This window comes from Ursus arctos, unplaced genomic scaffold (genome assembly GCF_023065955.2).
Source record: "Ursus arctos isolate Adak ecotype North America unplaced genomic scaffold, UrsArc2.0 scaffold_23, whole genome shotgun sequence".
Classification (NCBI taxonomy): Eukaryota; Metazoa; Chordata; class Mammalia; order Carnivora; family Ursidae; genus Ursus; species Ursus arctos.
This window is the reverse complement of record NW_026622908.1, coordinates 33,271,252-33,331,956: the sequence shown is the minus strand read 5'-3', so window position 1 is coordinate 33,331,956 and position 60,705 is coordinate 33,271,252. Positions and strand designations below refer to the sequence as shown.

At 36.6% G+C, this 60,705-nt stretch overlaps 5 protein-coding genes across 5 annotated transcripts; all 5 read right to left on the bottom strand.

The window, feature by feature from the left end:
* Positions 1–3,767: 3,767 nt before the first annotated feature.
* Positions 3,768–10,837, bottom strand: LOC113246396 (olfactory receptor 4C6-like). Its single transcript, XM_026487000.2, has 3 exons — positions 9,941–10,837; positions 6,716–6,739; positions 3,768–3,815 (listed from the first exon to the last, which is right to left on the bottom strand). The coding sequence occupies exons 1-3, from the start codon at positions 10,835–10,837 to the stop codon at positions 3,768–3,770; spliced, it is 969 nt and encodes a 322-aa protein (XP_026342785.2).
* An 11,726-nt stretch (positions 10,838–22,563) lies between these two features.
* Positions 22,564–23,490, bottom strand: LOC113246413 (olfactory receptor 140-like). Its single transcript, XM_026487024.1, has one exon. It carries the CDS (start codon positions 23,488–23,490, stop codon positions 22,564–22,566), a length of 927 nt encoding a protein of 308 aa, XP_026342809.1.
* A 6,462-nt stretch (positions 23,491–29,952) lies between these two features.
* LOC113246462 (olfactory receptor 4C12-like) lies at positions 29,953–30,888 on the bottom strand. Its single transcript, XM_026487069.2, has one exon. The coding sequence runs from the start codon at positions 30,883–30,885 to the stop codon at positions 29,953–29,955; it is 933 nt and encodes a 310-aa protein (XP_026342854.2). The 5' UTR covers positions 30,886–30,888.
* A 10,023-nt stretch (positions 30,889–40,911) lies between these two features.
* Positions 40,912–41,910, bottom strand: LOC113246430 (olfactory receptor 4A15-like). Its single transcript, XM_026487039.2, has one exon. It carries the CDS (start codon positions 41,881–41,883, stop codon positions 40,912–40,914), a length of 972 nt encoding a protein of 323 aa, XP_026342824.2. The 5' UTR covers positions 41,884–41,910.
* An 11,770-nt stretch (positions 41,911–53,680) lies between these two features.
* On the bottom strand, positions 53,681–54,631 carry LOC113246388 (olfactory receptor 4A5-like). Its single transcript, XM_026486985.2, has one exon. The coding sequence runs from the start codon at positions 54,626–54,628 to the stop codon at positions 53,681–53,683; it is 948 nt and encodes a 315-aa protein (XP_026342770.1). The 5' UTR covers positions 54,629–54,631.
* Positions 54,632–60,705: the final 6,074 nt, after the last annotated feature.

Genomic DNA, 60,705 nt, shown 5'->3' with positions numbered 1-60,705 from the left:
TGTCTGGAATTGGAAAAAAAATAAAAATAAAAACTTTCTCTGTTTCCACCTTTGACCTTCCTGAGGGATGCCTGAGCCTTCTTTCCTTCTGTTGTCTTAGTGACTTAGCAAACTTTAAGAAAGACAAACCCCAACAACCAGCACAAAAGCAGTGCAGAGCTTCAGCCATTTATATATTCTTGAAAGATTCTGAAGCAGAAATTTAATGTTATGTTTGCCATCAAATGCACTTAGAGAAAATTAAGTGGACATATTTAAAATCAGAAGCTTCTGCTCTGTGACTTATATTACACATTTGCTTACCATTAATGTTGTTCTCTGTGTCACTTTGTAGGGATTTGTTGTGGGATTATAGAGATCTGAATTATATATAATAACTCTGTAAACAGTAAACACCACTTACATTCACCTGCTTGTACATCACTATTTCTTACAGCCTCAAAATTCCAGCTTTTAACCTAAAACATCAGAATGGAGACAGCATTAGAGACAAATGATAAATGAGAATATAATTAGAAAGAATGTTTTAAAAAAGATTCGATGACTAAGACCAAAATAGGAACTTGTTGAATTTCATCATCATTTAGATTTAACTGGAAGGTGAAAAACTAAAGAAAGTTCTAATTTCATTAGATTTGAAGTAATAGGTACTCGTAACCCTCCAAAAAAAGTTTGCATCACACAGCTCTTATTTATTTATTTTAAGTTTTTAAATAATAATGTTTTATTATGGAATGTCAGTCACCAACAGTACATCCTTAGTTTTTGATGTAGTGTTCCATGATTCGTTACTTGCGTATAACACCCAAGGCTCCATGCAATATGTGCCCTACTTAATACCCATCACCGACCTGTCCCAATCCCCACGTCCCTCCCCTCTGAAGCCCTCAGTTTGTTTCCCAAAGTCCATAGTCTTTTGTGGATCATTCCCCCTTCTGTTTACATCCCCTTCATTCTTCTCTTCCTTCTCCTACTGATTTTCATACTATTTCTTATATTCCATAAATGAGAGAAAACATATGATTGCGCTTCTCTGCTTGAGCTATTTCACTTAGCATAATATCCTCCAGTCCCGTCCATGTTGCTGCAAATGTTGGGTAATTGTTCTTTCTGATGGCTGAGTAATACTCCATGGTATATATGGACCACATCTTCTTAATCCATTCATCTGTTGAAAGGTATCTCAGCTCCTTCCACAATTTAGCGATTGTGGACAATGCTGCTATAAACATTGGGGTGCATATGGCCCTTCTTTTCACTATGTCTGTATCTTTGGGGTAAACACCCAGTAGTGCAATTGCTGGGTCATAGGGTACCTCTGTTTTTAACTTTTGGGGGGACCTCGACACTCTTTTCCAAAGCGGCCCTACCAACTTGCATTCCCACCAACAGTGTAAGGGATCCCCTTTCTCCACATCCTCTCCAACATTTGTTGTTTCTTGCCTTGATTTTTGCAATTCTAATTGGCATAAGGTGGTATCTCAATGTGGTTTTGATTTGAATTTCCCTGATGGCTAATGATTGTGAACATTTTTTCATGGGTCTGTTATCCATTTGAATGTCTTCATTGGAAAAGTGTCTGTTCATATCTTCTGCCCATTTTTCGATTTGATTATTTGTTTCTCATGTATTGAGTTTGAGAAGTTCTTTGTAGATCTTGGATACCAGTCTTTTATCTGTAGTGTCATTTGCAAATACCTTTTCCCATTCCGTGGGCTGCCTCTTAGTTTTTTTGACTGTTTCCTTGGCTGTGCAGAAGCTTTTTATCTTGATGAAGTCCCCCAAGTTCATTTTATCTTTTGTTTCTCTTGTCTTTGGAGATGTGTCATGAAAAAAGTTGCTGTGGCTGATATCAAAGAGGTTGCAGCCTCTGTTCTCCTCAATGATTTTGATGGATTCCTGTCTCACATCCAGATCTTTCATCCATTTGGAGTTTATCTTTGTGTATGGTGTGAGAGAGTGGTCAAGTTTCATTTCTTTGCATATAGCTGTCAAATTTTCCCAGCACCATTATTGAAGAGACCGTCTTTTTTCCATTGGATGTTTTTTTCCTGCTTTGTCAAAGATTAGTTGCCCATTGATCCGAGGATCCATTTCTGGGTTCTCTATTCTGTTTCATTGGTCTATGTGTCTGTTTATTGAGCACATAATATTGCGTCAAGTGCTGTCCTGTGAACTCTACATGCATTATTTTGTTTCCAAATCCTTTGACCTTTTAAAATATATAACATACATTAAAAAAGAAGATTCAGGACCAAAAAGATTATGTAGCTAGCCCAAGTGTACACAGTTAAGTGATAGACCCATGCTTGCATTTGGTATCTTGGACCAAAACACCCATACTTTTAAGTACTACATCACCTTAAAATCCTCTCTGAAAATGCAAAAATGTGCATTATAAATCTCATCATTTGTCAGTTTCTTGAAAATTCTGGAGATGGCAATCTCCTATACTCCATGGAGAAAAGTCCAATCAATGGCTGTCCAAAATGTGAAGTGTTTTTCCAAGTCTTACTTCTACATATAAGAGACAGAAAGGATGAGTATCTGTGGCAGACAAGGTAGAGAATGTGCCCCACTGCTTATCAATCTTCAACATGGTCTCAGGGAAAAAAATAAAGAAGCAAAAGTTTCCTCCTTGATTTCCAGCTGGAATTTAAAGACATTGCCCTGAGAGGTCATGACCCGATAGAATTGCTTCTCAGTTCTCCTCAGGGTTTGGAAATTTCCCATCAGTACGATTTTTCAAGACACAGTTACCTGTGTTTCATTTGTTCAAGTATTTGCAAAACTTTTATGTCTCCAACCAATTATTTTTTTTTCCAAATTCTCCTGGGTTTCCATGTGAAGATGCTTTCCATTCCCTTCATATTCAGGAATAGAAAACTGTGCATTGGGATGGAATACAGTATCTCTGTGCAGGATTAAGGCAAAATGCTCATACTCTAACTAAATACAAGAGCTGAGTTCTGGCATAAAACACAACATCAACCCACAAGGACTTGTAATGTGCTGGGATTAGAGTAGCAACAGGGAAACAAACTGAAGGTTTCAGAGGGGAGGGGGGTGGGGGATTGGGATAGGCTGGTGATGGGTATTAAGGAGGGCATGTATTGCATGGTGCACTGGGTGTTATACACAAGTAATGAATCATGGAACATTACATAAAAAACTAGGGATGTACTGTATGGTGACTAACATAACATAATAAATAATTATTATAAAAAAAAGAGTAGCGACAGGTGCTTATTAAAGATTAACACAGTTTGTGGATAATGTGCAAAAATGTATGGACTAATCCAAAATCTTCTTTTTTCTTCCTTAGTACATAAGCTATATATGCCATGACTTTAAAACTAAACAATGCAATTTTTAGAGATTAAAGGAAATTTCTCTTTCCATTTTTTGGTTGTTTTTTTTTTTTTTTTTTTTTTTGGAAGAGAAGGAATGACAGGTCTGCTTACTCTGAATCTAGGTAGCCCTGGGATTGACGCTTGAGGGAAACTTGGACTTAGCTCCTGAGGTCCCTTCAGAAAGCATCTATACCAAGGAGTTTGTCATTGTCACCCTTGATCCTACCTATTTTATGTCTATTCCCATCTGACTAAAAGAAGTAGAATTGAAGTGATTCATCAGAAAAGTGAACAAGCAGAAGCACCTTCACCTGTGGTATAAAGGGACAGTGTTATTCACCTGTGGTATGAGGAAACAGGTGTTATTCATCTGTGGTATTAAGGGACAAACATTAATTTCTCTTAACTGACATTTTAGAGAGTTTCTCTGACCAGAAGAACCATCTGACCAGGATCACACTCCTGAAAGAGAGAATCATTTAAACACATGACTCAATGGCAGGACTCCAGCCATTAAATCTGGAACCCTAGTCCTATTTCAAACCACACTTGGCATCTTCTACTTAATTCCATGCCCTGCTTTGCTTCATCATTAATTATCTCATTTTGTTAGAAGAAATGAGTGGTAAAACACTGAAATAATAGTGTGAAGATGGGATGGGACAGATAATATAATAATCAATCTTTAAGAAAAAAGGCTTTTCAAATCAAAAAGAGAGAGGACAGAGACAGAGACAGGCACAAAGAAATGTATGAAATGGGGAGATGGAGTAGGGGAGATAAATGACAATTTGCCCTTCCAGAATTGATCCAATAAGCCATTCGACCCACAGACTTAAAATCCCACCTTCATCATTTATTAAATTACAAAATTCATACCAAATTTCCAAAAATAGATGGCTTAATCTCTGGGCCATTTCTTCTGTTCTTCAGAGTTCTTTATTAACAGGCCTACAGCCAAATGCTTACAAAACAGAGCTTTTTGGTATATTCTGATATGTAGAAGATCCAGTCTCCCAACTCTATGTCCCTGACACTGTTTTTATTGCCAGGGCTGTTCAAACATAGCTATACATACATACAAATTTTAGAATCAGTTTATCAATTTCCATGACAATACACTCTGTCATTCTTTTGGAGGGGTGTTATTAATTCATCACAGAAAAATATCCAGTGAAAAAAAGACAGTCTCTTCAATAAGTGGTGCTGTGAAAATTGGTCAGCTACATGAAAAAGAATGAAATTTAACCACTCTCTCACACCATACACAAAGATAAACTCTAAATGGATGAAAGACCTTGATGTGAGACAGGAATCCATCAAAATCCTAGAGGAGAACATAGGTAGCAACCTTTTTGATATCAGCCACAGCAAACTTTTCATGACACATTTCCAAAGGCAAGAGAAACAAAAGAAAAAATGAACTTGTGGGATTTCATCAAGATAAAAAGCTTCTGCACAGCCAAGGAAACAGTCAAAAAAACTAAGAGGCAGCCCACGGAATGGGAAAAGGTATTTGCAAATGATACTACAGATAAAAGACTGGTATCCAAGATCTACAAAGAACTTCTCAAACGCAATATACAAGAAACAAATAAACAAATCAAAAAATGGGCAGAATATATGAACAGACATTTTCCAACGAAGACATACAAATGGCTAACAGACACATGAAAAAGTGTTCAAAATCATTAGCCCTCAGCAAAATTCAAATCAAAACCACACTGAGATACCACCTTACACCAGTTAGAATGGCAAAAATCAATAAGGCAAGAAACAACAACTGTTGGAGAGGATATGGAGAAAGGGGATCGCTCTTACACTGTTGGTGGGAATGCAAGTTGGTACAGCCACTCTGGAAAACACTGCAGAGGTCCCTTAAAAAGTTAAAAATTGAGCTACCCTATGATCCAGCCATTGCACTACTGGGTATTTACCCCAAAGATACAGACGTAGTGAAGAGAAGGGCCATTTGCACCCCAATGTTCATTGCAGCACTGTCCACAATAGCTAAATCATGGAAGGAGCCGAGATGCCCTTCAACAGATGACTGGATTAAGAAGTTGTGGTCCATATATACAATGGAATATTACTCAGCTATCAAAAAGAATGATTTCTCAACATTTGCTGCAACATGGACAGCACTGGAGGAGACAATGCTAAGTGAAATAAGCCAAGCAGAGAAAGACAATTATCATATGGTTTCTCTCATCTATGGAACATAAGAACTAGGAAGATCAGTAGGAGAAAAAGGGGATAAAAAAGGGGGGGTAATCAGAAGGGGGAATGAAGCATGAGAGACTATGGACTCTGAGAAACAAACTGAGGGCTTCAGAGGGGAGGGGCGTGGGGGACTGGGATAGACTGGTGATGGGTAGTAAGGAGGGCACGTATTGCATGGTGCACTGGGTGTTAAACGCAACTAACGAATCATCGAACTTTACATCAAAAAAAAAAAAAGAAATTGGTGTCTCTAAAATCAGGACCTCATCTAGGGTGGACAGAGACAGCCAAATATTTTTATAGGACCTCTTCCTAAGTGAATACTCAGTGTGAGATATAGTGAATTATTGATGAAGTTCTAGAATTGCAGGTAGAGAGGAGGTACTTTTGTATTTGCTTATCACCCAATTAGAAACAGAAAGATACTTCCTGGTGTAAGCATCTGTCTTTCTGTTCAGATAGAACCCATCTCTTCTTGTTCTCTACAGAGCCTCTGTATGTTGGAATAATGTCTCTTCTCGACACACTGCCCTCCTGTAACCAAGGCTCTAGGCACAGAACCTGGGATACTTTATAGGTGGAGAATCCAGAGCTTCTAGAACATTTGGTTGACCCCATAAGGAGCATAGAGAGTCAAAGGAGCACCCCAAAGGAAGAAACAAGGATGAGACCCATGCAATCAAGTCCAAGCTGGAGTACCCCACCAGAAGGCACTGCCCAGTCCCAGACAGTGGAGAACCTAGAAAACTTCACAGAAGACACTTCCAAGTGTAGAGTGAATAACAGAAGCTTTACTTGCTCACGCCTGAGGGCAGTAATATCAAAAATAGAGGTTCTTCCCATCTATGAACATAAAGTGAGTTAGTCATGCAGATGACTGGAAGAACATATTCCAGGCTGAGAATAGCCTATATAAAATCCCACAGCAAGAACATAACTGACCAGTAAGAGGAACAGAGACATGCCAGAGTAACAAGAGGAGTCACTGAGGGTTTAGTTGTATGCAAGGAGATCAGAATAATGACAGGGAAAATAATTACTTGATTTTTAGTAATTTGGAATGTTTAAGCATTTAACCTGAGTGGCATGAAGTGTCATTCCAAAGTATTGAGTAGAGGAGTGGCTATCATCTGACTTACGGGCTTAAAGGATTTTTCTGAGTACTGTGTTGACAATAGAATATAAGAGAAAAGGATGCCAATATAAAAGGAAGGAGGTAGGTATGAGGGAATTGCAATCATTCAGGTGAAAGATAACAGTGGCTTGGAATGAGAAAATAGGTCCAAATGTGATTAAACATGGTTGAATTTGGAATACATATTGAAGGGAGAGCCAACAGAATTTCCTGATAAACTGGATGTGGCATAAAAGAAATAGAGTCCACCAACAGTGTAAGAGGGATCCCCTTTCTCCACATCCTCTCCAACATTTGTTGTTTCCTGCCTTGTCAATTTTTGCCAATCTAACTGGCGTAAGGTGGTATCTCAATGTGGTTTTGATTTGAATTTCCCTGATGGCTAATGATTTTGAACATTTTTTCATGTGTCTGTTAGCCATTTGTATGTCTTCATTTGAAAAGTGTCTGTTCATATCTTCTGCCCATTTTTATGCTAAGTGAAATAAGTCAAGCAGAGAAAGACAATTATATGGTTTCATTCATTTATGGAACATAAGAAATAGGAAGATCTGTAGGAGAAGGAAGGGAAGAGTGAATGGGGGGTAAACAGAAGGAGGAATGAACCATGAGAGACTGTGGATTCTGGGAAACAAACTGAGGGATTCAGAGGGGAGGGGGGTGGGGGATTGGGATAGGCCGGTAATGGGCATTAAGGAGGGCACATGTTGCATGGTGCACTGAGTGTTATATGCAAATAATGAATCATGGAACATTACAACAAAAACTAAGGATGTACTGTATGGTGACTAACATAACATAATAAAAAATTATTATAGTAAATAAATAAATAAATAATAGAAATAGAGTCCAAATATGCCATCCTCTGAGATAGAGAATGTTGTGAGTGGAGTAGGTTTAGAGATAGGGAAGAATATATTTTTCATTCAAGTGGAAATGCCATGTGGGAGGTTGGATTTCCAGGACTCAGCCTCAGGAAAGAAGCCTACACTAGAGGTAATAATTTGGGAATCATGTTCATGTAGGAAGAATATACCATGGAAGACTGGAGTCAGTGATGGAGTCCATAAGATGAGAAATGAGGAAAGACTATCCAATTTAGGGACACAGATATCACTGGTGACCTTGAAAAAAATAGCCAAACTGTGGAAGGGGCTAAGATACCCTTCAACAGATGAATGGATAAAGAAGATGTGGTCCATATATAAAATGGAATAGTACTCAGCCATCAGAAAGGATGATTATCCAACATTTGCATCAACATGGATGGAACTGGGGGAGATTATGGTAAGTGAAATAAGTCAAGCAGAGAAAGATACTTACATGGTTTCAGTTATTTGTGAAACATAGGAAGAGCACTGAGGACATTAAGAGAAGGAAGGGGAAAATGCAAGGGGGAATTCAGAAGGGGAGAAGAACCCAGAGAGATATGGACACCAGGAAACAAACTGAGGGTTTTAGAGGGGAGGGGTTGGGGGATGGGTTAGCCTGGTGATGGGTATTAAGGAGGCACATATTGCATGGAGCACTGGCTATTATACACAAACAATGAATTATGGAACACTACATCAAAAACTAATGATGTACTGTATGGTGACTAACATAACATAATAAAAAAAATTTTAAAGAGCATTTTCTGTGTTAGGTACTAACGTATGCTTAGAAAGGTTAAAGAGAATAAATAGAAAGAGAAATGGGAAATAGGCATTATGGAACCTCTTGAGTTCTGCTACAAATAGGAGACAATGAAATGGAGTAGTAGCTGATAAAGGAAATGAGATCAAGGGACGATTTCATTTTAAAATAAAAGAAATAACAGACTGCTTCTTCGCTGAAGCAAATGATCCATTAGTCAGGGAAATATAGATGAAATAAGAGATGCCTTTATGTGAGTGATAAGGACGTGAGGCTCAGAACACAGACTATAAAGAGATTGATTGCCTTTGGATAGGAGCACAGGTAATGTGTTTAGTGGAGAAGGTGGAAGGTAGCAAATAATTGAACAGATACTAGAACAGATACTAGTAGATATAGTCATGACACTGTGGAAATGTTCTTCTGATGGCTTAATTTTTCTCAATGAAATAGGAAGCAAGTTCATCTAATGTTTCTCAATAAATTTGATGCTTACAAAATAGCTTTTTAGCTAGATATTCTTCACCAAACTAAGGCACTATTTTACCCTATTTTGCTATGTCTTTGTATCATGAATAGTATGGAATTTTTTAATTCTAATATAGAGATAAAATATGGTTTACAAGCTAACATTAGTAACAGCAAGTCCCTATAAAAAAGTGGTAAGATCAAAATTTGTTTCAGATGTTAGTATTAAGTCAGGCATAAACTCCGAAGTAATATGTTTAAAGAGTAAAGCTATTTAATGAAAATTAATTTGAGGAACCCATAGAACAGATAAGAGAAGAAATTTGTGAAATCAAACTGACAGATAACAATTTCCCACAAGTGGTAAGAACAGCTCTTACCTATGTAATAGAAGATGTAGCTTTTGGACCTACTTTTGACAGTGGGGAAATTCCCAAACAGATTACAAATATTTAGGGCTAGGAATATCATTGTGATCCTTCCAGTTCTGTAGTTCTATAATTAAAACAGAAAAATTATAATCTTTTTTTTTCTTTTACAAAAAAAAAAACAAGTTATTTATGCTGCCATGGGCTTTTTCTTCTTATTTCACATGAGGCACGATGAGGACATGTAAGATGAATCCAGGAATGAAGAGGCAGAGAGTAACTGAGGGGAATGACAGGGAAAGTCATCAGGAGAGACTTGTTCAAGGAGGTGGAAGTTTCACTGTAAGGAGGTGAAAATGGGAAAAAATGAGATGGAGCTAGCCAAGCAATAGCTCTGGGAAAGAGAGGTCCAGCAGCCAGCAGAGTAAGAACAAACAAAAGCCTGAACCAGGACCTGAATTATTAAAAACCAGGCTTGAATTATTTTTTTAAAAAAAAAGAGGTTTAAATTAAAAAAAAAAAAAGGGGAAAAGGGTGGCCAGGGTCTTGTAAGCAAAGGGCTGGAGCACAACATGTACTAGACAGGTAGGAAATAACTTGATTGCAGTATCTTAAGCTGATTTGCACACTTAAAAGATGCCATTGGCTGCTGTGTGCCCAATGGATTGGAACGAATGGAACTGGCAAGACCTCATTGTCCTTCTAGGAAAGATCTGTCCTTAGCATGTAAGCCAATGACACCCAGTCCCTCGTTTCACCAGTTTCCTCATGGCATTTTTTACCTCAGCGTTCCTCAGGGTGTAGATCAAGGGATTCAACATGGGTGCAATAATAGTAAAGGACACAGCCATTGTCTTGTCTATGGGGTAAGTGACCACAGGCCGCACATACAGGAAAATGCATGGCACAAAGAACAAGATGACCACGGTGAGGTGGGAGCCACAGGTGGAGAGGGCTTTGCGCCGCCCTTCAGAGCTGCAAGTCTTCAGGGAGCAGAGGATGACCACGTAGGATGTGATGAGAATAAGGAAGATGGTCACACACATCACCCCACTGTTGAGGACGGCTAAGAGACCCAGGGTGTGGGTGTCCGTGCAGGCCAGTTTCAACAAGGGAAACAAATCACACATGAAGTGGTCAATGACATTGGGGCCGCAGAAGGGTATTTGATACATGAAGAGAAGCTGTATTACCGCATGGATAAAGCCCCCCACCCAGGCCCCTCCCAGCAGCAGGCAGCACACCCGAGGGCTCATGATGGTCATGTAGTGCAGGGGCTTACAGATGGCCACATAGCGGTCATAGGCCATCACGATGAGAAAGATGATTCCCACACCACCAAAGAAATGGTCTGCAAAGACCTGGGTCAGGCAGCCTTCTAAGGAGATGGTAGTGCTCTTGGAGAGAGAGTCCACAATCATCTTGGGGGCAATGACAGAAGAGTAGGTGGCATCCATGAGGGAAAAGGAAGTAAGGAAAAAATACATAGGTGACCTCAGACTCTGACTTGTGATTACGGTTACCACAATGAGTAGGTTTCCCAAAACTGTGGACACGTACATAATGAGAAACACAGCAGAGAGTATTTTCCGTAGCTCCGGGTTCTCTGTAATGCCCAAAAGAATGAATTCAGTCACGTTGTTCGGATTTTCCATTTACTGTGGTCTGATATAAGCACACCGCTCTGAGATGGAAAATCTACAAAAGGGTATTATGTTTAGTTAGTAATCACTAAGTGTGTTGGACAATTTTTACACTGTGACTCATACCGTCTTGAGCTACTTTTTTCTCCAGACACTGATACAGAAACCAGCTGCTAATAGTGTAACCTGACAGCAACAGCTCCATCCTAACAGAGCCCTCCAACAACACTTCCATGTCCCAGTAAATTTCTTGCTCTTTGTCCCAATATTTGCTGCTTCAGACACTTAGAAAATCCTGCTTCATTATTCTGGAGCATGCTTACACTTGGAAATATGAAGGGATTAACATACTTTAAGGAAATCCTAGATCATTAGTAAGTAGGAGACAGTGAATAAATGATAACCAACTTAACACAATCTTGGATTAACTTTCCTTTCTTCCCTGTTTCACACTCTCCATTCACTGCCTCCATTCTGTTTTCCAGAATAAACCACCTACATACAAGCCCTTCTCTCAGCCTCTGACTTTTGGTAAACTCAAACTAGAAAGCGGACATTCATTTATAACTAGACACACCCAAGAGCCAAGAACTTGGAACATTTCATATCAATTCTCATTCATTTTCTCCATATATATCTTAGTACCTAGAATGAACTAATTGAAGAGCCCACAAGTCAGATCATATCCCAGGGACTCCCCCACTTAGTAAGAATTATTCTCTTTCCCTGTACATTTCTTCCTCTCAAATTGGATTATTATTACATATTTCAAATATTCAATGAACCCCTACTATATCTCAGGCAGTGGAATACCTTATGAGACATTTTCTTCATTTCAGAGAGAAGTTATGGAGGCCTTAGAAGGGTAGAAAACAATGACACTACGTTCCCTCGCTAGAAAACATTGAAATCAAATTCAAATCCAGCTTCTCCTCAATCAAAATCAAATACCAAGAGCAAGCTATATTGCTTTTCTTAAGATCCTATCAAGTGTTCGATATGACAGAGACATGTGCTTCAGGATATAATTTCAGTATCACACAATCCATCGAGTGCTTTATGCTTCCTGTGCTGATTTTACTAAACCAATTCTAAGAGTAAAATTCAACGAATTTGATGACAATTCTACAATAAAGAACATGTTCTAATTACATATATAATGCAATCCTGAAACTAGAAGTTATAATCTTTAACTAAGGCTCCAAGATTCTAATAATTTTCCAGATATGCTGATTAAAGAAAATAAAACTTTGCCTCCTTTGCTGCTCCAGGAAGACCCAGATCCATCCCTGCATAGGAGCCTGAATCAGTATGTCATTCCTCCCATGTTTCCTTGTGAAGGAGTGCCTCAGATGAAACAAAGGATTCTAAAAAATAATCAAAACATCAATGAAACAACTTTTATTTTTCACTCACTATGTACCAGCAAGGTATTGGTCTGCTACATGCATCATAGCAATTATTTTTCATATCACATGAGGTGGGTGTTGTCACAAATTCCTTCTTGAGGATGACAGAACTGACGTTTGGAGACATTGAGCATCTCATCTAAAATGATTGGAGATTAAGAATCTTCTTTTGAGACACAAACTCTTAACTATGGCACTGTAGTCCTGAAGGAGTGAACAGTGGTTTCAATCAGCTAAATACAAGTGTTACTGCAGCCAAATGATACAGTGAAAGTACCGTTCCAGTAGCGAACTTCTCCTGGCTATGGATCCTTAGGCAGAGGCTGTCTGCCACTTGGTGGGAATACATTAGAGACCACTATTTTAACTGAGAATATAAAATAAGGTTCTGCAAGACTCCTCTATATACCCAAAGACACGTTCTTCATATTATCCCTTTTACTAAACAAGGTACACAGCTACCAGGACACTGTTTGCAATCTACAATATGGGCTAACCCCAACCTCCAGCTCAAGAACTTCAAAAGTGCTTTAGCAGAAGGAACTAGTAGAAGTAGAAGTAGAAGTAGAAGTAGAAGTAGAAGTAGAAGTAGAAGTAGAAGTAGAAGTAGAAGGAACATAGTCTCAGAATCAGGATAACTGGGTTTTATTTCAAATTATTCCTCTAACTCCTAGGATGTGTTGTGACATTTCTCACCACACTGGGCCTCCGTTTCCTCATCTGGAGAAGAGGCATTTGTGGTAGATGAGTGGCATGCTAGAAGTTCAAAGAAGCCAGCTCAGGGACTCTGTCCCTTTCAAACACAGCAGTTCCATCCCTACCTGCAAGGAATGTTCATACTTCCATGTAAGATGATCTTTAAGCCATCTGAGGACTTAAAATATTTTAAAGCATAACACACTAGAATAGATAGTAATGCCCCTTCTGTCTTAAAATCTATAAATTCATCACAGTTCTTTTTGGCTACTAATACGTACCTCAGTCTGACATTCAAGACTTTGCCCATAACTAATCAACTTCATATTTTTTAATGTCTCCCTCCCACAGCAGTCAAGTCCATGTCTTACTACCAGAACACAGACCTCAGTCAATGAAGACCAGTAGGAGAGGCCATGGGTTCAGAGCAAGCAGACTTAGATCTCTGTCCCACTCACGCCACTTACTGACTTAATATAATCTTCAGTCCTGCAAAAATAAAACAGTGTAATAGCCATTAAAGTTAGTATGTGTCATGGACTTATTATTTGAGGGTACTGTGCTAAGAGCTTCATGATTTCCTCTTTTAAGTCCCACAAAAGCCATATGAGACAGGAACCAGTATTGCCTTGATTTTCTGATGCAGTGGATAATGCTTGGAGAGCCTGTGCACTTTGGGTGAGCCGTTGACCAAGGTCAAAGCACAGACTACTAACCACCAGCTTCTGCAGCCTCTCTAAGAATTATACACCCTGCCTAACAATAATTTCACGAGCATCAAAGGAAGTACCTGCATGAGAATGTTTGGGGAACACTAACTAAATATTCATGATTATTTTCTATTCCTCTAAACTCCTGACTTCCTCCTGCCTCTGCCAATGCCATCTGTTGTCAAGAAATCCATTCTTCTTCCCTACTGCCTTACTTCTACCTCAGTGCCCCTTTCACCACCAACATCTGGGATATTTGTTAAAATACCCATATTGGGTGCATATCAGCAATAATTCAATTGCCTAACTTGCCAATTTTTTACTTAATTTCAGATTGGTTTTATCTCCTCGTGTGGATGCTTAAGGAGAGCTCATTTATTCTATTTTCACCAATTTCTAATGCTGTGCTGTGTACACAGTACACATCTAATTAAATTTAATTAAATCCTTGAAATTGAATTCATCCAACAGAAGCAGCATTGAACCATGGGGCCCAAATATTGCTTCTTAACTTTGTTCTCCCCAAATCCTGAAGCATCTTTCATTCTCATCAATAGTGTTTTAAAATGTAGTTTTCCCTGCAGCTTTACTCACATTAAATATTATCAGTCTTGATTATATTAAACAAATGATAAGATTAAAAAATCATATCTCACTTCAATTTGCGTTTGATCATTCATTCATAGAATTTTATCAATGACTTAAAAAGTATATGATTGGTCTCCAGATGAAGCTAAAGTAAATTGACTGCATAGATTTATGCAATGTAATATCTATGTAGAGACAGTCTATACACAGATATCATATCAAAATAGTAATCATAAATTATTTAGTATGTGCTATGTTCTAGATATTTTGCTAGTACTTGATACATGTTTTCTCATTTGACTCTCACATCTAGCTATGTTTAGACATATTTCATGACTGAGTAAAAGCAGAATAATTAACTGCTTAAGAGTACACAGTTAGGGGCGCCTGGGTGGCACAGCGGTTAAGCATCTGCCTTCGGCTCAGGGCGTGATCCTGGCGTTGTGGGATCGAGCCCCACATCAGGCTCCTCCGCTATGAGCCTGCTTCTTCCTCTCCCACTCCCCCTGCTTGTGTTCCCTCTCTCGCTGGCTGTCTATCTCTGTCAAATAAATAAATAAAATCTTTAAAAAAAAAAAAGAGTACACAGTTAGTAAGCAATAGAACTTGGATTTGAATCCAGGAAGCCAACTCTACGGCTCGTGCATATTCCTAAGTGTGTGAATTTCTTATAGAGTCTAATAATTTCTTCAATAAAATCCTGGACCACAAGAAGGTGATAGCAATGTGTTTAAGAATACCACTGGATGTCATTTTTAATGAGCAATTGATAACTCTTTGTTCTTCAGAATATCTGTCTCCAGAGTATATGCATCATTAATAGAATCTTTCTCTAATCAATAGCTTTAAGAGGATTATTTTTGTCAGTAAGACGTCTTAATTCATTTTGCTTTCCTTGAGAGATGAGTGGAGATGGAATTATCTTCAATAGCACCTTTCTGGATTGTAAATTACTATACCACTGAAGATACAAAACTTTATGTTCTCTTGGAATGTTTCCTGAGGGAGGGGGCTGGATCCCTGAACAACCTTTCTTGATTTCACCACACCACCCTGAGCAAATCATCACCATCACCTTCAGCACCAACACCAACACCCCACTGTGAACAGAGCTACTCATAAATTAATGTGTGTGTTTTTATATAAACAAATATATATTTAAAGTTAATTCTTCTTTCCATTACAAATGAAAGCCAAACATTTGAAGTATCATTAATTAAAATAGAAATAAAAACACCTTTCTCAAGGTGATTAGTAGAAAAATCAAAGTCAAAGGAACTTGGTACAAGAAGAAAGCAGAAACATACAATATATATACATATACTTACGTATGCATGTGTGTGCATGCACACGCACACGCACACACACACACACACACGCACACGCACATACACATACAGAGTTGCATGAAAGGAAGGAAACATAAAAATCGCTCTAAAGTCACCTTACACATACCAGCTATTCTTCTTCCTCCTCTTCCTACGAGCACATCCCTAAAACACAAACACATTCTTACAGTTGCTAATCTTATGACCTGGATTAGGCAGACACTTAAATTTTGATAATTTGTAAAAGGAGATTAAAGTAAATCCAGCCAAAATGTGTTGATAGCTTAAGGCTTTCCAACTCGAAGCCACAATTTGTGTGTATAGACAAAACAGGTGAACTACTGACACATTTTAACTATAATTATACTTAATATACGTACATACATACTTACGCATGTATGTAAAGTGATTCGATTATTTCACCAATTTAAAAAATAGTTGTTCAAATTAATAAGAACATGTTTAATACTCAAGTAACTTGTAAAGTTACCTCCAAAACAACCTGATGTCATCCTTGCAACCTCTAAAAGCCAGTTGCCTGATGGTCCCAGTAAGTAGAAGGCAGACATTGTACATGTAAATTTTCCAGGATAGTGTCAAGGTAACCAAAGTTCTGGCCACATCCAGGATGTACTTACACGAACTTTCATCAACAAAAGAGCTATAGATCATTACTTATTAGAGTTTCCACTCAGCAGATCCAAGTAAATCAGGACGTGCACTGGGAACAAATCATCTAAGCCCTTAATGGGGTTATTTTGATAAGGCCAGACTTTCTAATGATTTTTAAAAGAAATATTTAAAAGAGATGCTCTAAGTGTCCAAGGACTTAAGTAAGAAACAAACCTTGTAGATGGCAGAAGAATTCAAATTTCATCTAAATAGGAAAGGTTGCCAAAAAAAAAAAAAAAAAAAAGACAGTCAGATAAGCTATTTACAAATCATTCATGGAACTGTGCCCACCATTTGGCTGTATTTTGAGCTTAACTTCTAAACAGTTTCCAATCCCCATCTTAGAAGAAACACCATTAATAAGATGTTCTCCTTCACATAATAGATTTGAGCTAAAAGAGGACAGGGTGCTCTTTTCAAATGGCACAGAATTTCAAAATGTGCAGACTTGCATCATTCCAACTGCATGCCCTGGAGGCTGTGTCTCTACTGACTGAGGAGCTAATCACCATACCAGTGAATTCCTATCCATCCCTACAGTGATCCCCCTTTCCCAAGGGCAGATATTCACTGGATCCAGGCCAGGCTGGTGCTCCACAAACACACCACCATATCCTGGCATTAACCATTCAATTATCTGCTCCACAAGTAAGCTCTCTGCTTCAGTAACAGAATGGCCTTAGAACAATCCATCTACCTAGTGACATAGATAAAGAAAAGTCAATACACCAGGCAAGTCCTGGGACCAAATATTTCTCACTTAGCCTGGTGTCCCCTTCATCTTTTAAGACTACTATTAAAATTGTGTCACATCTAACTGCAGGAGAGTTGGTGCTATTAAGGATTTAAAAAATGTACCTCAGCTAGAAAAAATAAGGACTCAAATCTTTCTCACTCCATAACAATTAGTATTCCCAAGTAACATGTTTTCTTTTTTTTATTTTAATGTTTTTTTAATTATATTATGTTAGTCACCATACAGTACATCCCTGGTTTCTGATGTAAAGTTCGATGATTCATTAGTTGCGTATAACACCCAGTGCACCATGCAATATGTGCCCTCCAAGTAACATGTTTTCATTCTAGAAATATTTGTGGTTATAGCTTCCATTCTTTTTCCAAGTTCAATAGTGATAAATATCAATATGATACATTTACAACATACTTCCCAGTGCCCACTGCAAATGCATGTGTTAGATAACCTACTTATAGAAAGAACAGGGTGGGGGAAAATAATGTGATCAAACTTGAGCATAACTAAAATTCTAGCTGTGCTTCAAACAACCATACACATCTATATCCAATTCTTCTCTTTTGCACCACCCCCTCAATAAAATGTTTTTCATCATTCTTACTAACACAATTATATTTTTCACTCATGAGTTAATTTGCTTATTAACCATCTGCTCCCCACTGGAGTTTAAGTTCCATACAAACACAACCTCTGTTTGTATTATTCAACACTTTCTACCAAGCCCCCAGAACTCTCTGGCACACTGTAGGCACTAAACAGTATTTTGTGAATAAATGAAATAGGAACTTCCTACACTTAATTGACTTTGGAACCACCATTTTTCAAATAATAAATGTTAACACTATGGACTAGCAGTAGAAAAAGCCCTATAGAAATGACATTCAGCTCTTCAACGTGTTACCCTCATACCCAGACTATCAGTCTCCTCAACATTTGAGTTATTTTTCCTTCCGTTATCTCTCTCATCCTTGTGTCACTATTTTTGTAATGCAAAAAATTGAATTGCATTTCCTGAGTCCATTACATCCCACTTTTCACAATGTCCATGAAAGGAAATAGATCTGTGGAAATGAGGACATCAAGTGGCTTTTCTCTAACACAAGAAGAATCAAGAGAGTACAAGTAGCCTGGGAAGCAGAGCTCAGGGGAGAGCTGAAGAGAAGAGTGAACCCTAAAAAAAGGACAGAATGCCTCAAGGACAGTCTTCACATTGTAGTCAATGAGCAGTTCTATGTTTTGGTATTTTTATATCATGGTAGCAAGGACTACTGTGAAGTGGGAAGAGTAGAAAAGGCAGAGTCTAAAAGACTAGATATTGATGCTTAACCTTTATTCAGTCTCATTTCTTTGCATAAATGGTATAAAGATTTATCTATTAAGACTTATTACTTTAAGAGACTTAAAGCGTATAAAGCACTATCAAAATGTCTGCCTCATAGGCTTCAATAAGAGTTAGCACACACCCTCACTTAATGCCTGATATTTTTTCTGAACTAAAAGTCCATATATGCTGCTCCGTTCTGGGCATGGAACTTGCATAGGATTCTCTACCTCATGTGGAAACTCCACCCCCAAATTACTAGAACTTATAGAGCAATTCAGTAATGTGGCGGGATACAAAATCAATGCTTAGAAATCAGTTGCATTTCTATACATGAACAATGAGACTGAAGAAAGAGAAATTAGGGAATTCAATTCCATTTACAATAGCACCAAAAATCATACATTATCTCAGAATTAACTTACTCAGAGACATAAAGGATCTATATTCTAGAAACTACAAATCGCTCTTGAAAGACATTGAAGAAGACACAAAATGATGGAAAAATATCCCATGCTCATTGATTGGAAGAATTAACATAGTTAAAATGTCTATGCTACCCAGAGCAATCTACACTTTCAATGCCATCCTGATCAAAATACCAATGACATTTTTCAACGAACTGCAACAAACAGCCCTTAAATTTGTGTGGAACCAGAAAAGGCCCCAAATTGCCAAGGAATTGTTGAAAAGGAAAAACAAATCTGGGGGCATCACGTTGCCGGATTTCAAGCTATACTACAGAGCTGTGATCACAAAGACAACATGGTACTGGCACAAAAACAGACACATAGACCAATGGAACAGAATAGAGAACCCAGAAATGGACCCTCGGCTCTTTGGGCAACTAATCTTTAATAAAGCAGGAAAAAAGACAGTCTCTTCAATAAATGGTGCTGGGAAAATTGGACAGCTACATGCAAAAGAATGAAACTTAACCACTCTCTCACACCATACACAAAGATAAACTCCAAATGGATGAAAAGACCTCAGTGTGAGACAGGAATCCATCAAAATCATAGAGGAGAACATAGGCAGCAACGTCTACGACATCGGCCACAGCAACCTTTTTCATGACACATCTCCAAAGGCAAGAGAAAAAAGAAAAAATGACCTTGTGGGACTTCATCAAGATAAAAAGCATCTGCACAGCCAAGGAAACAGTCAAAAAACTAAGAGGCAGCCCACAGAATGGGAGAAGATATTTGCAAATGACACTACAGATAAAAGACTGGTATCCAAGATCTACAAAGAACTTCTCAAACGCAATACATGAGAAACAAATAATCAAATCAAAAAAATGGGCAGAAGATATGAACAGACACTTTTCCAATGAAGACATACAAATGGCTAACAGACACATGAAAAAATGTTCAAAATCATTAGCTATCAGGGAAATTCAAATCAAAACCACATTGAGATGCCACCTTATGCCAATTAGAATTGCAAAAATGGACAAGGCAAGAAACAACAAATGTTGGAGAGGATGTGGAGAAAGGGGAACCCTCTTACACTGTTGGTGGGAATGCCAGTTGGTACAGCCACTTTGGAAAACACTGTGGAGGTCCCTTAAAAAGTTAAAAATGGAGCTACCCTATGATCCAGCAATTGCACCACTGGGTATTTACCCCAAAGATACAGATGTAGTGAAGAGAAGGGCCATATGCACCCCAATGTTCATAGCAGCATTGTCCAGTATAGCTAAATTGTGGAAGGAGCCGAAATGCCCTTTAACAGATGACTGGATTAAGAAGATGTGGTCCATATATACAATGGAACACTACTCAGCCATCAGAAAGAATGATTACCCAACATTTGCAGCAACATGGACGGGATTGGAGGAGATTATTTTGAGTGAAATAAGTCAAGCAGAGAAACACAATTATCATATGGTTTCACTCATTTATGGAACATAAGAAATAGCAAGAAGATCGTTAGGAGAAGGAAGGGAAGAATGAAAGAGAGGTAAACAGAAGGGGGAATGAACCATGAGAGACTTTGGACTCTGGGAAACAAACTGAGGGCTTCAGAGGGGAGGAGGGTGGGGGGATGGGATAGGCTGTGATGGGTATTAAGTAGGGCACATATTGCACGGAGCACTGGGTGTTATATGCAAACAATGAATCGTGGAACACTACATCAAAAACTAAGTATATACTGTATGGTGACTAACATAACATAATAAAAAATTATTATTAAAAAAAAATTCTCTCCCTCTCCCTCTGCTCCTCCCCCCAAATCCCGCAGGCACACACCTGTTTGATCTCTCTCTCTAAAATTAATTAATTAATTAAATAAAGTCCATATAAACCAAGGTATCCTTGTACAACAGATCCAAATATTTCATCTTATCAATTTTTCAGAGTAAATATACTTACTTCCATGTTGTTTTAAGTATCAGAAATAATCAGATGGCATTTGGCCTTCAGGAGAGAATCTTGATAATAAGATTCTTTGCAAAGGAATATCTTAACATTCCTTTAAATTGTTCACAAACCAGCAAAGACTCTATCTACTGAGAACATCAGACTGCCTTACAGTTCTCCTTTCAGTTCTTATGCCTTCCAACTTTGCTGTTGACAATTTATAATGTGTTTCTCTTTAATCTTCTCACATCAGATACCTCTAAGACACAATTGTTGGCCATTGCTTCCATCTTCAAATCTTTCCTTTTGTCTTAAAGTAGAAACAATATTTACTCAATACTTTTCCTATCCTTACCTTTGGCTTACCCTTATCTCCTATCTAACTGTCAAAATAAACCACACATTATTTCGACTAGATTCTGTTGAAATGTCTAATTCTCACCAGTAAATGCAAACTGGATCATTTTTAATAGATGTTAATTCATCTTCCAGGTCTAGACATTCTGGGAACAGTTTCTATGTCTTATGATTTGAGACAGCCATGCCTAAGCTAGGATATGCAGTCATCCCCAAGAACGGGTATACCATGTTCTGGCGTTCGTATATGGTCAATTAAGAAACAGCTCCAGATGACCAGTGAGTAAGAGAAAGGGGTATTTGTTAGAGGTAACACATGTTGGAGGGTTATATTCAGAGTTTCAGAAACTGTAATGTAGTTATGTAGAATGTCCTGATCTTTTCCATGTGCGCAGAGGAGTGTGGTTGCTTAAATATGTCTCTACATGTGAGAAAAGACTACAGCAAATTTGACACCATCTTTCTTAAAGGACAAAACGAATCATAAGATGGACAAAAAATTTCTTATCTATAGACATAAATCTTTCAGGCAAGTGTGTTTTATTTGAAAGAAAATAGGACTGAGATCTAGAAGACCTGGATTTGAATTTTGTAGCTATACTCATAGACATGTGACCTGAGGCAAGTGATTTAGTAAGCCTCTCTCATTGCCTATTTGCTTCTCTGTAAAATGAGGACAGTAATATTGGAATTACAAATTTTGCACGTGGATAAATCACCTGAGGTGAATATGCTGGACAAATAATAAAATGTTCCTTTAATATAAATGTATGTATCACTCCTCAGAGCAAAAGCTTTAGAACCTAATCATATGCCCTATTGTTGAGGTTAAATAAAACAATCTTTAGTGTTGTTGCGTCAAATGGCTCAAGATTTGGTAAGGAAAAATTTAAAAATTTCCTTATAGTAAAAAAACTGTGAGTCATAAGGACATTAAAAAAAAAATAAGACCAAATTGAGAGTAATTTCAAAATCTCTGGTTTATTTTTTGTGCCAAGAAAAACCCCAAACTAGAAACAGGTTATGAATTATTCTCGTCCTTTTGTAGGTGTCTTTCCTTTTGCACATTCTAGGGCTAAAAAAATCAGCAGTCACTTTTTCACTCCTCAACTGTCCCCTCCACATATACCTACCTAAGAATTTCTATTCTCTTGTTTGCTTTAGCATAGGTGAAAAAAAAAAGTCGCATGAAAAAAACAATTTCATCCAAGTACTGTACATATGAAAAGTTTAATAAAGTAGTATAAGACTCTGGAGAAAAACATACTCTAGAATAACCAAACTAGGGATTTATAGTTGTTCTTTGTATTCTTTTCCTGAATCTATGAACATTGAGGCTTTGGTAAAGTACATCAAAAACTATCAAAAGCACCAATCAAAGAGCCTAGCCACTGTCAAGTGCTTAATCAATGTTAGTATGTGGGACTTTTTTTTCAGTCAGTGATCTGCAAAATTTATCCATTCTCTTTCACACTGTGTGACAGATATAATCCTCCCTATTTATATACACCATCCCTTTGTTGGCATTAGGAACAGCCTAAGTTATCCACCTCTTCAATAGACTCCTCATGGCATTTTTCACCTCAGTGTTTCTCACTGTGTAAATGATAGGATTTAACATGGGAGTGAGGATTGCAAAGAACACAGTCACCAGTTTGTCCACAGGGTAGGTGACCACAGGACGCATGTAGGTGAATATGCAAGGCACAAAAAAGAGTACAACTACAGTAAAGTGGGAGCCACATGTTGAGAGGGCTTTGCGCCGACCTTCAGAGCCATGGGATTTCAGGGAGCGAAGGATGACTATGTAGGAGGTGAGTAGCATGGAAAAAATGAGCAAACACATGGCTCCACTGTTGGCTGCCACCACCATTCCCAACATGTAGGTATCACTGCAGGCAAGTTTCAGTAGAGGGAAGAGATCACACATGAAGTGGTCAATGACATTGGGACCACAGAAGGGCAAGCTGATCATGAAAAGAATCTGCACGGTGGCATGCAGGATGCCCCCTATCCAGGCCACCACCACCAGGAGGTGGCAGAGCCCCTGTCTCATGATGGTCGTGTAGTGCAGGGGCTTGCAGATGGCTACATAGCGATCGTAGGCCATGACAATGAGAAGGATGATCTCTGATCCTCCCAGGAAGTGCTCCACGAAAAGCTGAGTCAGGCAGCCACCCAAGGAGATGGTTCTCCTCTGGTACAGCAGGTCAATGATCATTTTGGGGGTGGTCACAGAGGTGTAGGAGGCATCTATAAAGGACAAGTAAGTGAGAAAGAAATACATGGGAGCTGAAAGTGTGGGGCTGAGGGAGATGGTAATGACAATGAGCAGATTGGCCAGCACAGTAAACAGAAAAATGAACAAGAAGACCAGGAAGAGTATTTTCTGCAAGTGTGGATTCTGCGTGAGTCCCAAGAGAATAAATTCAGTCACATTGTTGGGAGGTGTGAGGCGATCCATTCAGGAAGTAACACTTTTCTGGGGCCTGAATTCCCTAAAAGGGATAAAGAGAGATACCGATTATCCATGAAAGGATTGTAGTCTGAATTTCATTGTACAAAAACAGTGACTAACTGCGGAGCATGTCCTGGCCACTCCTTGCCTCAACATTTGTTTCAGTTCTTTCTTACTTCCTCCTCAGTGCTTTCCATCTCCTCAGATACCTCATACCTGCCACCTATGAACACCCATAGCACAACCTGTGTTATGTAAATTTACTGAGAAAACACTGGGCTATAAACATGAGATTGGGATTTTCCTGGTTCCGACTCTACGTGACTTTGCTAAGTTGTCTCAGTGTCCCATGATTCTGAGCCATCCTGTGTCTGTGAGCTTCCAGACTGTTAACTCTCACATGTATTTTGTAAAGGGAATTTACATTCGAACCCTCAGCTCTCATTGTGGAAAGAAAGACATGGTCAATAAGTGTCCGTCATAAGCAGGTGGTTTAAAATGAGAAATATGGGGGATTGGGATAAGCTGGTGATGGGTATTAAGGAGGGCACATATTGCATGGTGCACTGGGTGTTATACGCAAATAATGAATCATGGAACATTGCATCAAAAACTGGGGATGTACTGTATGGTGACTAATATAACAAAATAAAAATGATTTAAAAATAAATAAATAAATAAAATAAAATGGGAAATATACAAGTCATCGGTGACACGCCCTCCCTGGTACCTACCATAACATATATATTGTGCCTGTGTTTATTCACTGTGCCTACCACAGTATCTGGCACAAAGTCTGCAGTGTCTGGTGCCTGTTAGGTAATGAATAAATGCTTGGTGAATTGCCACACTTCCTGCATCTCCACGGGTAAGAATGCACTCACCTCCCCAACCCATAAACCTAGGTATCCAAGCACTCTTGTCCTCCCACTCTGTTTTTCCTATGAGAAACATAAATAACCTTCTGAAGAGAAAAGCTGCATTCTAGTTTAATAGTTTCTGACACAATTTATAGGGTGAATATGAAAAATATTAATTGCTTCTAGGAAAGAATACGTTCCTGGGTCATTTTACTTTCAAGATTTTTAGAGTGTTCATTAGTTACTATTTTTTATTCTTCGACATTCTGTTCCACATACAATTTAGCATAACCACATTCGGTAAAGGGACAGCTTCAGTAGAACAGGATAAAAACTCCTGGATGGGTGTTCAATACATGAGGATCTATCAAGCAAAGGAAACCCTTATTTTAAAAGTTTTAAAAATAGAACTTTAATGTGGAGAACAGAAAGAAATAGTCTGTTAGGTAACACAGATAATATACTACCTACCTACATACATATATACATATACACACACACAAATACATAATCTACTACTTACTCTAAGTGCCTATTAAATGTTCATTCATTCAACAATTATTGCACACATCCTATGTGTATAAATGTATGTTTGTCCACATAACATCATAAAAATTGTCCCTGTTTAAATGCCTTTAGTAATCCCCTCCCCAACACTTTACTACCAAACAGCAGCAGTGCATTCATTCATGAGATCCCTCCGCTCCTTTATGTTTCTCCTGTATGCCTTCTCATGCCCTTTTCCCATCCTCCCATAGCATCCGTCACCCATCATGCTTGGTTGCAGGATATTGCATTACCAATACAATGAGGACATCTGGGGACATATAGTTCCCAAAGGAAACAAAGGAGGAAACATAAATATAATGAAATGTACTTTTCAAGAAAATATTTCTTTTCCTTGTGAAGATAAATGGACAAAGAATGTTATTGTTTAATTATCCAAAATGAAAACTTTACTCATGTGTGAAAAGGGGAGCAGCTTCATTGCATTCCCTTATTCTGAGGTGCACTCCCCCAACAGATCAGAAGAGAGTATAGTGTACATAAACTAAGAATAAGATGTCGTTATATGGACTCTGGGAAACAAACTGAGGGTTTCAGAGGGGAGGGACGTGGGGGGATGGGCTCGGCCGGTGATGGGGATCAAGGAGCGCACGTATTGCATGGAGCACTGGGTGTTATACGCATACAATGACTCATGGAACACTACATCAAAAACTAAGGATGTACTGTATGGTGACTAACATAACATAGTAAAAATTTTTTTAAAAAAGAATAAGATGTTGGGGCGCCTGGGTGGCACAGCGGTTAAGCGTCTGCCTTCGGCTCAGCGCGTGATCCCGGCGTTATGGGATCGAGCCCCACATCAGGCTCCTCAGCTATGAGCCTGCTTCCTCCTCTCCCACTCCCCCTGCTTGTGTTCCCTCTCTCCCCGGCTGTCTCTATCTCTGTCAAATAAATAAATAAAATCTTAAAAAAAAAAAAAAGAATAAGATGTAATGGGTGATTTAGAAATAGCTATGAAGAAATAGAAATTGTTTTGTCCTTTAACCTTGACTCCACAATATTCTTGCTAGGAATAAAACCCAAAGAAAAATATTTTTAAAAGAGAAAAATCATTATGTACATATCTGTTCAACATAATTATTAAGAGCTATGGAAAATTAGAAACTGCACATAATGTCCAACATTAGAGAAACAGATACGTAAAATATAGTGCACCCCTTCGAATAATGTGCTGTTTTTAGAGATGTTTTTAAAAATTGCACAATGCCAAAGGAGAGTTATTATGTTGTAATAATAGGTGGGTGAAAGTTTGGATGCAAATTTGAATATATAACATGATTCTAACTAATTGAAATATATATCAATAAGAAAAAAGACCCCAAAATATTTTTACTTCTAAATTGGTGGTATGTGGTTGATTTTGTTTATTGTGATGCTTGACCTCCTGAAGAGATTTAACCCTCAGATCTGTGGAGTGTGAGAGGTGATTATATGATCTGTAAGATGCATTTAAACCTAAGATTCTGTAACTGTATGATTTTTCTGGGAAAAAAAAATGTATCTCACCTATGAACTTGTCTGGCATAGCTTCATGGCCAGGTTTCCAGGCAGCTGTTAGTTCACCAAGAAATAAATAAGGTTTAAAGGTTGAAGATGCCAACTCACCCAGCTCCATTAAGTGTCTTTGTTGATTTATAAATGGCACCTTTCTCTCGAGCCTCACAGGCATGACCGTGTACCCTGTTTGTAGGCACATTCTGTGAAGTTTCTTGGCTGTGGCTAATTAGACCTCAGGGGTATGTCACCATCATTACTAGATCTTGCCAACAACCCAATTATTTCACGTAACTTAACTGAACATCAGAGGAGAAGTTTTATAGCATTCATCTTTAATGTTTAATTCCTTCCTTCAGTCTGTGTGAAGACAAAACTCCATGACAAGAGCAAAAAACCAAGTCAACCACTTATGAATTTGTATGCTTGATAAAAATGAGTTTAATACAGTTTCCATATTTGGTATTGTGTAAATTAAGCATTTAGGGGGATAACGATCTGATTTTTTAAATTTCCATTATAATATTTTGTGTTTTTTGATTGACCTAGCATTCATGGTGATAATTTTTAAATATCGTTGTGTACATTAAGTGATAGTTTAAATCCCGTTATAATATTGGCACTTCACACCAGCTAAAGCTTACTTCAAAGTAGTTGTTACTTGTGCCAATTCTGAAATTAAATTAGCATGATAATAATGAAAATAATTCCATTCTCTCATATTCAGAGATGATAAAATGCATTTATTTCAGTCATTTAAATTTAATCACATAATATCCCTGTGAAAGAGAAGAGAAATAAGCATCAGTATTCACAGTTCATAACAAGGAAATATAAGACAGTAATTGAGAATGCCATTCTAGAATCACTCTCACCCATGTTCAAATATGCTTTCTTTATTAAAAAGAAAAAGAAATTGTACATAACTCTGGATTGGCTCAAGAGAACGTGGTCACTGTGAGCAACACATGTCATGAGGGAAAATAGTTTAAGATAACTGAGACCAACTAAACCCAGTTTGATTAGACACTTGAGTATTATAGTGCCATGGTAACAGTTGTGATGGCAGATGCCAAAGAAAGTTTGAATGAGGATTGGAAACTAAAGAGTTATAAGGAATATGCATTTTGCTAAAGTGTCACCTATGAAAATGTCTTGAACTTGTCTTTCAACTCTTAAATGAAAACCAGAGTCAGATCAGAGAATTAGCATGTACTTAAAACGTCATCATACCCATTAGCAGGAAAGATTGCATCCATTCACGTTGCCCATTAAGTGGTCATCCAGCCTCTACTTAGTTACAGTGGTTGCTAGAGAGATTGCTTTAGAACTCTACACCTTCTAGTCTAGCCCCCCTCTCACAAAGCCTAAAGTAGCATGAAATGAAAAAAGAACAGAGTTAAATCTAAATCACTGAGGCTTGGCCATGAAAGTAAGTGTTCAAAAGAGAAGTTCCTGGAGCTATACCAGGGAAGTCTATTTCCAGAATATAAATCTGAAGACAGAGTGGCTGGTAGCCCTAGAGAGATAACACACAGAGTTTCAAACTAGAAGGGTAAACCAGAATGAAAGAAGACATTAGATATCAATCATATCACAGCTGGTCAGAAACTAATTGAGATATGGTTTGATGTTTGATGTGTTCAGGGACTAATTTCATAAAAATCAGCTACCTGCCAAGGTGTTCTTCTTATGGACAGCTTCATACATTTCAGTAAGGAGAGGAACATTCAAAGTAGCCGACTCGTATTGTCCTAGACCAATCCACAGACCCTTTCAGCTCAGAAGGACATCTTCTAAGTTGTTTATCACTAATGGAAAGATTTGAGGAGATGAGCCATGGTCTCATAACTCTTCCAATTTTACTTCTTCTAACTGAAGTAGAAACAAATATAACGGTATTTATAATAAAAATATTGGCATAGGCAGAATCACAGAACTTGGAAATACCTGCTAAATTACCTAAGTAAACTACTGGTAGAAATAGGGAGAGCTGTTTTGTGTCACAGAAAGTTATGATGGCATAGTGAGAAATAAGACCATGTCTCCTGATCCTGAAGCTGATGTTTTTACTCTACATTTTCATAAACATAATATGCTTTTTAAATATTGTTACATCATGGAATCAACTGACTTTTTTCAATAAAACATATGGTACCCATGAGGTAGGAGGCTGGATCTTTATGCTAAAATAAGAAGCTACAGGTGCACCTGGGTGTCTCAGTCATTGGAGCAGCCAACTCTTGATTTGGGCTCAGGTCATGATCTCAGGATCATGAGATTGAATCCCTCATTGGGGTCCACGCTCAGTGGGGAGTCTGCTTGAGATTCTCTCTTTCCCTCTGCCTCTCTCCCTGCTCATTCTATCTCCCTCTAAAATAAATAAATAAAATCTTTAAAAAAAAAAAAGGAAGCTGTAAGCACATTTATGATATGCATATACATTTTTATTTTGGTAACAGTCTTCGTTTTTTTAAAACTTTATTTTTGAAAAGAGCCAAAATTGATTCACAACAAAGGCATATAAGTAAGTTGTTTAGCTGAGAAATACTTTCTTTGTCAACTGTAATGATTCCTGTTTTCTCATATCCCTTATAAATGATTTCCTAACGCAGTTTCCAGAGAGGAGTTCAGATTTAAGAACTAAATGCAAAGCCAGATTTTTAATAGTAAAAGTGTTTTAAAAATATGTTTTACTGTATGTTTTGAAAAACACTTGCATTTGATTGTACTAATGATTATTATTCTAATAAAGTGTCACATCCTATAGCATATAATAAAAAAATATGTTTTTAGACCAAATCATAATCAAATACCAGTCCCAGCCCCCTATATAAGGAAAATATCACAGGATGGGGAGTAAGAATATTTGGTCACAAGACTGACTTATATGTTCTATGATCTAGTTATTTAACCCTTCTGATTTTCAGTAAGGACACTAGAATTCAATTTTATAAGTTGTGACCATGTGAAAACTTAAAAAATTTCACATCAGTTTAAATACAATTAATTTTTATAATTCCTGACAACTTTTACTCAACAGAACAAGAAACCAAATATAACTTTAAACATTAGGTATATCAACTGTGTGCCAACAGCGTCTTGGCAAGTATCTTCTTTCTAAACTATATTCCACACTGTCCTGTATGCCAGTAAGCAATATAGCTTTCTGAGCACCAACTGCTGATATACACAAGCCATTATACAACTCTGTAATTAGAAAGGCACATTTTTAAGTTTGTTACAAAACAAGCGAGGTTCTGATGAAATGCTGCTTTTTTTTCCCCAATAGTCTTTGAAATGGTTGAAAGAGCATCAGATTTGGATTTAGAAAAAAGCAGATCTGCACACTGGCTCTGACTGACATTGGGCTAGTTATTTAATGGTTTTGAATTTCATTTTCCTTCATCTTTAGAAGAGCAACAATCATATTAATACATACCTTGCAGAGGTTTTGTCTCACATGAGAGTTATGGGAAGGGATTTAAAGTAATAAAATATAAAAATGTAAAGTTCACGATAGAAATAAAATCTTTGTATTGGGTCATTTATTATCTGAAATTGCATTCCTGTTTAATAACATTCTAATGGCATTTTTTACCTCTGTATTCCTTACTGTGTAGATGACAGGGTTTAACATGGGAGTAATAAGAGTATAGAATACAGCTATGGCTTTATCCATGGGAAAAGTAGCTACTGGTCGCAGATACATAAAAATACAGGGCACGAAGAACAAGACAACAACTGTGATGTGGGAGCCACAGGTAGAAAGGGCCTTTTTCCTCCCTGCGGAGCTGTGAGTCTTCAAGGAGCACAGGATGACCACATAGGATACCAATAACATCACAAAGGTGATCAAAGGAATTACCCCACCATTGGCAGTAACCAAGAGACCAACAAGGAAAGTATCAGTGCAGGCAAGTTGTATCAGCGGGAAAATGTCACACATGAAGTGATCCATGATGTTGGGACCACAGAATGGGAGCCAGAAAGTAACCAGAATCTGTCCAATGGAGTGGAGAAAGCCCACTGCCCAACACACGCCCACAAGGAGGCAGCGTGTGTGGTGGTTCATGATGGTCACATAGTGCAGAGGTCTGCAGATGGCCACATAGCGGTCATAGGCCATGACCACAAGGAGGACAATCTCTGAAGCTCCTAAGAAATGTTCTGTAAAGAGCTGTGTCATGCAGCCACTGAAGGAAACAGATTTTATATCAGAGAGCAGATCAGCCAGCATTTTAGGGATTATGGAAGAGGAATAGCATGCATCTATCAAAGACAAGAAGGCCAGGAAGAAATACATCGGGGAGTCCAAAGCCTGGCTGACAATTATAGTAACCACAATGAGTAGGTTGCCTGTGACAGTGACAATGTAGGTGATAAGTAACACCAGAAATAGAATTCTCTGCATCAGACGATCCTGGGTAAGTCCCATTAGAATGAATTCAGTCACATTCATCTTGTCTTCTTTCATTTCAATGCTGATGATGGATTCAGGAGTGGAGAATCAACCTGCAGAGACAGGATTTCCAATAGCAAGGTGATGAAGACTTTATATTTTGGGCTTTTAGATAAGCCCAAAATATTTTAGTAGTATAAGCTATTTTTTCATGGTATGCCAAAGAGAAGAAATATGCTTTTTTTTTTATTTTATAAAAAGAGTGAATTTTTGAAACCGTCTAATTCAGCTTCTTACAAGGTTCATCACCTGACAAATGGTCACTGAGCCTTTGCTAGAGGACATCCAGGTACAGGGAGCTCACCATATAATTAACCTGATTGCTTCTCAGCCAATTAGAAATGTTAAGAACTCATTAAATATTTTTTTTAAAAAAACTATTTGTACAGCTGTGGGTTTAATACACAGATTAAGTGTAATTCAGCCTTTTTTTCCATCTAAAACCCTTTAAATAAGTGGCAGAGTAGACCTGTATCTGTCTTGTTCACCTCTTTGCCCCACCACTTGGTTCAGTGTCTGACTCATAGTGGTGTGCAATAAGTATTAAATAAATCAATAAGTTGGAAGATTTTTACTTATTTCTCCTGTGTTTTATTTTTTCCTACTAACTCCCAAAATGAAAGTGTTTACTCACTTACTTAGGAAAAAAAGTGGAACACACAGTTTGAACACGAACTATATATATTCTTTCCACCCCTTCACGTCTACTCTCAATATGTCCACCCTGGGCAGCTGCTTTGCTGGTCAGCTTCAACCAGATCTCTTACTTCTGACCAACAGGTGGTAGGAGCTGAATGTAGGAAAGCAGGTGGGAAGAAAAGGATGTCAGGGTACTGACTGTCCTGGTTCCCTCCTATGGTCTGTTGACCACTGGGTGACTAATGAGGCAGAATTCATTCAGATGGACCTTCTGGGTTCTGGGTGCCTGTGATCACTCTTTCCCCTTGTTCTCTCAGGTCTAACTGGTAATCGCTTTCTCATCCCTTGTTGGTTCCCCTTAACCCTACCTACACCTTGGTAAGTAAACATAATTAAACTCTTTTTAATCTCTCGTTTTAAGTATGCTGTTTCAGGACTCTAATGGATGCAGAAAATTTGTGCTCTTTACTTTGTAAAAATAAATAAATAAATAAATAAATAAATAAATAAATAAATAAATAAAGGAAATAGTTTCCCTTTATATACATTTATTTTATTTATAAAGCATCTGTACTTCTTTTGATGTACAGCTATTCATAAAGTTAACTTTTGTCAGAAAAAAATGTGTAGAAAGAAATGTAATATAAAGATTACTGGACATCTTCAGTGGAAGTCTATGTGTTATCTACAGCACTCTCTTTGGGATTATATGATTCTATGGGATTTATGCCTTTTATTGCCTTGAGCTGTTTTTCAACACTTTAAATTTATAAAACTGATAGTAATGCTAACAACTCTGGTCCATAGAAATGAAAATGCTGTTTGGTGGAAAGTTGATTGATTTCCCTGACCATTACAGATCAAGCCATTTTTGCATTTACTTGTAAATTAATTACACAGCCCTGACTGAAAATATAAGGATGGTATTTTTGAGTTTTCTTCAGGCTGATTATAATCTTACCATTTCCCTCATTAATTAATGAACTAAATAAAACCTTTGTCATGTGTTCCCTTTGTATTTCTTTGAGAGTCATGGTTTCACTTTTTAAAAAATTATTTTCCCTTTGGGTAAGAGAAGAGAGACCATTATATTTAGGAGAGATAAGCTAAAAGACTTCTAAAGATCCAGATATTCTTGTCCTCTATGTTATTTCACCATGGGTTTTTCTGTTTTAAATTGTTGGAGATTTGCTTCTGCTTAATCAATTTGTAAAAATCTTCTTTGAAACTTGCTTCGAAGTCAAATAGAAACAAAATATGTTAAGAATTTTTTTTATTAGCTTCCCAATTCCAGTCCCAGCCAGATTTGGCTAATATGAGTATCCTTATCAACCACAATGAAACCAAACTGCTGAACAAATTCTATCAATCTGACCCTGGTGTGTCGGGGGGGGGGCGGAGAGAAGGATTGTATGATGGAATATAATTTTATGGCTTATTTAATCATTTATTTATAAAAGTGCACTTCAAAATACTCATTGTCTACTATATGCCTAACACTCTAGGGGAAAAAGGCAGATAAAGTCTCTACTTTCTTGAAGCTTATATTCTAGTAAGTAGAGACAGAAAATAGCAAATAGAAAAGGAATTATACCTTATGTCAAATTACAAAACCTGCTAAGAGGGTAAGTGATACATGGTCTCTGGATATGATTATTTTCTGTAAGGTAATCAGAAAAGACTTCTTTGAGAAGGGATTGCATGAGCCAAACTTGAATGAATGCAGAAGGACCCACAAAGATATCCAAGGAAAGAAGTTTCCAGATAGAGAAATCAGCAAGTGAAGAGTCCCTGAGGAGGGAGCATGGTTGGTACCATTGATCAAAGGAGGACAGCTTATCAGAAGTGGGATGAATAAAGATTAGTTGATGACAGATCTTGCAGGACTTTGCAGATCATTGAAAGAGGACTATTCTGGCTCCTGTCTGGAGAATGTGTCATAAAGAAGCAAGAGTAGAAGCAGACTAGTTAGGAGTTTATTGCAGCCTTCTAGCTAAAAAGTGACGGTGGTTTGGGCTATTATGGTACTAATAGAGTTGGATGTATTATGAAGGTAGATACAATAGTATTCGCTGAGCAACTTGACATAGATGTAAAGAGAGAAAAGTTACTCCAAAGTTTTTGGACATCACCTAAAGACAGTGTTGACGTTTACTGAGACAATTTCATGTCTAGCTGTCACCACTAACACAGCCAACATTTGCCTGAGTGTTTACAAGTGCCAGACACATTTAATCTTTATATCAACACTGAAATCAGACCCCACTATCATCCTTATGTAACAGATGAAATAATGAAGACTTAGAAAAGGTAAGGAAGATATTCAGTGTAAGTCAGCAGGCTGTGACCTTGGCCTTACACTGGAATAAACAACAAAGATAATTCTACAAAATACATTTAACCTCAGGAACTCTTCACTATTTACTGTAAAATGAAGATAATTGTCTCAAAGGATATCTGTGAGAGCAGAAGGGTGACTAGGTCAGTAATTGGCCAAAGTAGATACAAAGGGTGACATTTGACCATGACTATTAATATAGTGTTCTTTCTATGAGATTGTATCTATGCTATCGAAAGCAATGAATTATTAAAAAAGAATGAGAACATTTGTCTATCATTTATCTGCATGGTTTTTAACTACCTAGCATGAATCTTTTTCTCTTGTTTACCAAAGTGACTGCTTGTAAGCTATTCCACACACAGACACACATACTCTATACACATTAGATTTATTAGTTAGTCTTGGCATTAAAGACGGTGTCTATTACAAGATTACAGTTTGAAAATGAATGCCGAATATAATATTCCAACGAAAAAAATAAATTTCTTGCAAGTGTTGCCGTTCACTGATACTTTCCCTTTCAAACTCATTTTTTTCCTGTCTTTTTTGCTCAGCACCCTCCCTCCCCCACAAAAATGATCTCTGCTTGTCCACTGCTCTCCATCCCCTTCTCATGCCTCCAGATTTTGTTTCCCTAGAGTCATCTTTTAACCTATATTGGTGTATACTCGAGGAACATATAATATTTCTCTCCTTAGAGTCCCAGAGAGTACTGCTTCAGTCCCTTCTGAAAAAGGACTAGTGAGAATAATCTAGTAAAAGAATAGCTATGAAGAGGGCAAGGAAATGTGAAGACACTTGTCCGTGTCTATCAATGCTGCAGGTGATAATATGGAAACTAGCATAGCTACTCTGTAGGACTCTAACCAGCCTCCTTTTATCAGTATGCAGGTTGAAAAATAAAGACCTATTAACAGGTGTATTCACCATAGATGAGATAAGTTAAAGAAGGATTTTTTTCTTTTTCTGTGTAAGTCTGTGTGAGCCAAAGAGAGAGAATCCAGTCTTTAAAAGATCCAATGTTTTATCTCTTGCAAACATGGTTGTTTGGGTCTCTGGCTTACCCTTGCAATTATATCATCTAAACATAATGGAGAATTAATAGAGAAGCTATCAAATAAGATATAGTTGTGGTATCGTCACAGCAAGATAAAATCCACTTGTTGCTTTTATGAAGATCATTCCCTTATTTCTCAAAACCCATTATTCATTCATCCATTGATTCATTGCTTAGTCTCCAAACTTTCATTGATTTACATGTTAATTCAGTAACCATTTATTAAGCCCCTAATATGTGTAAGTGGCTGGAAGACAGTCTCCAAAGGGAGACACAAAGCCTGCTCTGAAAGAGTTCCTCATATACGATATGTACAATCAACATTCTAATGAAAAAGAAAGAAAATGTTAGAAGTGTCAGAGACATGTACTTCAAAGTATGCAGAGAGGCCAGATAACCACATGTGAATGTCCAGGAAGATGAAGCATTGGATCATGTCCTTGTGACTAGTACGCTGATATAGGCATTTCAACATTTTGCACTGAAGACTAAGTGAAGACCTAAAGTAGGGAGTATAATTCTAAATACTTAATCTTGAAAGAACTGCCTCAGTTTCCCATCACTTCAGGAAGTAAGGGAGTACTATTTCTTGTATAAAGAGATTAAAAATTTGGAAGCAATGAGGTTCCAGTTATTTCTTATATTTTATCAAATAAGATCATCTTAACTCTTGGAGAGAGAGAAATCCTTTGCTTTGAATGCTTTCAATTACCAGAAGCCGCATCTTCAACCAAAAACCATGACATTTTCACTAGCCTCTCTCATAGAATAACACATAGGAACAACTAAGAGTACCACCCCCAGCAGTGCTCTCCCTCATTAAGAGCCAAACAACATGGGAGACAAGGAAGGAAAGATATACTACACAATTAATGAATAAAAGCTAAAAATCATTTCAGTGCATCTAAATAAAGCACTCTTTTTTGCCTTCAGGAATTGAAGAAACATTTCTCCAGAATCTTTCAACTCAAAGAAATATGCTCAGTTCCCATATTGTTAAATGTTGTACTTTTGTTGGGAAAGTATAATTACGTAAAATTATTCATGAAAAAATGCAGAAAGTAAATAGAGCAAGACCAGTATTATTTTGTAGGTTTATTGTAATGCTGAAACTAACATTTTTTTCTTTTTACCTATTTGCATTTTATATTTTTCTATCATGATTATACATTACTCTAATTTTAGAGAACACACTTTTTAAAGAAATTTTAATACCATTTTGAATGTCCCAATAGCCCTTTCTCATGTCTATTTTTATTTTTGTGGTGTCAGAAATATTAAAGTTCTGAGATGATTAAGGACTAAGGAAATTAAGCTTATTTTCCTCTTAAAAGATGTGAATTATTTGGTAATTATCAAGTTCTGTGTGAAGGTTAGCTATTATTATTACAAGTAATAATCAAAAATTAGTATTGAATGTTTCATACATGCTAAACATCATGCAAAAATGTAAATTATCTGATTTAATATTTTTTAGAAAGAGTTATATGTGGTTTAAAGGTCTCTCCTTCTATTGTACAGATAGGAAAATTGAGACATGGAGAAGGAAAGCCTTGTACCCCAGGACATACAGTTAGTGAGAAACAGACCTAAAGATATAATTCAAGTCCATCTGGCTTCAAGTCTTGATCTTGACCTTGGCTCCACATCACCTCCCATGTGAAAACTTACCAAGGCAGTTAGCATGCTCCTTAGTTAACATCCATCTTTCAACAAAGGCTTTAAGAAGACTGATTCGCATTCTAAGTTGCGGAGACATTAATAGATTCAAAAAACACTTAGGAATTTGAAATACGTCAACTTCTTCCTCTGAGAATTTCCCATATCCTCGCTCTGGAGAATTATTTTCCCCCGTCTGGAGAATTTAGAATTACTATTACTTATTTACTTTGCCAAGTCAGTTAATATATTACTGTCCCTGTCCATTTCTAATTTGCCATAAATTCACTATCAAAAGGTAGTATCATATATCAAGCACTTACTATTTTCAATCCTATCATAGTTAATCTCAAAATTACTGTAGAAGAGGAATACATTATCCCCAACTCATAGATAGAAAAGCTGAGGCTTAGAATGATTTATTTCACTTTTCCAGGATAGTGTAACCAAAAGCCAGTTGCTACTGTTTCAGTTCCACAATGCTATCTGCCTAATTTAAGAACTCTCCAAAATCAAAAATCCCTGAAAAATGTCGTACCATGTTTGACTATAAGAAGAAGACTAATCTTGGATTTAATATTATATTATGAGAGTTTTCTGAAAATTCAAGTACATGGAAGCCAGAATTTGATCAATAAATCAATAATCTTGGGCAATGGGAATTGAATGAGTTATTGAAAAGTAATTCACTTTTTTTTAATTTTTCAAGTGAAGAAAATGAGACCCAGGAAGGACAGAAACATTTTCAACATTATACATTCAGATGGTGACAAATTGAGGATACAAATTTAGGTCTGATGGTGACAAATTAAGGATACAAATTTAGGTTTCTTAAATCCCAACCTATTTATCTTTTTCCTGCATGGAATAGCTGATATTCTCACTTATGGCAGAGTAATCCAAACAAAAGACATTGTTTTGCTTGCCTAATTGGTCTTTATAATTACTTCAGTGAGCCTTATTGTTTTCCAAGTGAGACCTGTCTAGGGAAATGAGGATGTTGAGAGATCATAACCAAATGCATCCTTTTGACTCTACAGGATTTTCTCATATAAAGACAAATCACAAAAAGCAAATATTAATGATACCAGATTTTATTTTAAGCTTCCATTTTCCATACAGATTTAGCCTGTCTCTCCATTTTGTTCCCAAACCAAGCAAGTAAATTAAGTGGGAAGGTGATAAGACTCACTCCCTATATCAAATATCTTTGGTAGCCCAAAAATATGGCACTACTTTTTGCTTAATATTTTGGAGAGAGGGACACCTAGGTGGCCCTGTTGGTTAAGCATCTGCCTTTGGCTCAGGTCCTGATCCCAGCATCCTGGGATCTAATCCCGCATTGGGCTCCCTGCTCAGCGGGAACCTGCTTCTCCCTCTGCCTGCTGTTCCCCCTGCTTGTTCTCTCTCTCTCTCTCTGACAAATAAATAAATAAAATCTTAAAAATATATCTGGGAAAGAAAGATTAGTTTTAAATACTTCTATTCAGGGGCACCTGGGTGGCTCAGTGGTTAAGCATCTGCCTTTGGCTCAGGGCGTGGTCCCGGCATTATGGGATCGAGCCCCACATCAGGCTCCTCTGCTGGGAGCCTGCTTCTTCCTCTCCCACTCCCCCTGCTTGTGTTCCCTCTCTCACTGGCTGTCTCTATCTCTGTCAAATAAATAAATAAAATCTTTAAATAAATAAATAAATAAATAAATAAATAAATAAATACTTCTATTCGGTCCTTCTTTCATTCCATGAAACTATACTCCAGTGATCAGGGACCCAAAACAGAAATGTATTCCTGTAGAGCACATGGAAGTCTAACAATATATGCAGAACTGGCCCATTGTAATAGCTTTGCTCCTTCTTTCACCTTTGGTCTGCTTTCTGACCACTGGACCACAGGAATGAGCACTAGTTTGCAACGTATTTCTAGAATCTCCGGAAATGTTTGAATATTTCTCTTTCCAGGGCACAGTTACCCTAGCAAATGGTCTCAGATGTCTTAGAGAAAGGTTAGGATGAAGATATACACCCCCTGTTTGTGGTGATATCACAGACTATTCAAGGATAACTGATGATTCCTTCATTCAAAAATTTCTAGCTTTAGAAATTATTTACATATGATGATTTGATGAGGAGCTATGATCTTCCTGAATTGACTTATGGTGATTCAACTCAGGCCTTTAGTCACCAAATCTGGATTATTTATCAACGTCATCACCGTAAGTCTGCTTCGGCTGTCATAACGAAATACTACAGACTGGGAAGATTAAACAAACATTGATTTTTCCCACCGTCCTGGAGGCTGGAAGTCCAAGATCAAGGTGGCAAGAGGGCTGGTTTCCAGTGAGGCCTCTTTTCCGGGTTTGTAGATGGTCCCCCTTCTCACACTATCCTCACATGGCCTCTCCTCTGTGCACACATTTGAGAGAGAACTCTATGTCCCTTCCTCTCCTAATAAGGGCACCAGTTCTATCAGATTAGGGCCCCACCCTTATGATCTCAAGGAGTACCAGTTGTTCTAGTCCCCACTATTCAAGACTTGAAAGTCCAGGTACAAGGCACGTGAGTAAAGAAAACTCTTCACATGGACTCAGGCTCAGCCAATTTCTTTCTGCAACCTCACAAGAGGTCCTGAACCAGAAGTACCCCACAGAAATGCTCCCAAATTCCTGACCCACTGAAACCATCTGAAATGATAAAGTGATTGCTGGTATTTTCAGCTACTAAATATTGGGGTGTTTTTTTTATATTTCAATAGTATCTGAAACACTGCAGCACTTCAGATACTGTAGTATTTCATGGATCAACTTATTGAACAATATAGAAAGCCAAGAAATAGAAGAATAGATATATAGATATTTTATATATGAAAGTAGAGATGTTGCAGGGTAGTGAGAAATTCAATGATTATTCAATAAATGTGCTGGGAAAGTTTATTCTTACAATAAAAAGGAAAGTATATTTCTATCTCATACCATCCCTGAAGATTTATAACATATAGGGGTTAAAGATGTAAATGTAAGAAGCAAAACTTTAAAACCTTTTTTTATTTTATTTTAAAAATCAGGACAGGGAAGGACTTTGAGAACTATATGCACAGATCTTTCATTCTGAGTCCAACTTCCTCATCTCTACATATCAGCTTAGGTGGTGAATCCTTGATCCCAACTGCATTCACACCAGTCGGCTCCTCCAATTCTGGTCATTTTGAAGTATTTAATCCACTATGTTGGATTTCTTTCTGATTAAAATATCTTGGTTACTTTTTATTTCCTTCACTGAAGAATAAACAAAACTTCATGGCTGGCATTTATTCAATACACATTAAATAAATGGAAGCATTAATATTGCTAAATACACTAACAGGATCCAATTATAAATTGGAAGAACGATGAGGGCAAAAAAAATACCAACTTCATATCCAATCTGTATTGTGAGTTGACCTCTCAACAAGGTAATGTGTAATGCCAGCGCCTTCAAAAATGATCTTTGTAATACAGTCATCAACCTTCAAAATTTCTATAGAGAAATTGTAAAGAGAAAAGTCACCTCTGACTTATTGCTTAAGTCAAGAACACAAAGTTTACAGAGAATGAGAAAGGCATTCCTACGTAAAACATATTCTCAGAATGTTTAACATTTATTACAATATTTAAAAAGTATACGCAGAGAGTTTAATTTAATGTAGGTAGACGGAGGCTCCCCTGTGATATGAGAGACTTAAATATGTATTTCAACTACCAGAAGAGGTCATTTGATCTAGATGTACACAATGGTTTGAACAATTTAATTTTTCTATCTAAAACTTAATTAAGATATGCAAAATCAGCGATATGCTACCATCACAGTATAAAGCTAATAAAGTTCACTTCTTATAGATCTATCTTCAACAATGAATACGTGCTGTGAAATTTCAAAATAATTAATTTGACCAGGACATTTATTTTTACTGTTAGATTAAGCTTTTTTTTTTAACAATGTGAATTTTTAATTTTAAAATGTCACTCTCTTGGACTAAAAGGGAACAAGTTCTATTAGGTCATATTTTTATGTACCATGGAGGTACCATACCCCACAAGAAGAACTTGGAATAAACAAGAACTTGGAATAAAACAAAAAAATTGTTGCCCACTGAAGAATCTTGATTCATATGATTCGCATGATTCCATATATCAGGGATTAAATTTACACAATTATCTTGCTCTTTAAGGATTATAACATATGCCATTTAGATAAAGATCAATTTATATAGCTGTTTCAGAGTAAATAAGCTAACTAACCCAAAGGAGATGATTTTTAAGATGTAATCACTGCTAGTGAGAGTGGTCTTTGATTCTGTGAAAGAATGAATATCATGTTCTGCATGAGCAATACAACCCTCTGCCAACTAAGGACACATTTTTACTCCAAAGTTTCCGCATGGCATTTTTTATTTCTGCATTTCTCAGGGTGTAGATTAAGGGGTTCAGCATGGGAGTTATGAATGTTAAAACCACAGTCATGAACTTATCAATAGGAAAGGTAGAATTAGGCCTTGCATACAGGAAGATACAGGGAACAAAGAACAAAATGACTACAGTTATATGGGATGCACAGGTGTGGAAGGCTTTGTGTTTCCCATTCAAACCATGACTCTTAAGGGAATGTAATATGACCCCATATGAACCCAAGAGAATGAAGAAGATGCCAGTGCAAATGGCTCCTCCATTAGCTATCATAGAAATTCCAATGAGGTAGGTATTGGTGCAAGCAAGTTTCAATAAGGGATACATATCACACACAAAGTTGTCAATGACATTGGGGCCACAGAAAGGGAGCTGATAAATAAAGAGAAATTGAACCAATGAGTGCAGAAAGCCTCCAGTCCATGCCACCAGCAGCATGAGAACACATGTCCTCTGATTCATGATGATTAGATAATGAAGCGGTTTACAAATGGCTACATATCGGTCATAGGCCATCACCACCAGAAGAATGACTTCAGCACCAGCAAATAAGTGATCTAGAAAGACTTGAGTCATACAAGCCTGGAAGGAAATAGTCTTCTTCTCATAGAGCAAGTCTACAATCATCTTGGGAGCAATGACAGTAGAATAGATAGCATCTATAAATGATAAATAAGCCAGAAAAAAGTACATGGGAGAACCCAGTGACCGGCTGGCCATAATGGTTACCATGACAAGAAGATTGCCCACTATTGTCACAATGTAGATGAGTAAGAATGGGACAAATAGAACTTTTTGCCCCTCTGGGTCCTGTGTGAGCCCCAGGAGGACAAACTCTGTCACATTGTTTCTATTTCCCATATCTTCTTCGGAAGGCATTGAACTCAAGTGTCAGAGGCTGCAAACAAAAGGGCCATAATGAATTTGAGAGGATTGTAAGCTTTATGTCAAAAACAGCTGCCTGACTAAACCACGTTTGCCCCACAGGGCCTCACACAGGGTGACTTTCTAGAAAATGAGAGTTTAGAATAGCCACCCACTATTTCTGCTTTCATTTCCATAAATTTCTTGCATCAACTACAATGAGGAGACCATTTTTCTACCTGGGAGGTACATGCAATTGGGCATATCTGTGACATGACCTACCAAACAACCAGGAAGCAGCTTTCTCTAGAATCTTGATCACAAAGACTTCATTTTTTACTTTATATGTCATTTCTTCTCTTCTTGAATGCTTTTTGGCCTACTGAGATGGACCATGAAAACAATCTCATCTCTAAAAGCCTTATTTATATAATAATACCTAGTGCATGGAGCGTAAAATGATAATCTGACATTTAGATAACTGCCTTTCTGAGTTACTTCACTATGAGCTCCAAATATCGAAAAATATGTCACCTGCAGCAGTGAAAGAACCAGACACACCATGAGTGCCCCTTAAATGCTTATTAAACTGTATTTAATTCTGCTGAATTTTAAACATGTAAGAAACCAACTGTGAAGAGATCAATATATTAAATTCTTCCCTGGGGCGCCTGGGTGGCTCAGTTGGTTAAGCATCTGCCATCGGCCCAGGTCATGATCCCAAAGTCCAGGGATTCAGTCCCACATCCAGCTCCCTGCTCAGCAGGGAGTCTGCTTCTCCCTCTCCCATTCCCCCTGTTTATGCTCCCTCTCTCTCTCTCACTCTCTCTCTCTCTCTCTAATAAATAAATAAATAAAATCTTAAAAAAATAAAAATAAATTCTTCCCACTCATGAAAGTACAATGAAAGCAACATTTTGTTTGAAAATACACACACAGACACACATACATATGCACACAAATGAAATTGGCATTTATTACAACCTAGGTTATAGAGGAGAAAAATGGACAGTACAAATCTAAGTAAATGGGTACTACATAGACATTCCCTACTTTCCAAAACTGTTTAGAATTGATTATTGCTAACTGAGCTCAATTCAGAATGCCAACATAAAGATTTTAGGCAGAATCATGGTATAGTAGCAAGAATTCTCTACTAAAATTCTCAAAATGTTCATTGATTTTGTTCAGTCATCTTGGGAAAATCACGTCCCAAACTCATGTTCTTATTGGAAAGGTTATAATCTTCCCAGATGTATGAGTTTCTGAATTCTAGTCACTGAAAACTTTATCTTAAATGACATGGTAGCACTTGCTGGTAGACCATCTTTATAATAATCAGGGTGAATTAGCATGTGTGATTATTAAAGGGATAAATAGATTGCATCAGATATTTTGTTCATTTTGTTAGTTCTTGATTATCTGAGTCTGTGTGGAATACAAGACATTCCTTCTCACTTGAGAAAAATAAATTATCCATGAGGCCTATCAGTTACAATCCAGGGCCAATTGTACATGTACTGTGTGCAACTTTGTTTTGGCAGAATTATTTTAAATGTGCCCCATTATAACATCTACATTTGTAAGCCATCATTTGTGAAGGAAAGGAGATTATTTTATCCTTTCCGCTTCTAGACAAGCCAATTTGTACTCAAAATCAGAGGGAGAATAAAAAGGTAGAAGAGAAAATAAAAGAAAACAGAAAAGGCAGATAGGAACCAGCAAAGACCATAAACTGCATGAAATAGGCTTTGAAATCGATTGAGTTTGGTTTGGGGGAACTGAATTGGAAGTAGAGAAATTTCAGATTTCCTGAGTTTTCAATCCAGAATTAGACTGGACGGTAACCTAGCATCAGTACCAGGACCTGCCCCTCGGAATTTTTATATTTCCAGAAAACCAAATTCTGAACCTTAAGATATATCAGAAGAGACAAGCTGCTTAAAGGAGTTCCATCTTTGGGGCTTCCAGCAATTCATTGCATACATACATAATTAAATATCTTCACTCACAGTTACGAAGCTATGTCTGCATTTATAATGGCAAATACTCACAATGCACAGGGGTTGTCTGAGCATTCAAGAGACGACTTCCAGTACGAGGGTCCAACCCTTTGCCAGGAGCACTCATTTGTTTATAGCTGTGTTTTCCCCAGTCATCTCTTAGATCTGCCAGGAGAGTAAATACATCTTTTTAATAATGGTATCACCAGAATCTATATGTGTGCCATATGCATTTTAAGGGATGAATAAATATTTGACTATTAAAAATGTGCTTATGAACATAATTATTACTCTAGACTATTGAAAACTAGTGATTTGACTCAGAATGATACAAAATTCTATACTTTACCAATACAGTATTTTATTAAAAATAAATACATCTGCTTCCAACTTTATGAGATACTTCAAATTTCTTAACACATTCAATGAGAACAAATAAATCACTAACGAATGCTCCAAAAACTTAAATCTATGATAGCTACCCCACAATAAGAATTAAGATAAATTAAGATCTACATTATGACAAATTCAACAACATAAGGCAGAAAAAAAACCCAGGTATATAGTATGCAAGGTGTAAAACACTGGGAAAGACTTTCAGATCAGCAGGACATGGGAAATTATAGACTTTGAAATTTTGAATTTCAGTCCAGATGTTTTTGAAACATACGATCACAATACATATCTGAATGTTTCTATTTAATAGTCTGTATAGTAAAACTGTTCCCCACATAAGCAATTGCTTTTTTTTAATGATGAGCAGTGACCATAAAAATGATGCAGCAAAAATTTTGAGGTCCTAATAAACACCTAATCAGATCATCAGATAAAAAACAAAGATACATTTTATGGAGTGCCTGGGTGAATCAGACGGTTAAGAATCTGCCTTCAGCTCAGGTCATCATCCCAGAGGGGACTCCCTGCTCATTGGGGAGCCTGCTTCTCCCTCTCTCTTGTGCCCTCGCACAGACTCCCCATTCCCCCTGCTCTCCCCCACCCTCATGCTTGCCCTCTTGTGTTTACCCACTGGTGCTTGCGGGCTCATGTACTCTCTCTCTTTCTCAAATAAATATAATCATTAATAAAAATTTAAAAATTTTAAAAAGGTACATCTTAAAAAACTATCACATTTCCCAAGTCAGTTACTTTATAGTAAAGGAAAAATGCTGCCTCTAAAACCTGAATGTGATTGAACAGATTTTGGGGACAAACACAGAGTAACAACAATCAGAGAGGGTGGATTGCCTATCCTAAATATAGTCTTTGTGAGTTTCGTTTTGTTTTGTTTTATAATTTTGCAGGGGTGGCCCTGCCCACAGTGTACTTTATGAGAACTCTCATACAACAAGGTTCATTCACAGTGTACTTTATGAGAACTCTGGTTTGGAATCTAAGCCTCAGAATCTATACTCACCAACTGTGTGACCTTGGGTAAATTACTCACATCATCTGCATAATGAAACATAATGGCATCTAACACATAGGATGGATTTAAAGGTTAAATATGATAATGCAAATAAGCTCTCCAAAACCCAACAGGTAATAAGCACTAAGTAAATTCAAGATATTACTTACCATTGTTTGTTTCCCCATGTAACTTTAGCACTACATCTCTATAATTAGTTTTACATGAGTTTCCCCAAAGTCCACTATCCTCTCTCATAACACAAAGGAGCATTCCCTGAGGGATGGATGGATTGACCGGGTCATTATCACATACAATTACAGAAGATGTCCTTTCTTTACAATTCACATTACTGTGTATAACTGCCCTGTCTCTTTCTCCACATCTCATTCTCTGCTTTGCAATGTATCATTAAATCTAAATTTAATCAAAGGTGTCTTCATTTTATAAATAAGAGGTCAACCGGTTACATAATACAACGTGCCCATTTTATTCATAATATTTTAAGACCCTAAAAATAAATATCCATGTAATTTACCCATAGGTAGAAATAGATGCCGGCATTTTCTTAAGATTCTATAGATCTCATATCTATCAAAATTCATGAATTCCATTTCCACAGACACTAAAATTCACTTTTTAATAAGGTATACGTACTATAGGTCAATGAATCCAACCAGTAACTAAATTTCTCTGATCTCAGCTTTCCACACTGTAAGTTTTAAGTTTCCCTTTGTAATAAAGGTTATCAATTTAAATAACAAACTGTTATTATTTGAGGTATATACACACAAGAAAAAAAAACAGAGATTCAAACTGTCATTTGTTCATCAATGTTCATAGCAGCATTATTCACAATAGCTAAAAGGTAGAAACAATCCAAATGTCCAAAAACTAATGAATGCATATGGTGTGGTATGTATAGACCACAGAATATTATACAGCCTTAAAAAGGAAAGAAAGTCTGATACATGCTGTAACATGGATAAAGCTTGTAGACACTATGCTAGGTGTAATAAGCCAGATATAAAAGGGAAAATATTTTATAGTTTCCCCTTTATAAGGTAAATATAGTCATAAAAAAACAGTCATATTCACAGTACAGCAATGTTTACCAGGGGTCAGGGGAAGGAGGAAATGGGGTGTTACTGTTACATGGGTGCAGAGTTTCAGTGTGAGATGATGACAAAAGTTCTGAAGATGGATGGTGGTGATGAATACACAATAATTTATTATGTATATTTTACCTTAATAAAAAATACCAACAAAATAAAATGTCTACATGGGGCCAGACACTTAAAGATACTATATACAAAGTAACAATTTATAAAGGACTACAGTAATCCTTACTATTATCCAATATATCGAGATACAAAATAAATAATTGTTGGTTTCTTTAAATTATAAAAGCAATCTTAAAAAGTTATTTTGAAGACCTATTATATATGTCAAGTTGTACCGTTATAATGTGATTTCTTTTTCTCAGTATATATTTAAGTAATTGTAATACAAAATATTGGAGAAATTACTGCCCCGTACTTACTTCAGTAATATTTCATAAAATAGAGAAAATGCATGTACTTACTGTCTTATTTCTGGAGCATCTGGAATAAATATTTTAGCTCACGTGGTAAATCTGTTCCTTAAGAAAGACACATAATTTATTGCAAGTCTATTTTCCCCTATTCTCAGAGCAAGGAAGAGTTTTTCTGAGTATGTTACCTGGGTTTTCTGTTTCCTCTTTGGTCACTTGCTCCAAATCCACACTTCTGCAATTCTATCTTTGGTCCTGGGAGATAACGGCTTATTTGGACGAAGATGAATCAGGATTGTCACCACATCAAGCATAGTGCGATGCAGAAAAAAATGTCAGGACACGCTGCGTCACTGCAGCTGGAAATCCTTTGTCACATAAGGATTTCTCTCTCTCTGCCTGTGCAAAGCATGACCATCTTCAACTTTCATAAACATTTAACAGTTTGGATTATGGAATTATCTGGAGTTGACTTCAAAAATGTACAGGTGATATCATTGACGAATCATTGAATTTGAAAGCCATCATTGACATTATGTACCAAAAATCAAATGTAAAACTTCATTATTATGTGTAACTGACCAAATTAATTGAATAAACCTTTAATAGCATTTTTTGTCCATAATGCAGAGATCTGAGTAATCAAAGAAATAGATATTTTGGATTGTTCAGGATATTTCTGAAGGTATTCACATGACTGTTTTAATATGGCCCATGCCCAATAGAGTAATGGTTTTTTTTTTTCCCCCTCTTGACAGCAACATTATTCCCCAAGGAGAAACCTTCTTCCAGGTAAGGAAAGATATGATGGGGCACTAAATCAACAATGAACAACAAATTACGTCACTGAATTGTTAAAACAGTTTGTCTCCAAGGCGTTTGTTCAAAATTAAACTCACTGAGGATTCACGCTTTTGAGAACTGAGGCTTTCCACATGATCCATATTTTCATCGCTTCTCCTGGACAATCACTTCAGGAGAATTAAGGGGAAAAAACCTCATTTCAGTGCATCTAAACAAAGCACTCTTTTTTGCCTTCAGGAATTGAAGAAACATTTCTCCAGAATCTTTCAACTCAAAGAAATATGCTCAGTTCCCAAACTGTTAAATGTTATACTTTTGTTGGGAAAGTATACGTAAAATTATGCATGAAAAAATGGGTAAAGTACATTACAGTACAGTGAGATACAATTTGGCTTATTTAATAAAAATTACAAATATTTGTAAAAATCTATTTTCAGTAAGTATGTGGCAAAGAGCAACAAAAATATACGGAAATTCATTAAAAGATATTTAAAAATTTTATAAAATTTTTCCAAATTTTAAGAGCATTAAAGACCTAAGTGAGTGCAGGGTTATGTTATATTCAGAACAGAAAGATTCAGTTGTCAATAGCATCAATGCAATTCCAATATAAAAATACTAACAGCTTTTTAAAAATTCCAGTAAAATTAACACACAGTATTCTATTGGTTTCAGGTGTACAATATAGTGATTTGACAATTCTATACATTACTCAGCTCATCACGGTAAATGTATTCTTAACCCCCTTCACCTATTTCACTCATCCTCCCACTTCCCTCCCTTCTGGTAACCACCAGTTTGGTCTCTACATCAAAAGCCTGTCTTTTTGTTTGTCTCTCTTTTTTCTTTCTTCTTTTTTCTTTCTTAAATTCCACTATCAGTGAAATCTTATGGTATTTGTCTTTCTCGGACTGACTTATTTCATTTAGCATTATACCCTCTGGATCCATCCATGTTGTTGCAAATGGCAAGATCTCATTCTTTTTTTTTTTTTTTTAAGATTTTATTTATTTATTTGACAGAGATAGAGACAGCCAGCGAGAGAGGGAACACAAGCAGGGGGAGTGGGAGAGGAAGAAGCAGGCTCATAGCAGAGGACCCTGATGTGGGGCTTGATCCCATAACACCGGGATCATGCCCTGAGCCGAAGGCAGACGCTTAACCGCTGTGCCACCCAGGCGCCCCAAGATCTCATTCTTTTTTAAGGCTGAATAATATTCCTGTGTGTGTGTGTGTGTGTGTGTGTGTGTGTGTGTGTGTTCACACATCTTTTTTATTGCTTTCATAATTTGGCTATTGTAAATTACACTGCAATAAACATAGGGGTTCATGTATCCCTTTGAATTAGTGTTTTTGTAATGGGGGGTGTAAATACCCAATAGTGTGATTACTGGATCACCGGGTAGTTCTATTTTTAACTTTTTGAGGGACTCCATACTGTTTTCCACAGCAGCTGCACCAATTTACTTTCACAACAAAAGTGCACAAGAGTTCATTTTTCTCTACATCCAACACTTGTTGTTTCTCGTATTGTTGGTTTTAGCCATTCTGATGGATGTGAAGTGATATCTCATTGTGGTTTTGATTTCCATTTCGGTAATGATGAGTGATGTTGAGCATCTTTTCGTGTGTCTGTTGGCCATCTCTATGTCTTCTTTGAATAAATGTCTGTTCATGTCTCCTGCCCATTTTTATTTGGATTATTTGTTTTTGGGGTGTTGAGTTGTATCTGTTTATATGTTTTGAACACTAACCCTTTTTTGGATATGTCATTTGCAAATATCTTCTCCCATTCAGTAGGGGTTGCCTTTTAGTTTTGTTATTTCCTTCACTGTGCAGATTTTTATTTTGATGTAGTCCCATTTTTGCTTTTCTTTCCCTTGCCTCAGGAGACATATCTAGAAAAATGTTGCTATAGACGATGTCAGAGAAATCACTGCCTTTTAGCCCTTCTCAGGTTTTTACAGTTTCATGCTCACATTTAGGTCTTTCATCCACTTTGAGTTTATTGTTATGTATGGGGTAAAAAAGTGGTCTGATTTCATTCTTTTGTGTGTAGCTGTCTAGTTTTCCCAAAGCCATTTGTTGAAGAGACTTTTTCCCGTTGCATATTATTTCCTCCTTTGTCAAAGATTAGTTGACCATATAATCACAGGTTTATTTCTAGGCTCTCTTTCTGTTCTATTGATGTGTCTATTTTTGTGCGAATACCATACTGTTTTCATTATTACAGCTTTGTAGTATATCTTGAAGTCAAGGATTATAATACCTGCAGTTTTGTTTTTCTTTTTCAACACTGTTTTGGCTATTTGAGCTGTTCTGTGGTTCCATACAAATTTTAGGGTTCTTTGTTCCAGGACTATGAATAATGTTGATATTTTGATAGGGATTGCATTAATTCTATAGATTGCATTGGGTAGTATAGACATTTTAACAATAGCTGTTCTTCTAGTCCATGAGCATAGAATGTCTTTCCATTTCTTCGTGTCATCTTGAATTTCTTCATCAACATTACTGTTTTCAGAATACAGGTCTTTCACCTCTGTGGTTAAGTATTTTCCTAGGTACTTTATTATTTTTGGTGTAATTGTAAATGGAATTGTTTTCTTAATTTCTCTCTCTGCTGCTTCCTTATTAGTACATAAAATACAACATATTTCTGCAATGATTTTGTGTCCTGGGATCTTACTGAATTCATTTATCAGTTCTAGTAGCTTTTTGGTGGAGCCTTGAGGGTTTTCTATATATAGTGTCATGTCATCTACAAATACTGAAGGTTTTACTTCTTCCTTTCCAAATTAGATGACTTTTATTTCTTTTTCTTGTCCAATTGCCATGGCTAGTATTTCCAGCATATGTTGAATAAAATGGTGAGGGTGTTACTGATCTTGGGAGAAAGGCTCTCAGTTTGAGTATGATGTTAACTATAGGTTTTCTATATAAGGCCTTTATTATGTTGAATTATGTTCTCTCCAAACCTACTTTGTTGAGGGTTTTTATCATGGATGGATGTTGTACTTTGTCAAATGTTTTTTCTGCATCTATTGAGATGATTATATGGTTTTTATCTTTTCTCCTGGTGATGTGATGTATCACAGTAATTGATTTGTAAATATCGAACCACTCTTGCAACCCAGGAATAAAACCCACTTGATCTAGGTGAATGATTTTTTTAATGTATTGTTGGATTCAGTTTGCGAATATTTTGTTAAGGATTTTTGCTGTCTATGATCTCAACCATATTGGCCTGTAGTACCCTTTTTTATGATATCTTTATCTGGTTTTGGTATGAGGGTAATGCTAGCCTCAGAGAATGAATTTGGAAGTTTTCCTTCATGTTCTATTTTTTGAAATAGTTTGAGAAGAATAGATATTAACTCTTCTTTAAATGTTTGGTAGAGGGAAAAAAAGTGTTTGGTAAAATTCACCATGAAGTCATCTGGTTCTGGACTTTGCTGGGAATGTTTTGATTACAGATTCAATTTCATTGCTGGTAATTTGTCTGTTCAAATTTTCTATTTCTTCCTGATTCAGTTTTGGGAGGTTATTTGTTCCTAAGAATTTATCCATTTTTTCTAGATTGTCCAATTTGTTGATGTATAAGTTTTCATAATATTTTCTTATAACCCTCTGTATTTCTGTGGTGTTGGTTGTTATTTATCTTCTTCCATTTCTGATGGTGCTTATTTGAATCCTCTCCCCCCACCACTCTTTTTTTGTTTTTATTTGTTTTGTTTTGTTTTTGATGAGTCTGGCTAAAGGCTTATCAATTTTGTTGATCTTTTTAAAGAATGAGCTCCTGGTTTTATTAATCTGTTTTATTGGTATATATATATATATATACATATATGTATACATATGTATACATATATGTATATATAGGTTTTTATTTTGATTCAGTATAGTTAACATACACTGTTGTATTCATTTCAGGTATATTATATAGTGATTCAACAATTCTATATGTCATTACTCAGTATATATATATATGTATATATATATGTATATATATGTATATATATGTACACATATATGTATATATATGTACATATATATGTATATATGTGTATATATATGTATATATATGTGTATATATGTGTATATATATGTATATATATGTATATATATGTGTATATATATGTATATATAGGTTTTTATTTTGATTCAGTATAGTTAACATACACTGTTGTATTCATTTCAGGTATATTATATAGTGATTCAACAATTCTATATGTCATTACTCAGTGCTCATGATAAGTGTATTCTTAAACCCCTTCACCTACTTCACCTATCCCCCCAACCACCTTCCCTCTGACAAGCTTTATTTTAAATGAGTACCCTCAGGTAATTTTATTTCTTTCAATAAGAACATTTTACTTGAAGCATACTTCAGAATAGATGGTTCTAAAATATATATATTATAATTCCATTCAATAAAAATAGAATACACATTTTCTTCAAGTACATACAGAAGAACTCCCTGGTTAAATCACATAAAGAGAGACATAATGAATATTACAAATTTAAGAAGACTGAATCATACCATATTTCTGTTCTAATCTTTATTATTTTCTTCCTTCTACTGGTTTTGGGTTTTGTTTTTTCTTCTTTTTCTAGCTCTTCTAGGAGACTACAAAATTTAAAAGTGAATTGTATGTATTATTTAATACGCATGAAAAAATATTTAATAAAAATTTAAAATATGAAAAGTTCTAAAGTCTTTTTTTTTTTTAGTTAGAAAACTCTTACAAAGCATAGATGATGTTCCATATTACAATGAAAGCAATTCCATTTTCTTCCTAGTTTACAATGTTCCAGGATGGACTGCAGACAGAAAAAAAACTGTTATTGGTATTTTTACATAACAGTGAAAAACAAAATCGTGTTTATACCAAAACAAATCATTACTAAGTCTATAAGTACAAAGTATTTAAGTTGAATACAACTTTTGGGGAACACACTGTTAGGCAAAATAACACATTTCTTTACCTGTATCTTCAGTCTCACGAAGACAAAATAAGCAGTTCTATCTACTCTTTGAAGAATGACCAAAAAAGTTCATAATAACTAATGGGGAAAAGCATAAAAATATGTTTATAACTTGGATTAGTATGGTTTTCTGTGCTCAAATCAAGAACTAGAATCTGTTTTCATCTTTAACCATCCCATACAGTTTCATCCCAACCTGTGAAAACATCCAACATCCCATTTAACAAAGCTCCCTGATCATGTCTAACCAAACACAATATCATCTCCCATTTCCCATCTCCCCACAAATGTCCTGAAGTGCAAAAGCATAAGCATTGACCCGAGGAACAGAAATAATCTTAAAGACAGAATGCATAGGGGTGCCTGTGTGGCTCAGTCCTTAAGCATCTGCCTTCGGCTCAGGTCACGATAGATTCCCAGCGTCCTGGGATCAAGGCCCACATCAGGCTCCCTGCTCAGCAAGGAGCCTGCTTCTCCCTCTCCAACTCCCCCCTGCTCGTGTTCCTTCTCTCACTGTCTCTCACTGTCTCTCGCTGTCAAATAAATAAATAAAATCTTAAAAAATAAAAAGACAGGATGCATACTGCAGCTACAGAAAGTTGCCATACTGATAGAATAATGAACATTAAAATTTAGAAACCACTCTTTTGGCCTTAGTAATTTGCTCTTAGTATTAGCCAAATTGCTTTCTCATTAATTTGGGTGAAAGTAAATTTTCAAAGGTAGCTTGTTTTTCACATTTTAAATTTAAAAACTCCTGATTCTAAATTCCCATGTGATATAAGCCAAGAAAAATAAGGCTACAACGTGATACTAATTTTATTTTTACTTATAATAGGACACATATCTGTGCCTTTCATTCATCCTCCAGAATTTACTGATTAGATTGATTCTTACCTCAAAAGGCAATTTATTCTACTTTTTGATGACTTTGGTTTTTTTTTTTATAAAACTTTTTATTATGTTATGTTATGACTTTGTATAAAATAAAAAGAAATATCTCTAGAGAATCCATTGAATTGACTAAATCTATTGTTAGAATTTACTACCTTTTTCTTGCTTTATAATTAAGTGTGTTCAGTGTAGGTGACACATTCTTACTCTACCTTTGGTTAAATTTTTACACCAGCATTTTTCCATAGCATTTTTCATCTCTGAATTTCTCAAGGTGTATATTAAAGGATTTAACATAGGAGTGATAACCGTATAAACCAGAGTTATGGATTTATCAATGGGTAAGTTAGAAACAGGTCTAACATACATGAAAATGCAGGGAACAAAAAAGAGGACAACCACGGTGGTGTGGGAACTGCAAGTAGACAGGGCTTTGCGCCTCCCTTCCGGACTGTGACTTTTAAGGGAATTTAGAATGACTCCATAGGAGATGAGTAGAAGGATAAAGATGACCATACAGATTGCCCCACCATTGGCAACCACAGTGAGGCCTATTAAGTAGGTGTCAGTGCAGGCAAGTTCTAATAATGGGTACATGTCACAGATGAAGTGATCAATGACATTGGGGCCACAAAATGGGAGGCTGTACACAAAGAGAAGCTGAACCATAGAGTGCACAAGACCTCCAATCCAGGCTGCTACCAAGAGCAGGATGCAAACCTGTTGATTCATGACAGTCAAGTAGTGCAGTGGCCTACAGATGGCCACATAACGATCATAGGCCATCACCACTAGAAGGAAGACCTCAGAACCCCCAAAGAAGTGTTCTAGAAAGAGCTGGCCCATGCAAGCTGGGAAGGAAATTGTCTTTCTGTCACAGAGTAAGTCTATAATCAATTTGGGTGAAATGACAGTGGAATAAACAGCATCCATAAGTGACAGATAGGCAAGGAAGAAGTACATGGGGGAGTCCAGAGAGCGGCTGCCAAAAACAGTCATCACAATGAGTAGGTTGCCCACCATTGTCATAATGTAGATGAGTAAAATCATGACAGATAATGCTTTTTGCCCCTCAGGATCCTGGGTAAGGCCGAGGAGGACAAATTCTGTCACATTATTATTATTTCCCATGTACTCTTTCTGTAAGGCCTGTTTCAGGGACAAGAGCTCAGGAGAACAGGACCTGTAATGAAATCATGAACACAACCATAAATATATCCATTGTTAAGAGCACATCATCATCATTACGTCTTTTTCTACAGCGGTTTACATGCAATAAACATTTAGTGATATCTTTTGAGTTCTTTTTCCAAAAAGCCAATTACACTTTCCCTATTTCTCTTCAGATGATTTTCTTGGCCTACAAGTAAGTTCTTTCTCTAAGTCTTAGTGGATCATCTATAGAAAAGAACAATCAAAAGCCCAAATCCAGTCACAGATTTATTATAGCCTTATTTAAACTATGTGGTGGCGATAAACTCTCCACAAATCAGCATAAAGTCAGTCCTTTGAGGTGGTAGTATTTGCAGTGAGTAAGTACCTTTACAATGTGATTTATCTAGCACCAAAAATAGCATCTCTTCTGGGACAATTCACTTAATACTACGATACTCTACTATTAGGTGTTCAGACTAGACTTTGACATAACGACTAGACTGAACTGTATCAAACAACTACAAAATTATTTAGCACATCATTCCCTTTCATAATGACTTCATCTGATTCTCTATCAGCTTTTTAAGGAGTTGGGAGTTCTCTCCCTTTAATTTTTGCCTACCCCACAACTCTCAACATACATACACTATCTAGATTTTCAGCAAATATATTTGAACTGAACTGACTTGCAATTTTCACAAATTGTTACATTAGCACCTGGTATTTTTTTTTTTTTTCAAAACTCTTGGGGTAAGCAAGGAAGTGAGAGAGGAAAAATAGATCCTGAAAAGAGAGGTAGGGGACAATGGGACATGGTTTTATTTATAATGTTTCTTAGGTACTAAGAGCACTCAAAACTAGAAATTCAGGGGTGCCTGGGTGGCTTGGTCAGTTAAGCATCTGACTTTGGCTCTGGTCATGATCTCAGGGTTCTGGGATAGAGCCCAGCCTGGAGCCCCCCCTGGAGCCCCACCTTGGGTTCTGTGCTCAGTGGGGAGTCTGCTTCTCCCTCTCCCTCTGCCCCTCCCTCCGCCCATGTATTCTCACTCCCTCTCTCTCTCTCTCATAAGTAAATAGATAAAATCTTAAGGAAAAAAATAGAACTTCAGAGCCCAGTTTGCAAAAAGCAGCACACTCAGGGGAAAAGTCCAAGCCCAGGGTAAGAAGGCATGAGTTTGAGTCATCTTCTAAATGTAATTACAAGACTGTCTCAGTCTGCTCATTGGAAAATAAAGTGAATTAGGTGATCTCAGAATCCTTTCCAGTCCAACTATCTGTAATACTGTTCATGCAGCCCCACCTCTTCTGTTCTATGACATTTATTTTTTATTATGTTCAATTAGCCAACATATAGTATATCATTAGTTTCTGATGTAGTGTTCAATGATTCATTTGCTGCATATAACACCCAGTGCTCAGCACAACATGTGCCCTCCTTAATACCCATCAACCTGCTGACATTTTTTTTTCCTTTTTCATATTTTTATAATTAAATAAAAATTTCCAAGTTTATCACTGTTACTTGAAAAACGCTGCTCTGGAAAATGGGATTTGATCATTGCAAAGACCAAATAATGACTACGAGTTTCTTATTCAATGTACCTGTTTAGGACCCAAAACATCCTTGTAGAGAGAGCATAGCACAGTGGTGAATAATGTGGACTCTGGAGCTGCACTGCCTGTGTTGGAATCCCACCTCCACCACTTACCATCTAAGTGACCTTGGGCAACTTAACCTCTCTGGGTCTCAGTTTCATGATTTTTAGAATGGGGATAACAATAATTTCTACCTCCTAAGGTTGCTGTTTTATAACAAATAAATCACCTAGAACATGCCTGGAACCTGGTAAAATCTCAGTTAACTATAATATTATTAATGTTCTTCAATGTTTCACTATTAAATTGCACCAAAACAAATCATCTGGATCTTTGTCAGTTTAACAGGAATTATAGACATAGTCCCAGATAAAAAAGAATATTGCACCTATAACGCATGAACACCTTTTTGTGCATAGGATAAGGTTGTATGCCTTAGGAATTGCCTATTTTATTACATATGAGTAGTAATATTTATCTATGATGAAATGTATCTTGTCTAGATGCAAGCATAAATCTAGAGAAGAAAGGTAGAAGATTAAAGAAAAGAAGTATCAAATTAGGAAGAAAAAATTCTATTTAAGAAATGAATATCCACAGGTAAAAAGAATATTGTGTGATAATTAAGTGATCTTAGTATTCTTTGAAAAATCTTATTCAGAAAGATCTCCTTTAGTGAGAGACTGTTATAAGCCAAATTCCCTGAGTCTTCCAGGGGTCACTCAGGAGGCATTTGGGGAAATCCTAACAATTAAACACAGAGTACTTCCCAGGAAAGAAAAGAAAAGAAAGAAAAAGAAAAGAAAGAAAGAAAGAAAGAAAGAAAGAAAGAAAGAAAGAAAGAAAAGAAAAGAAAGAGAAAAAAGAGAGACAGAGAGAGAGAGAAAGAAGAAAGAAAGAACAAAAGAAAGAAAGAAAGAAAGAGAAGAAAGAAAGAAAGAAGAAAGAAAGAAAGAAAGAAAGAAAGAAAGAAAGAAAGAAAAGAAAGAAAAAAGAGAGACAGAGAGAGAAAGAAAGAAGAAAGAGAAAGAAAGAAGAAAGAAAGAAAGAAGAAAGAAAAAGAAAGAAAGAGAGAAAAAAAGAAAGAAAGAGAGAAAAAGAGAAAGAAGAAAAATTCAAAAAGAATAAAATCACTGATTCCTCAGAGACCCTACATCTGATCATAAGGACAAAATTAAAAGAGAAAAGAATTGTACAGCTACAGATACACCCAAACTTTTGGGTTACTCAGTGCTCAGGAAAATTACAGAATTACTAAACCTCAAATATAGACAAGTTGATTCCATTCCCATGGTTTTGGCAGGGGACGGGGGCAGGATATGTGAGAAGAAAATTGAGCTTTCCTTAGTAGCCAGGTATGATGAATAGTTCTCATGTCTCATTCACACGACTACTGCATTTGGTTTAGGAGTTCTATCACTATTGAAGCTCTCCATTGACAGAGCCACACCAGTTGAAGAACCTAGGGATATAAGGCAGTCTATATCCAGTTATTGTTGTTCATCCTTACTTTCTTCAAGAAATGGTGTTCTCTAATTAATCTTCAATGTTGAATTTCACCAGGATAAATCTCCTATTAACCAGTTAAATTATTCACATGTAGAAACTAGGTGTATAAGCTATTCTCCACAGTTTATGTCATCAAAGATTTGATACTATAAAAACTGATAGTGTTACAAGGCTTCAATAACTGAAACCGCTAAGTTAACATGGCTCTATTTTGAAAATATAATTTACATGGTTTTTTACAGATATGTTTTTAAAAGGATAAATTAAAATCTCATAGTAATAAAAATACTATAGTACTTTATAATTACAGCTTTATGTCTAAGTGGCCAAAATTTACTTCCCTGACCATGAGTTTCTTCACAAATATATACAAACCTGGTTTTGGTGATAATTTTAAGATCCGTACATAACAGCCCACATCAAGCTTCCAGCAGAAGAGACATTTATTCCTTTATATTCTAACATACTTGATATGATATGCGATTTTTAAATTCTCTAACAGTAATTATAAATATTGACATATTATGTAAAATATAATAGCCCATGAACTAAGGTTGTTTATAAATCCATTAGTTCATTTTAAACCAAAATAAAGTCTGCTTGAGGTTCTCTCCCTCTGCCTCTGACCCTCCCCCGACTTGTGTGCTCTTTCTCTCTCTCTTTTTTTCTCATCCTCTCTCAAAACAAATAAATAATATCTTTTTTAAAAATGTATTACCTGTTCCTCTTTGTTATTTGGCAAAATGGACAATAAACATCCGTCAGGGTATAATACTAAAACCAAATACATTTTATATACAGTGACTAATTTCAGTTTTGCTAGCTTAATTCAGAATTCCTCAAACAAAAATATATGGTATTTAAGAGATTAGCGATTTTAAAGTAAATCACATGACATTTCATTGAGTATCCCTTGGTTGTTGTAATGACTTACTTCTTGGGTCTTTTCTTTGGTCTTTAAAATCCGTGCTTCCTTCACTGTGGATAACTGTAGATACTTCACATATCTATGTGTGATGATAGAACATATAATAATGCATGGTTGATCAGTACACCCAGAAATAGTGCCAAGTGGTTACACTTTCCACATTTCCATGCAGGCTTCCCATCATCTCAGTCTTTCAGATGAGTGTAGAACTATCTACGTGGATGCCTAGAATATAAACACACTTAAATACAACAAATATTTACTATGCAAAGACAGTTGAACATTCTCGCTTGCTTGGAAAAATTCTTCAGAGAGAGAAAAAGCTGCTATGTTTGAAAACTATGCAAAAATTGGCCTAATTAGTAGAATTTAACTTAGCCAAGCCCTTATTTGCCAATGCAAAAACACTCGATTTTTTTTAAAATAACCTTGAATTAGTTACTTGAATGAATCTCTTATTAGGCAATTATGGTGAGGCAACTGAAAAGTATTTTATTCATACATCTGGACATTAATATGTCTCTGTGCCTAACAAAACAAATTTGGAATTTGCTTTCTAGAAGATCAATGACTGAGCAATCTCTCAGGTAGTAAGAGAACTCTTTACCTGTTCAGTCATTCAAAACATATCCCTAAGGCTGCTTCTGTAATGAAAATCATGTTTTTACCTTGTCCCAGCTTCATCCCAGAGAACTGGACCCTTTCATATGTTTGCACAAGCAAAGAGGGACATCTATGCACAGGAAAATACATCAAGGAAACATCTAGGGGATGAAGAGAAACTCCAGTCTAGGCAGATATTTGAGTTGTCAGAAATCTCTTGGGCCATTGTATCAGGAAAATAATCCTTCCATTTATATGTGCAGACACAGCCTATGGATTTCTGCATGACTACCGTTTCAATGAAAGAGAATGTAAGGCCATTACACATTCGCTTATTAGGATATTTGGAACAAATCCAAATAAAGTAAATTCTTCTGGACAGTTTTCTTCCCAGAACAATCCCTAGAGAAAAAAAGAGTATGTTTTTGCTAAGAAAGAGTAGCAGACAGCCAAATATGTGAAAAGCCTCTAATTTGAACAGAAAAAAAAAGGTTAACCAAATAATAAATTGTGAGTTTCATATAGCAAAACATTTAAATAAGCAAATCACATTTAAACCCAAGTGAAAGGAGAACCAGTCTTAGGTTCACTTATCCAACATGTCCTCAGCCAAGGAAGGCCTATCTCTAGCTGTTAGCATCTCTACTCGAGAGGCCCTGAGGTTCAGAGGCAGAAGGCCTAAGGATGAGGGAAGTTACTGAGGTTGAAGCTGCAATTCATAAAAAAATAGGTAGTCACAGTTCTGTAGTTCCGTGTGGGAGTGGATGCTGTTGATCAAGATCTGAATCTATGTCAACTGACACCATAATCATTTTCAGTTCATTAATTCAATCCCTTAATTTCAGTCCAGTGCCAACTGAGTAACTGTTTCTACAAGAAACATATTATTTACCAACAAGAGCCTGCCTCTGCATCAAGTCTCTGAGGGCTTCCACTCTTATTTGTTTTCCCATGGCTTACGATGAGATCCAAGGGCATCTTCATCTCCACATATATTTAGTTGTGAATTGTATTTTCTAGGTCATAAGGATCATAGATAAAGAGTCATTAAATACCTGTATGAATCAGGTGAAGATCTTCCTTACATGCTAAGCCACAGCAAAAGTTGCTGGTTTTCAGCTTACCTAAATTTATGTATAACTTTATACTTATGTTAAAAATAAAGCTTTAAAAACAGCTAAGCTTTTAACTTAAGAAGTTACAAAGAGGACAAAATTAAAGTCAAAGTAAAAAAAAAAAGAATGTAATGAAGGAAAGATCAAAAATCAGTACAATAGAAAACATAAAATAAACAAAACAGCCAAAAGTTGATACTTTTTTTTTAAAGATTTTATTTATTTAACAGAGATAGAGACAGCCAGCGAGAGAGGGAACACAAGCAGGAGGAGTGGGAGAGGAAGAAGCAGGCTCATAGCGG

Excerpts from the sequence above, each read along its gene's own strand:
- LOC113246430 (XM_026487039.2), bottom strand. The coding sequence starts at position 41,883 with ATGCCTTCCGAAGAAGATATGGGAAATAGAAACAATGTGACAGAGTTT.
- LOC113246462 (XM_026487069.2), bottom strand. The coding sequence starts at position 30,885 with ATGAAAGAAGACAAGATGAATGTGACTGAATTCATTCTAATGGGACTT.
- LOC113246396 (XM_026487000.2), bottom strand. The coding sequence starts at position 10,837 with ATGGAAAATCCGAACAACGTGACTGAATTCATTCTTTTGGGCATTACA. Across the intron at positions 6,740-9,940 it reads AAAATGCCATGAGGAAACTG|TACTCAGAAAAATCCTTTAA; the intron begins GTGAAACGAGGG and ends TTGTCAACACAG. Across the intron at positions 3,816-6,715 it reads CAGAAAAATCCTTTAAGCCC|GAGTGTGATCCTGGTCAGAT; the intron begins GTAAGTCAGATG and ends TCTCTCTTTCAG.
- LOC113246388 (XM_026486985.2), bottom strand. The coding sequence starts at position 54,628 with ATGGGAAATAATAATAATGTGACAGAATTTGTCCTCCTCGGCCTTACC.
- LOC113246413 (XM_026487024.1), bottom strand. The coding sequence starts at position 23,490 with ATGGATCGCCTCACACCTCCCAACAATGTGACTGAATTTATTCTCTTG.